We start from the raw sequence: 71685 nt of genomic DNA, 5'->3' as shown, positions 1-71685 counted from the left end.
CCCAGCACTTGGACCAGTGCTTTGCACATAGTGGGTGCTTAATAAATGCCATCGTTATTATTGTTAGAGGCTGGGAGACTGGTGAGGGGGGGTGGTCCTGGCTGGCACTGGGCTGGGAACCAGTCCGTCAGTTATATTTATTGAGCGCTTATTGTGTGCAGCACACTGTAATAATAATAGTAATAATTTTGGTACTTGTTAAGCGCTTACTGTGTGCCAAGCACTGTTCTAAGCGCTGGGGAAGATACAAGGTGATCAGGTTGTCCCACGTGGGGTTCACAGTCTTCATCCCCATTTGACAGATGAGGGAACTGAGGCCCAGAGAAGTGAAGTGACTCGCCCAAAGTCACACAGCTGATAAGTGGCGGAGCCGGGATTAGATCCCATGACCCCCGGACTCCCAAGCCCGCGCTCTTTCCACTGAGCCACGCTGCTTCTCTAGTAGTAAGCGCTTGGGAGAGTCCAATGGAGCAATGGACCTACTAGACTGTGAGCCCGCTATTGGGTAGGGACCGTCTCTATACGTTGCCAACTTGTACTTCCCAAGCGCTTAGCACAGTGCTCTGCACACAGTAAGTGCTCAATAAATACAATTGAATGAATAATAAGTGCTCAATAAATCCAATCAATTGAATGATCCAAATACAAAGTCAGTTCCATATCAGGCAGTTTGGCTATGACCAGAACTGGGCTGCACCAAGACTCCAGTGATCCAGTGGATCGGAGCAGACAGTTGTGCAGACAGGCAGTCAGTCAATCAATCGTATCTATTCTATTTATTTTATTTTGTTAATATGTTTGGTTTTGTTCTCTGTCTCCCCCTTCTAGACTGTGAGCCCACTGTTGGGTAGGGACCGTCTCTATATGTTGCCAACTTGTACTTCCCAAGCGCTTAGTACAGTGCTCTGCACACAGTAAGCTCTCAATAAATACGATTGATTGATTGATTTATCGAGTGCTTACTGTGTGCAGGGCACTCTATTAAGCACTTGGAGAAGCAGTGTGGCTTAGTGGAAAGAGCGCGGGCTTGGGAGTCAAGAGGACGTGGGTTCTAACCCTGCCTCCGCCACTTGTCTGCTCTGTGACCTTGGGCAAGCCACTTCACTTCTCTGTGCCTCAGTTACCTCATCTGGTAAATGGGGATTAAGATTGTGAGCCTCACATGGGACAACCTAATTACCTTGTATCTGCCCTAGCACTTAAAACAGTGCTTGGCACATAGTAAGTGCTTAAAAAATACTGTTATTATTATTGGAAGAGTACAACATAACAGTAAACAGACACATTTCCTGCCCCAAACGAGTTTACAGTGTAGAGGAGGAGAGTGACATTAATGATTACCTTGTCTCTACCCCAGCACTTAGAACAGTGCTTGGCACATAGTAAGTGCTTAACAAATACCAATTATTATTATTATATAAATGAATTACAGATATGGACAGAAGTCCTGTGGGGCTGGGAGTGGGGATAATAAAGGGAGCAAGTCAGGGTAACGCAAAAGGGAGTGGGAGAAGAGGAAAGGAAGGCTTTCCTCTTCTCTCTGTATTTCTTAGTCAGAAGCGCTTAGTACAGCGGGGAAGCAGTGTGGCTTAGTGGAAAGAGCCCGGGTTTGGGAGTCAGAGGTCGTGGGTTCTAATCCCGGCTCTACCACTTGTCAGCTGTGTGACATTGGGCAAGTCACTTAACTTCTCTGTGCCTCAGTGACCTTATCTGTAAAATGGGGATGAAGACTGTGAGCCCCATGTGGGACAACCTGATTACCTTGTATCTACCCTAGCGCTTAGAACAGTGCTTGGCACATAGTAAGCGCTTAACATATACAAAAAGAAAGAAGAAGAAAAAAGAAGTACGGTGCTTTGCATTCAGTAAGCGCTCAATAAATACGATCGAATGAACCCACACCTCCAGGGTTGGGTCATAACCCAACCAGCCCTCTTCCTCAGCACGGGGGTCCCTGGGACCCCCTGCCTGGCAAGGAAGAGGCAGAGCAGCTGTTACACGGAAGAGAATCAATCAATCAATCGAAGGGCCCTTCCAATTCGGGTTTTCCTAAAGCCTTCATCACAACTCCAGATCCTCGACCTCAATTTCCCCCCAAATTCCTAGGCCAAGGATGCTACCGAATGCCACTTCCTAGACAGTGAGGGAGAGCCAGCCTCCCTGGGGTGCTGGGAGTTGTAGTCTTCATTCATTCATTCAATCGTATTTATTCAATCAATCAATCAATCGTATTTATTAAGCACTTACTGTGTGCAGAGCACTGTACTAAGCGCTTGGAAAGTACAATTCAGCAACAGATAGAGACAATCCCTAACAAGGAGCTCACAATCTAGAAGGGGGGGGGGAGACAGACAACAAAACAAAGCAGAGTAAGTAAACAGGCATCAATAGCATCAATCTAAATAAATAGAATTATAGGTATACACACTTCAGTAATAAAGTAAATAGAATAATAAATATGCACATATATACACAAGTGCTGTGGGGCAGGGAGTGGGGTGGAGCAGAGGGAGGGAGTCAGGATGATGGGGAGGGGAGGAGAAGCAGAGGAAAGGGGGGGCTCAGTCTGGGAAGGCCTCCTGGAGGAGGTGAGCTTTCAGTAGGGCTTTGAAGGGGGGATGTTTGCTAGTTTGGCGGATGTGAGGAGGGCGGACGTTTCAGGCCAGAGGTAATCAATCAATCAATCGTATTTATTGAGCGCTTACTGTGTGCAGAGCACTGTACTAAGTGCTTGGGAAGTACAAGTTGGCAACATATAGAGACAGTCCCTACCCAACAGTGGGCTCACAGTCTAAACGGGGGAGGTAGGACGTGGGCCGGGGTTGATGGCAGGACATGTGAGAACGAGGCCCAGTGAGGAGGTTAGCGGCAGCAGAGGAGCGGAGGGTGTGGGCTGGGCTGGAGAAGGAGAGAAGGGAGGTGAGGGAGGAGGGGGCGAGGCGATGGAAAGTTTTGAAGCCAATAGTGAGGAGCTTTTGCTTCATGCGAAGGTTGACGGGCAACCACTGGAGATTTTTGAGGAAGGGAGTGATGGCCAAGAGCGTTTCTGTAGAAAGATAATCTAGGCAGCAGAGTGAAGTATAGACTCAAGCGGGGAGAGACAAGAGGATGGGAGATCAGAGAGGAGGCCGATGCAGTAATCCAATCGGGATAGGACGAGAGATTGAACCGGCAAGGTGGCGGATTGGATGGAGAGGAAAGGGCGGATCTTGGCAATGTTGTGGAGGTGAAACCAGCAGGTTTTTATGATGGATTGGAGGTGTGGGGTGAATAATAATAATAATAATGGTATTTGCTAAGCGCTTACTATGTGCAAAGCACTGTTCTAAGCACTGGGGGGATACAAGGTGATCAGGTTGTCCCACATGGGGCTCACAGTCTTAATCCCCATTTTACAGATGAGGTAACTGAGGCACAGAGAAGTGAAGCGACTTGCCCAAAGTCACACAGCTGACAAGCGGCGGAGGCGGGATTAGAACCCATAACCTCCGACTCCCAAGTCCGTGCTTTTTCCCCTGAGCCACGCTGGACTTACTCTGCCCATTCTATGCGGTTCCGCCCTAAAAACAAGCCGCAGTCAGCTTCTTGGTGATGTCACCGGAGTCTCTGGATCGCCAACTCCCTCGGAGGAGTAAGAACTAGCACCTGGTTGGGAAGAGAAAAGAGTGGAGTCAAGGATGACCACCAGATTGTGGGCTTGTGAGGCGGGAAGGATGGTAGTGCCTTCCACAGTGATGGGAAAGTCAGGGAGAGGACAGGGTTTGGGAGGGAAGACAAGGAGTTCAGTCTTGGACATGTTGAGTTTTAGGTGGCGGGCAGACATACAGATGGAGATGTCCTGAAGGCGGGAGGAGATGCCTTCCCTCTGTAGGCTAGCTGGGAGTTGTAGTTTTTCCTCCTACAGACTGTTGGGAGCTGTATTCTCCACTCTATGGTCAGTCAGTCCATTCATTCAATCATATTTATTGAGCGCTTACTGTGTGCAGAGCACTGTACTAAGCGCTTGGGAAGTACAAGTTGGCAACAAATAGAGACGGTCCCTACCCAACAGCAGGCTCACAGTCTAGAAGGTTGGTTGAGAGTTTACTGTGTGTAGAGCACTGTGCTAAGCGCTTGGGAGAATGCAATATAACAATATAATCAATCAATCAATCAATCGTATTTATTGAGCGCTTACTGTGTGCAGAGCACCGTACTATATAATAGATACATTCCCTGACCGCAACCAGCTTACAGTCTGGAGGGGGAGACAGACCTTAATATAAATAAATAAATTACAGATAGGAACAAAAGCGCTGTGAAGTTGGGAGGGGGGATGATAATAATGGTATTTGTTAAGTGCTTACTATGTGCAAAGCACTGTTCTAAGGGCTGGGGAGGTTACAAGGTGATCAGTTTGTCCCACGGGGGGCCTCATAGTTTTAATCCCCATTTTAACTTCTAGACTGTGAGCCCACTGTTGGGTGGAGACCGTCTCTATATGTTGCCAACTTGGACTTCCCAAGCGCCTAGTACAGTGCTCTGCACACAGTAAGCGCTGAATAAATATGATTGAATGAATGAATGAATTTTACAGATGAGGTAACTGAGGCACAGAGAAGTTAAGTGACTTGCCCAAAGTCACACAGCTGACAGTTGGCGGAGCTGGGATTTGAACCCATGACCCCTGATTCCAAAGCCTGGGCTCTATCCACTGAGCCACACAGGTGGCAGTTGGGGGAGCTGGGATTTGAACCCATGACCCCTGCCTCCAAAGCCCGGGCTCTTTCCACTGAGCCACGGTGCTTTGAATAACGGGAGCAAGTCAGGACGATGTAGAAGGGTGCTGAGAAAATGAGAATAGGGCCTAGTCAGGGAAGACGTCTTGGAGGAGATGTGCCTTCGATAAGGCTTTGAAAGGAGATGGGGGAAGAGTAAATGCCGAGAGGCTGCTGAGTTTGTAGTTTTCATTCTACTGGCTTCTGGGAGCTGTAGTCTCTACTCGCTTAACTCTCTAAGCGCTTAACAAACGCCAACACTATTATTATTATTACTCTATAGGCTGGTGGGAGTTGTAGTCTCCGCTCTGTAGACCGCTAGGAATTGTAGTCCTCGTTCCAAAGGCCGCTGGGCGCTGTACCCCTTGTCCTGAGTTCCAGTGGGGGCCTTTATCCCCTAACCTAAAGGCTGACGAGAATTGTAGTCTTCAGCAAAGTCCCGATGGGAGTTATAGTTCCAGTCGCTTCCCAGAGAGCCCCGTGGGCCTCTTGAGTGGAAAGAGAAAGGCTTCTGCCAATTTTTTTTCCAAACTGCCCCAGCAATGCGTTCCCCCGCTCCCCCAACAGTTTTCCCAGGTCTCTCCTTCCAGACAGAGGCAGGTTCCCTAGACGGCCGTGTGTTTTCTTTTCCTTTTTTGCTTTCTTCTTCTTTCTGTTGGTTTATTATTGATTTTAGCAAGAGGGAGCAGCCCCCCTCAGGGTCGGAGGAAGCCAAGCCCTGCGCCAATGGGGCACCGGGGAAGGGGCAAAGGTGGGGAAAGTTACAGGGGGGAGCAGGAGAAAGGCTGAGAGCAGTAGGACTATCTAGAGAGGTGGGGAAGTTGAGTTGGGTTCGGAGGACTCCCCCTTCCCTCCCGCACCCCATGGCCTTCCCTCCTCCCACTCAGTCCTTCTCTGGGCTCAGGATCCGCGGAGGGCATCCTCCACCATCCTCCCCTCTCCCTAACAATGATCCCAGAGCGTATCTTTGAGGCATCTCCCCTGGGCCCAGCCCCAAAAGGGGGTCTTCCCAGGCCTGGGGGACAGGGCCTTGAGATTCCCATCTCCTGGCCCCAAGATACACTGAGCTTTGGGGGGTCTTTACAGCTGCCTGGGCCCCTCTTTGAGTGAGTGTGTGTCTGTGTATGTTTGTGCATGCCTCTGTGTGTGTGCGAACGGAATATCAATTTTAACAAACCCCCACATTCAACCGAAACCTTCCCTCCCCAACCAACAAGGAGGGCAGAGGCACAAAATGGTGGGAATGTTTTCCTATTACGACGGCTCGGATATTGACCCTGATTATTTAGACATCAGCACTGTAAGTGGGGGAAAAGGGAGAGAGAGAGGGAGTTAGAGAGAGGGGAGCCTGAGAGGATTTAGACATCAATACCTAGAGAGGAAAGAATGAGAGACAGAGCAAGAGAGAGAGTGAGAGAGAGGGAGGGAAGAGAGATGCTAAAGCAGAAAGAAAGTTGTACGGAAAAGTTGTTTTTTTTTATTTTTTTCCGGGAGAACCCGCTTACACAGCTCTGTTTTGTAATTTTTTTCTTCATGCTAAAATCACACGGCCTATTTGTTGATGTAAGTTGCCTGAATTCCGTGGTATGCTATCTTCTTTTTTAAAAGCAAAAAAAAAAAAAAAAAAAACCTAGAGAAAAACCCAAAGTCATTGCTGTAGGTTTTGTTTAAATGCTGCTGTTGTATCCGTTTGAAAGTCCGAAACAGAGTAGTTCTCGTCCTCTCTTATTCCGTTCCTTTCCGATTTTCCTTTCTTTTCCTTTTGGTTCCTTAAAGCAATATCAGAAAGACGGAAAGTAAAAAAACGGTCAAAGATGAGAATGATAATTTTTTTTAAAAAAAAGCCAAGCGAACAACGCAGTCCCGTGACCTTGAGGACTCCGTGCCTCAGTTGCCTCCTCTGTAAAATGGGGATTGAGACCGGGAGCCCCCCCCGTGGGACAGCCCGGTCACCGTGTACCCTCCCCAGCGCTTAGCACAGCGCTTGGCACATAGTAAGCGCTTAACGAACGCCACCGTTATTCCGACTTAACGAACGCCACCGTTATTCTGGTGGTTCTTGTTTTATTAGGGGCCGGGTCGCGTTAGGCGTCCGCTGCCGCTTAAGGGTAGCCCCGGGGCAGCGGGCTCGTGGCCCTTTTCGGGGAAACGGAGCGAAAAAAAGCGACTAAATCCGAATAAGCCGATGGGGCCACGGCGACAATTGGGGCTTTTGGAGGCCGTTGCGGTTTGTGTGCGTGCGGGGCGCCCCCGCGGACCGCCCCTCCCGGGCCCGGGCCGCCCCTGACCCCCGCCTCTCTCTCTCTTTCTCTCCTTTTTCTCTTCCTTTCCTTCCGTTTCTCCGTCCCGATTGTGCGTCCGCCGCAGGAGGAGAGTTAATCCTGCCCCTAATAACGGAGGATTCCCTCGACCCCCCTCCCGTGGCCACGCGGTCCCCGTTCGCGGCCCCGCCCCCGACCCTGCACCCCTTCCTGCCGCCGGCGGGGGGCGCCACGCGCGACCCCCCGCCGCCGCCTCCGCCGCCGCCTCTGCCGCCGCGGGCGCCCCCTGCCGGCGGGCGCCGCCGGCCCCCCGCCGCGGGCGCCCCCTGCCGGCCGGACCCGGACGACAGCGACTGCGAGGAGCCCGCGGAGGCGTCGGGGCTGGCCTCCGGGGAGGTGTTCGACTCCAGCCTGCCCCCTACCGACGACGAGGACTTTTACACGGCCTTCCCCCTGGGGGCCACGGACCGGCCCGCCCTGCTGGCCCCCGGCCAGCATCCGCATCCCCCTCCCCAGCATCATCCCCCTGCCGCCGCGGCCCCTCGCCCCGACCTCAGGACAGACGGGGTCACCGGACCCCCGGGGGGCGGCCCGCACCGGCCGGCCGGGAAGATGCACCCCCGGGACCCCCTGCAGCCCCTGCTGGAGAACGCGGCCCATCCTCCTCCCGCTCCCCCTCCTCCTCCCCCTCCTCCCCTCCCTTCCTCCTCCTCCTCCCCCCCGGCCCTAACCGCCGACCCCCCCGGCTTCCCCCGTCTGCCCACAGCCAGCCCCACCGGGTCCGGGGAGCGGGGCCCGCCGGGGGCGGTGGAGGTCATCCGGGAGTCCAGCAGCACCACGGGCATGGTGGTGGGCATCGTGGCGGCCGCCGCCCTCTGCATCCTCATCCTCCTCTACGCCATGTACAAGTACCGCAACCGCGACGAGGGCTCCTACCAGGTGGACCAGAGCCGCAACTACATCAGCAACTCGGCCCAGACCAACGGGGCCGTCGTCAAGGAGAAGGCCCCCGCCGCCCCCAAGACCCCCAGCAAGGCCAAGAAGAACAAGGACAAGGAGTACTACGTCTGAGACGCCCGCCCGCCCGCCCGGGGAGGGAGGATGGGGGCTCCAACCCCCTGCCCCGGCCTGGGGACGGGTGGGGGGCTCCGGGAGACCAGAGGATGGACCCACCCATCCTCCCTTCACCCGCCCGGTGTGCACAAACACACACACACACACACACCCACACCCACACACACACACAAACACCCCACCCCGGCCTCCTCAGACTGCTCTCGCCAAGAGGAAACGCAAAAAAATAATAATAATGATACCAATACTCATCACAATTCCGAATGATAAGAGCCCCCTCCGTCCCTTCCCCTCCGCGGCGAACGGGCCCGTCTGCTAGGCCTCGGGGTTGCCCCCCCAACTACGACCCTGCCCACCGGGCCGAGAAGGGCGGGGAACGCGGGGTCAGCCCGCCGTGGGGGTCTTCTCGCATCCCCGGATCGATTTATTTATTTTTTTAAAAAGGGGTGGTCTGTGTTTCACCGGGGGCGGGGATGGGTTCGTGGAGAAAGTGTGTGCTGGTAAAGGGATCGCTTCTCCTCTCGTGGATTTTCTCAGTTTCCCTCCCTGCAGTCGCACACTCCTTTTTTCTCGCCCCTCTTCTTCCCCCTTTCCTTTCCCCTCTGACAATTCCCTCTCCTTTCTCTCGCCCCTGCTCTCCCTCGACTCTCTCTGTCTCTCCCATCTCTCTGTCTCTTCCCACTTGCCCCCTCCGCTCCCCCATCCCTCTCTTGGGTTTTCCCCCGTTGGTTCGTCGCTGTTGGATTTCTCTGTTCCTTTCCTCTGGTGTTTGGGTTCGGGGAATGGTGGGGGTGGGGGTGGGGGGGAACCGGTGAGCAGGCAGGGGATGGAAAGGGGGGAGGGACCGGAGCCCCCCCAAAATGTCACAGGACCAGGGCTGCTGCCTGGAGGAGGAGGACTCCGGGCTCAAGCCTTCACTCCCCGGTCCAGAGGCACCCTGGACAGGGGAGGGATTAGGGGTCTTGGGAGAAGTTTAGGGGCAAAATGCATTCGGCAGCCGGAAAAGATGAGCATCAGGGTGTGCGTGTGCGTGTGTGTGTGCGAGAGCGTGTGTGTGTGTTGGGGGGAGGGGGGAGGTGGGGAAGGAAAAATGCAAATATATATTAAAGACAAATATCTAGATATCAATAGCCTGTGGCATCCCGGGCGAGAGGGAGCAGGAGGGGAGCCGCTCCGCGGACTTGCTGGGAGGCCGGGGGAGATCTCTCTGCCCAAGGGGCTCCCCGTTTCCCACTGTTTTTTTTTTTCTCCTCTCTCTTTGTTAACAAATGTGTCTGAGTCTTGGAAAACACCCAAACCCCGGAAATGTGTGGGAAAAAGAAAACGAACTTTCCAAACCCCGAAGGCCCCGTGCAGTTTGTTCGACGGTCAGCCAAAGCCCCGCTCCTCCCTTCCCTCCCTTCCTCCCTGCTTCGCCCCCATTCCCACCAAAGTGGGTACCAGGAGGCGGGGAAAATGAGGTCGCGCTCCCTGGTAGGAGAACCCCCCCTCTAGTCTTTGGCTCCTCAATCCGGCTGCTTCCCGACCACGTGCTGGGATCTCCACGGTTATGTGGTCAGAGCCTGGGCCTAAGAGGAAGAGAGCCAAGCCTCCGGGTTGTTGCCAGTCCAGCAGACTGATGTGGCAGTACACGTACACACACACAACACACAGACACACACACGCACACACACAGACCGCGTCGCCTTGACATGCTCCCTTCATTCACCCCCCACAGCACTACCTGCCATTTATTTATATCGGTGCACGTCTCCCCCTTTAGAGCATAAGCGCGTCGTGGGCACGGAATATGCCTGTGATCTTGTTATACTGTACTCTCCCAAGCGCTTAGTACAGTGCTCTGCACACGGTAAGCACTCAATAAATGCATTGATCGACCGACTGACGCACACGGCCACTGGATCATCACCCCACTGTGGGCCGAGCACTGTATTAAGTAGACAAAATCCCTGCCCTTGATCAATCAGTGGGATTTATTGAGTGCTTACTTGGTGCAGAACCCTAAACTAAACGCTTGGGAGAGTACGATGCAGTGGAATGGGTAGACACGATCCCTGCCCACAAGGAACTCACAGACGGGAGGGGGAGACAGGCATTAAAATAAATTACAGATGTCCATAAGCTCTGTGGGACTGGGGTGAAAATAAAAGGGTTTAATGGTTACAAACCCAAGTGCCTAGGTGATGCGGAATAATAATAATAATAATGATGGCATCTGTTAAGCGCTTACTATGTGCAAAGCACTGTTCTAAGCGGTGGGGTGGTGACAAGGTGATCAGGTTGTCCCACGGGGGGGCTCACGGTCTTCATCCCCATTTTACAGATGAGGTAACTGTGGCACAGAGAAGTTAAATGACTTGCCCAAAGTCACACAGCTGACAATTGGCAGATCTGGGATTTGAACCCGTGACCCCTCCGAAGCACGTGCTCTTTCCACGGAGCCAGAAAGCGGGGCAAAGATGGGAAGTGAGGGGTTTCATGTTTTATACAAGTTTGGACGTCTACTCTAATAATGCAGGATCACCCTCGGCGGTTCCCAATGGCAGAAGCTGTCCGGGACTGACCATCATCATCATCATCATCAATCGTATTTATTGAGCGGTTACTATGTGCAGAGCACTGTACTAAGCGCTTGGGAAGTACAAATTTGCAACATATAGAGACAGTCCCTACCCAACAGTGGGCTCACAGTCTAAAAGGGGGAGACAGAGACCAAACATACTAACAAAATAAAATAAATAGAATAGATATGTACAAATAAATTAAATAAATAAATAAATAAATAGAGTCAAAAAATATGTACAAACATATATACATATATACAGGTGGACAGAGAGGTCAGGAGGCCTGTCCCTAGCCTTGCCGAAACCTCCACGCCAATCACGGTACCTCAGTTTGTCCACCTGGACTATGGGGATGATACCGTTGAAAGGGCTTGGCGATCTTAAGAGGTGGGTAAGAGAAACCAAGGTGACGATAGGGTTACCAGGATTTTTTCAGCAGCCTCTTCAATCAATCGATCAATCAATCAGTCAGTCAGTAGTGTTTATTGAGCACACACTCTGGGCCTCCTCGGTTCCTTCTGGCTGGCTGGCGGAGGCAGGGCCGCGAGGGAGCAGGGACCTGCAGACTGCTGGATATTCCATTTTTTATGGTCTTCGTTGAGCACTTACTATGGGCCAGGCACTGTACTAAGCGCCGGTTAATCAGGTCGGACACGGTCCCTGTCCCACGTTGGAGCTCACCATCTTAAACCCCCATTTTCCAGGTGAAATAAGGGAGGCGCAGAGAAGCGAAGTGACTTGACCAAGGTCACCCAGCAGACAAGGGGCAGAACGCGGGTCCTTCTGAGTCCCCCACCCGTGCTTTATCCACCGGGCCACACTGCTTCTCTGGACTGAACGCCGGTTCCCCAGTTTTCATTCATTCAATCGTATTTATTGAGCGCTTACTGTATGCAGAGCACTGGACTAAGCGCTTGGGAAGTCCAAATTGGCAACAGTTTTCCTCTCTGGCTGCTCCCTCCTCTCCACGCCTGCCCCTCCTGAGGGCCCTGTGTCCCATCTGGGTAAGGGAAAGAGGGGAAAGGGGCCTTGCGCTGGGCGATGGGTCTGAAAGTACTTTGCTTTGCACATATTTTTTTTAATGGCATTTATTAAGCGCTTACTATATGCAGAGCACTGTTCTAAGCGCTGGGGAATTTACAAGGTGATCAGGTTGTCCCACGTGGGGCTCACAGTCTTCATCCCCATTTTACAGATGAGGGAACTGGGGCCCAGAGAAGTTAAGTGCCTTGCCCAAAGTCACACAGTTGACAAGTGGTGGAGCCGGGATTTGAACCCATGACCTCTGACTTCAAAGCCCGTGCCTTTTCCACTGAGCTACGCTTGAATAAATGCCATTATAAAAGTAGTGAATTCAGATTAATGAATGGAAGCTTGAGTTCTGAGGTGGAGTTTCCTTCCACCTGGTTTCCGAGATGCCTCCCTCACAGTGGGAATCAGCCTGGCAGTCGGGAGGGAGGATGGGCAGATGGATGGATGGACGGATGGACCGACAGAGGAATGGTGGACAAAGGGTCAGACAGGCTTTACTCATCAATGCTCCTGGGCTGCCGCATCCGTGCTGGGGATTGAAGTGTGCCTTGTCTGTGGATCTCAGCTCCAATAATAATGATAATAATAATAATAATGATGGCATTTATTAAGCACTTACTATGTGCACTGTCCTAAGCGCTGGGGAGGTTACAAGGTGATCAGGTTGTCCCACGGGGGGCTCACAGTCTTCATGTTGCCAACTTGTACTTCCCAAGCGCTTAGTCCAGTGCTCTGCACACAGTAAGCGCTCAATAAATACGATTGAATTGAATGAATGAATCCCCATTTTACAGATGAGGGCGCAGAGAAGTGAAGTGACTTGCCCAAAGTCACACAGCTGAAAGTCGGCCGGGCCAGAATTTGAACCCACGACCTCTGACTCCGAAGCTCGTGCTCTTTCCACTGAGCCACGCTGCTGCTCTAATAGCCTTAAGTGGTCTCAGCTGAGCGCTTGCTGTGTGCAGAACACTGTACTAAGCCCTTGGGAGAGTACAGCACATCAGTATAGCAGACTAATTTCCTGCCCACAGCGAGCTTAAAGTCCAGAGGAATAGACTATAATAATAATGTTATCCAGAGGAATAGACTATAATAATCAATCAAACAATCAATCAATCAATCGTATTTATTGAGCGCTTACTATGTGCAGAGCACTGTACTAAGCGCTTAGGAAGTACAAATTGGCAACACATAGAGACAGTCCCTACCCAACAGTGGGCTCACAGTCTAAAAGGGGGAGACAGAGAACAGAACCAAACATACCAACAAAATAAAATAAATAGAAATGTACAAGTTAATAAATAAATAAATAAATAAATAGAGTAATAAATACGTACAACCATATATACATATATACAGGTGCTGTGGGGAAGGGAAGGAGGTAAGATGAGGTGGATGGAGAGGGGGACGAGGGGGAGAGGAGGGAAGGGAAGGGGCTCAGTGTGGGAAGGCCTCCTGGAGGAGGTGAGCTCTCAGCAGGGCCTTGAAGGGAGGAAGAGAGCGAGCTTGGCGGAATTGGAATAATAATGTTATTCCAATTATTATGATGGTATTAAGTGTTATAATGTATCGATCCCTATACTAAGCGCTTGGGTATGTACAAGTTAACTGGGTTGGACAGAGTCCCTGGCCTACATGGGCTCCCAGCCTAAGGAGGAGGACCCTACTCAATCTCCCTGAAGATTGAGTGGGTCCTCCTACCTCTGGGGTGGCCCCCGGCTTGGGGAGCAGGTGGGTGGTGGCCTGAGGCTCCCATTACCCCCCAAAGTGGGCCACCAGCCTCTTTTTCAGCTCCAAGCCTGCATTATTATTATAATTGTATTTGTTAAGCGCTTAACTACGTGCCAGACACTGTACTAAGCGCTGGATAATGATGGTATTTGTTAAGCACTTACTATAATAATAGTGACGGCATTTATTTAGTGCTTACTATGTGCAAAGCACTGTTCTAATCACTGGGGGGGATACAAGGTGATCAGGCTGTCTCACGTGGCGTTCGCAGTCTTCATCCCCATTTTCCAGATTCATTCAATCGTATTTATTGAGCGCTTACTGTGTGCAGAGCACCGTACTAAGCGCTTGGGAAGTACAAATCGGCAGCATACGCAGTCCCTACCCAACAGCGGGCTCACAGTCTAGAAGGGGGAGACTATTCCATTTATTTTGTTAATGAAGTGCATCTAGCTTTACTTCTATTTCATTCATTCATTCAATCTTATTTATTGAGTGCTTACTGTGTGCAGAGCACCGTACTAAGCGCTTGGGAAGTACAAGTCAGCAACATATAGAGACGGTCCCTACCCAACAGCGGGCTCACAGGCTAGAAGGGGGAGACAAACAACAAAACGTAGACAGCTCACAGTTTCAATCCCCATTTTACAGATTTAGGTACAGAGATGTGAAGTGACTTGCCCAAGGCCACACAGCAGACAAGCGGGAGGACCATTCGTTCGTATTTTCCAAGCGCTTACTGCGTGCAGAGCATTTTACGAAGGGCTTGGGAGAGTACGATATCACTCAATTCATTCATTCAATTGTATTTATTGAGTGCTTACTGTGTGCAGAGCACTGGACTAAGTGCTTGGGAAGTCCAAGTTGGCAACATATAGAGACGGTCCCTACCCAACATCATCGTCATCAATCGTATTTATTGAGCGCTTACTGTGTGCAGAGCACTGTTCTAAGCGCTTGGGAAGTCCAAGTTGGCAACATATAGAGACGGTCCCTGCCCAACATCATCATCATCAATCGTATTTATTGAGCACTTACTGTGTGCAGAGCACTGTTCTAAGCGCTTGGGAAGTCCAAGTTGGCAACATATAGAGACGGTCCCTACCCAACATCATCATCATCAATCGTATTTATTGAGCGCTTACTGTGTGCAGAGCACTGTAGTAAGCGCTTAGGAAGTCCAAGTTGGCAACATAGAGAGACGGTCCCTACCCAACAGCGGGCTCACAGTCTAGTAGGGGGAGACAGAGAACAAAACAAAACATATTGACAGAATAAAATAAATAGAATAAATATGCACAAGTAAAATAAATCAATAAATAGAGTGATAAATCCGTACAAACATATATACATATATACAGGTGCTGTGGGGAAGGGAAGGAGGTAAGGCAGGGGGGATGGAGAGGGGAGGAGGGGTCGCTCGGGGAGCGATGTTTAGGGTGCTTGGCACATAGTAAGCGCTTAACAAATACCATCATTATTATATTAGCAGTAATAGTAATAATAATAATAATGGCATTTGTCAAGCGCTTACTATGTGCAAAGCACTGTTCTAAGCGCTGGGGGGGTTATATGGTGATCAGGTTGTCCTATGGGGGGGCTCACAGTTTTAATCCCCATTTTACAGATGAGGGAACTGAGGCCCAGAGAAGTTAAGTGACTTGCCCAAAGTCACACAGCTGACAATTGGCGGGGCTGTGATTTGAACCCACGACCTCTGATTCCAAAGCCCGGGCTCTTTCCACTGAGCCGCACTGCTTCACTAAAATGAGGATTAAGACAGTGAGCCCCATGTGGGACATGGATCGTGTCCAAACTGAGTCTCTTGTATCTACCCCAGGTACAGTGCCTGGAATATAAAAAGCACTTAACAAATACCATAAAAAAAAGAAGTGTAAAGGAAAATAAGCGACTCCAGGCTCCTGTTGGCATTCTCGGCTCTTCCTGAACGCCATCAGGGCCGAGGCATCAAGGGGTGCCACTGAGAGAATTGGCAGAAAGTCGGTCAGTCAGTTGTATTTATTGAGCACTTACTGTGTGCAGAGCACTCTACTAAGTGCTTGGGAGAGCACAGTACAACAAAACAACTGATACATTCCCTGCCCACAGTGAGTTTAGAGCATGCCAACATCGCACTCTCCCTGCCGCACACCCTAGTTGTACCCGGAAGGCTTTTGGGTGTGGAGGAAGGAGTCAAAGGAGCTGCAAAACCCCAGCCTGTGTCTGCTGTTGATGGTGAGCTCTCCTGAGCTGGAGAGGCTGTAATAATAATAATAATAATGGCATTTATTAAGCGCTTACTATGTGCAAAGCACTGTTCTAAGCGCTGGGGAGGATAAAAAGTGATTAGGTTGTCCCACGTGGGGCTCACAGACTTCATCCCCATTTTACAGATGAGGGAACTAAGGCCCAGAGAAGTCAAGTAACTTGCCCAAAGTCACACAGCTGACAAGTGGTGGAGCAAATAGGCCTACATGCCCCAGACAGCTCAATAATTAATAATAATTCTGGTACTTGTTAAGCGCTCGCTGTGTGCCAAGCACTGTGCTAGCGCTGTGGTGGATACAAGCTAATCAGATTGGACCCAGTCCCTGTCCCACATAATAATAATAATGATGGTATGTATTAAGCCCTTACTATGTGCAAAGCACTCTTCTAAGCGCTGGGGAGGTTACAAGGTGATCAGGTTGTCCCACAGGGGGCTCACAGTCTTAACCCCCATTTTACAGATGAGGGAACTGAGGCCCAGAGAAGTGAAGTGACTTGCCCAAAATCACACAGCTGACAATTGGCAGAGCTGGAATTTGAACCCATGACCTCTGACTCCAAAGCCCGGGCTCTTTCCACTGAGCCACGCAGTCTTAACCCCATTTTCTCTTACTGCATCAGCCTTTTCTCTGATCTCCCATCCTCGTGTCTCTCTCCACTTCAATCCATACTTCATGCTGCTGCCCGGATTATCTTTGTCCAGAAACACTCTGGGCATATCACTCCCCTCCTCAAAAATCTCCAATGGCTACCAATCAATCTGCGCATCAGGCAGAAACTCCTCACCCTGGGCTTCAAGGCTGTCCATCACCTCACCCCCTCCTCCTTCACCTCCCTTCTGTCCTTCTCCAGCCCAGCCCGCACCCTCCGCTCCTCCACCGCTGATCTCCTCACCGTACCTCGCTCTCGCCTGTCCCGCCATCGACCCCCGGCCCACGTCATCCCCCGGGCCTGGAATGCCCTCCCTCTGCCCATCCGCCAAAATAGCTCTCTTCCTCCCTTCAAGGCCCTGCTGAGAGCTCACCTCCTCCAGGAGGCCTTCCCAGACTGAGCCCCTTCCTTCCTCTCCCCCTCGTCCCCTTCTCCATCCCCCCATCTTACCTCCTTCCCTTCCCCACAGCACCTGTATATATGTATATATGTTTGTACATATTTATTACTCTATTTATTTATTTATTTATTTTATTTGTACATATCTATTCTATTTATTTTATTTTGTTAGTATGTTTGGTTTTGTTCTCTGTCTCCCGCTTTTAGACTGTGAGCCCACTGTTGGGTAGCGACTGTCTCTATATGTTGCCAATTTGTACTTCCCAAGCGCTTAGTATAGTGCTCTGCACATAGTAAGCGCTCAATAAATACGATTGATGATGATGATGATGATTTTGCAGATGAGGTAACTGAGGCCCAGAGAAGTGAAGTGACTTGCCCAAGGCCACACCGCAGACACGTGGCAGAGCTGGGATTGGAACCCAGGCTGCCGTCTCCCAGGGCGCTGCTCTATCCACTAAGCCATTCCTGATTGATTCCCCCGTCCACACTCCCCATGAAGTGATTGACACACCGTCCCCACCCTGCTGAAGCCTGTGGACATGAGAAACCCAGTCCAAGCCCTTGGACTTGATCTCCAGGACATCCGGTGGGGGACAGGGCTGCAGCTCTCCCATTTCTAAATCCCAAATGCCACAGTGGGTTCAGAGAGCTCAGCTAGGGATCAATCAATCAATCAATCAATCAATCAATTGTATTTATTGAGCGCTTACTGTGGGGATGGCACCAGAGCAGGCTCTACCCCAGGGCAGGAGCCAGGCTGGAGGGTAGGCATCTCCCCCTTCTAGACTGTGAGCCTACTGTTGGGTAGGGACCGTCTCTATACGTTGCCAACTTGTACTTCCCAAGCGCTTAGTCCAGTGCTCTGCACACAGTAAGCGCTCTCAATAAATACGATTGAATGAATGAATGAAAATGGAGATGAAGACTGTGAGCCCCACGTGGGACAACCTGATCACCTTGTAACCTCTCCAGCGCTTAGAACAGTGCTTTGCACATAGTAAGCGCTTAATAAATGCCATCATTATTATTATGATAGAGAGACGGCCCCCACCCCCAACCCCCATTTCTCCACCCTCCCCAGATCCCTGCACAAGGCCCATTGAAAAACTCTGCCCAGGGCCCAGGGTTTGCAGAATGGGAGAGGAGCTCTTTACCTTGTAAACCTTGTAAACTCCCCAGCTCTTAGAACAGTGCTTTGCACATAGTAAGTGCTTAATAAATGCCATCACTACTACTACTACTACTACCTGGAGCCTTCGAGGACCAGGATGCCCATCTGCCCGGAGCCGAGGGCTGGCCTGGTATCTGGGGAGCATCCGGGGTCCTGTTGGCACAGAAGGTGGTCTGGGCCCGATGCAACACCTGGGGCCCCGGGTTCTGCACGCCCGAATGAGGACTGGCCCTGGGGAGGGGGCTGCCTGGGAGATCCAGATGTTCTCTTCTCTGGTTAAGAAGGAGGTCACCACGGAAACCAGGCTGAGCCAACTACAGACGGAGGAGCCACGGCCAGGCTCGGGGCCCAGGCCAAGAGGCTTGCTTCCTTCGGAAGGAGGATACCTGGGTTTCAGGCTCCTTTGAAGGCCAACTGCATATTCTGCCTATCCCTGAGCGCTGGGAGAGATGGGCATGGAGATGGACATGTTACCATGACAACAGATGGAGGGCTCGGGCCAGCTGTGGCTCTATCCTGGCAGAGACGAGTGTGGCTTCTGGGCGGCCAGTCAGCTCAGGACCCCGCTGCCCTTTTCCCCGCCACAGGCCCTGATGTTTCCAGCCTGGCTTGGAGCGAGGAGGCGAGGGGTCTCCGCTGAGTCCTTCTGGGTATCCAGGTGGGTACCAGGTGTTTCCCATTTCCTCCCTGCCTGCCCCTCTCATTCATTCATCCATCCATCCATCCATCCATCCATCCATCCATTCATTCATTCATCCATCCATCCATCCATCCATCCATCCATCCATCCATCCATTCATTCATTCATTCATCCATCCATCCATCCATCCATCCATTCATTCATTCATTCATTCATTCAATCGTATTTATTGAACACTTACTGTGTGCAGAGCACTGTACTAAGTCCTTGGAAAGTACAATACAGCAATAAAGAGAGACAATCCCTGCCCACAATGGGCTCACAGTCTAGAGGCGTGGAGACAGACATCAATACAAGTAAACAGGCATCTGGGTAAGCCACTGGGGAGCTGGGGTGGGATGCAGTGTGGCCTAGTGGAAAGAGCTCGGGCCTGAGAGTCAGAGGACCTGGGTTCTGATCCCAGCTCCACCATTTGTCTGCTTGTGACCTTGGGCAGGTCACTTTACTCCTATGTGCCTCAGTTACCTCATCTGTAAAATGAGGATTAAGACTATGAGCCTTATGTGGGACGTGGACTGCGTCTAACCTGGTTATCTTGTATCTACCCTTGTGCTTAGTACAGTGCCTGGGCGTAGTAAGCAATTAACAAATACTTTTAAGGGGAAAAAAGAAGAAAAAAGGAGCAGACTTGGAGCCGGCTACAGGGTCCAGGCTTGGCCACACTGGGGTCTAGTAAGTGAGGCGAGGGTCCTGCCCTTGGCCTGTGGCCCATTGGCTGCCTGGGAGGCTCATATGACGACCTGGCTGGCCTGGGTTCCAATGCTCCTGCTCAGTCAATGCCTCCGGCCTGCTCCCTCCCTCTGTGCCCAGTGGTCTGTGAATCACCCCCCTGCAATCCCGGCCTGCTCGCTCCTTCAGTGCCCAGCCGTCTGAGAATCGCCCCCCACCCCACAATCCTGGCCTGCTCTCTCCTTCTGGACACAGACGGCTAAGAACTGCCCTCCATCAGATCTTGGCCTGTTTCCTCCCTCCACTTGTGCCCAGTTGGCTGAGAACCACCCTCCCTACCCCACACTGGGCCTGCTCCCTCCATGCCCAGTTGGCTGAGAGCCACCCTCGCCCAGGCCAGCTGGTCCCGGCTTAGTTCATTGGGGTTCCAGTTCCTGGCCAGTGGGTGGGTGGGCGACCAGTCCAGCCCTGACTGGATGTGCTAAGGCAGCGGTGGCAATCTCCCTAACAGGACGGCCAGCTGGTGGGACAAACAGGACTTCCCCTCTGCCTGCTTGAAGCGATGTCACCCAGCCAGGTTTATGTCCCTGGGGCCTGGATGGATGGAAAGGGCAAAGCTGAGGTGGGAGGACAGGCTAGGGAAGGCCCTGTAGCCTGCTGGCAGACAACTGTACACCCATGGAGCTGCCCTTTTAAAATAGTATTAATAATAATTATTATGGTATTTGTTAAGTGCTTACTATTTGCCAAGCACTGTTCTAAGCACTGAGGTAGATCAATCAATCAATCAATCAATCGTATTTATTGAGCGCTTACTGTGTGCAGAGCACTGTACTAAGCACTTGGGAAGTACAAGTTGGTAACATATAGAGACAGTCCCTACCCAATAGTGGGCTCACAGTCTAAAAGGGGGAGACAGAGAACAAAACCAAACATACTGACAAAACAAATAGAATAGATATGTAGATAGATAGATAGATAGATAGATAGATAGATAGATAGATACAAGGTAATTGGTTTGGACACAGTCCCTGTCCCGTATGAGGCTCACATTCTTAATCCCCATTTTACAGATGAGGTAACTGAGGCACAGAGAAGTTAAGTGACTTGCCCAAGGTCACACAGCAGACAGGTGGCAGAGCCAGGATTAGAACCCGCTAGGCCATGATGCTTTTTTAGTGGTATTCATTGCATCAAACACTGTTGTAAGTGCTGGGGAAGGTAAAAGTCAATTGAGTCAGACATGGGTGGAACACAGTCCCTGTCCCTCATGGGGCTCACAGTCTAAGTAGGAGGGAGAACAGAGATCCTTGTTTTACAGTTGAGGAAAATGAGGAAAATGAGGTACAGAGAAATGAAGTGACTTGTCCAAGGTCACACAGCAAGCAGTTGGTAGAGCTGGAATTAGAACCCAGGTCCTTCTGACTTCCAGGACTGTGCTTTCTCAACTGAGCCATGCATTCCTCCTCATTCTCGTTCTTCTTCTCTTCCTCTTTCCCTTCTTCCTCCTTTTCCTCTTCCTCCTCCTCCTCATTCCACTGCCCTGTGCCCCTCTCACCTCCCCCAAGCCTGCTCCCCCTCCCATCTGTGTTCCTCTCCCCAGCCCTGGCAGTAGAGCCCCTGCCCCCTGACCTATGCCCCTCTCAGTCAGTCAGTCGTATTTATTGAGCACTTACTGTGTGCAGAGCACTGTACTAAGCGCTTGGGAGAGTACATCCCTCCAGTGGTGAGTGCCTGCCTGTGAGCCCGCTGTTGGGTAGGGACCGTCTCCATATGTTGCAAACTTGTACTTCCCAAGCGCTTAGTACAGTGCTCTGCACACAGTAAGTGCTCAATAAATACGATTGAATGAACGAATGAATGAATGAATGACGTGCTTCTGTTCCTAATAATAATAATATAATAATAATAATAATAATGGCATTTATTAAGCACTTACTATGTGCAAAGCACTATGTGCCAAGCTCTGGGGAAGTTACAAGGTGATCAGGTTGTCCCATGGGGTGGCTCCAGTCTTAATTCCCACTTAACAGATGAGGTAACTGAGGCCCAGAGAAGTTAAGTGACCTGCCCAAAGTCACACAGCTGACAATTGGCAGAGCCAAGATTTGAACCCATGACCTCTGACTCCAAAGCCCGGGCTCTTTCCACTGAGCCACACTGCTTCTCTTTTTTAATAATAATAATGGCATTTGTTAAGCACTTGCTCTGTGCCAGGCACTGTACTAAGCGCTGGGGTGGGTACCAGCACATCGGGTTGGATCCAGTCCCTGTCCTACATGGGGCTCACAGTCTCCATCCCCATTTTACAGGTGAGGTCACTGAGGCACAGAGAAGCTAAGTGACTTGCCCAAGGTCACACAGTAGAAAAGTGGCACAGCCAGGATTAGAACCCATGCCCTTCTAACTCCCAGGCCTGGGCTCTAGCCACTAGGCTATGCTGCTCCTGCCCCCAGCCATGGAGTATCTGGTCCTCCCCACTGACCTGCGGTCCTCTCCCCTCCTCTCCTTGAACACACACACACGTAATAATAATAATAATAATGATGATGATGGCATTTGTTAAGCGCTTACTATGTGCAAAGCACTGTTCTAAGCACTGGGGGGGATACAAGGTGATCAGGTTGTCCCACGGGGGGCTCACAGTCTTAATCCCCATTTTACAGATGAGGGAACTGAGGCTCAGAGAAGTGAGGTGACTTGCCCAAGGTCACACAGCAGACATGTGGCAGAGCCGGGATTAGAACCCATGACCTCTGACTCCCAAGCCCAGGCCCTTTCCATAATAATAATAATAATAATAATGGCATTTATTAAGCACTTACTATGTGCAAAGCACTGTTCTAAGCGTTGGGGAGGTTACTAGGTGATCAGGTTGTCCCACGGGGGGCTCACAGTCTTAATCCCCATTTTACAGATGAGGGAACTGAGGCTCAGAGAAGTGAAGTGACTTGCCCAAGGTCATACAGCAGACATGTGGTGGAGCCGGGATTAGAACCCATAACCTCTGACTCACAAGCCCAGGCTCTTTCCATAATAATACTAATACTAATACTAATACTAATACTAATACTAATAATAATGGCATTTATTAAGTGCTAACTATGTGCAAAGCACTGTTCTAAGCGCTGGGGAGGTTACAAGGTGATCAGGTTGTCCCACGGGGGGCTCACAGTCTTAATCCCCATTTTACAGATGAGGGAACTGAGGCTCAGAGAAGTGAGGTGACTTGCCCAAGGTCACACAACAGACATGTGGTGGAGCCGGCATTTGAACCCATGACCTCTGACTCCCAAGCCCGGGCTCTTTCCATAATAATAATAATAATAATAATAATAATGGCATTCATTAAGCGTTTACTATGCGCAAAGCACTGTTTTAAGCATTGGGGGGGATACAAGGTGATCAGGTTGTCCCACGGGGGGCTCACAGTCTTAATCCCCGTTTTATAGATGAGGTAACTGAGGCCCGGAGAAGTGAAGTGACTTGGCCAAAGTCACACAGCTGACAAGTGGCGGAGCCAGGATTTGAACCCATGACCTCTGACTCCAAAGCCCGGGCTCTTTCCACTGAGCCATGCTACACACATGCCCATACACATACTCACATCCTCTGAGGCAATATGCACCCCAAATGCCCCAATTTCCCCCTGCTCTTCCACACCTGCAAACTCACATATACACACCCATGAGGGTAGGGGAGCGTGTGAGCAGCACCCAAATGTGGCTGAGTCGCAGCACTTTTATAGGCCCTTGGGGCCGTGGGGATTAGGCCCTACTGAGAGCTCACCTCCTCCTGGAGGCCTTCCCAAACTCAGCCCCCTCCTTCCTCTTCCCCTCGCCCCCCTCCCCATCCCCCCATCTTACCTCCTTCCCCTCCCCACAGCACCTGTACATATGTATATATGGTTGTACATATTTATTACTCTATTTATTTATTTTACTTGTACATATCTATTCTATTTATTTTATTGTGTTAACATGTTTGGTTTTGTTCTCTGTCTCCCCCTTCTAGACTGTGAGCCCACTGTTGGGTAGGGACCATCTCTATATGTTGCCAACTTGGACTTCCTAAGCGCTTAGTACAGTGTTCTGCACACAGTAAGCGCTCAATAAATACGATTGATTGATTGACTGATTGATTGATTAGCCAGGGTGTGCTCGGGGCTTATCCTGGGGGTGACTGCAAGGTTGGGGCTCCCCCCGGGCAGCTGGGGAGTCCCCAGGGGGAACCTTGACTCCTCAGCTATGGGACCCAGGGAAGGCCAACGAATCCCATCCCTGGGAAGACCAGAGCAAACTTTGCCCCACGGGTAGAATGAATTCTCTTCCTCTTTCCCTTCTTCCTCCTTTTCCTCTTCCTCCTCCTCCTTCCTTCCACTGTCCTTTGTCCCTCTCACCTCCCCCAAGCCTGCTTCCCCTCCTGTGTTCCTTTCCCCAGCCCCGTCAGTGGAGCCTCTGTCCCCTCTCCGTCAGCCAATGGTATTTATTGAGCACTTACCGTGTGCAGAGCACTGTACTAAGCTCTTAGGAGAGTACTCGGCTGGTCCGAGGGCCGTGGAATTTATAATTAATTGATCACAGTCAGTTACAGATTTCTTGAGAAGCAGCGTGGCTCAGTGGGAAGAGCACGGGCTTTGGCGTGAGAGGTCAGGGGTTCAATTCACTGCTCTGCCAATTGCCAGCTGTGTGACTTTGGGCAAGTCACTTAAGCGCTTAGTACAGTGCTCTGCACACAGTAAGCACTCAATAAATGCAATTGATTGACAACTTCTCTGTGCCTCAGTTACCTCATTTGTAAAATGGGGATTAAGACTGTGAGCCCCACATGGGACAACCTGATCATCTCGTAACCTCCCCAGTGCTTAGAACAGTGTTTTGCACATAATAAGTGCTTAATAAATGCCATTATTATTATTACTCCCCTTCAATGATGCTGGCTGGCAGGAGTACCAGGAACTCAAGACAGACTTGGAGAAATTCATTCATTCATTCAACTCATTTAATCGTGTTTACTGAGCGCTTACTATGTGCAGAGCACTGGACTAAGCGCCTGGGAGAGTTCAGTAAAACAGTAAACACATTCCCTGCCCACTGCAGCTGATATCACCTCTGCCATGAGTGAGCTGGGTACTTGGGCACCTACTCAAGAAGCAGCACGGCCTAGTGGAAAAATAATAATAATAATAATAATCATAATAGCATTTATTAAGTGCTTACTATGTGCAATGCACTGTTCTAAGCGCTGGGGAAGTTACAAGGTGATCAGGTTGTCCCATGTGGGGCTCACAGTCTTCATCCCCATTTTACAGATGAGGGAACTGAGGCACAGAGAAGTGAAGTGACTGGCCCAAAGTCACACAGCTGACAAGTGGTGGAGCTGGGATTTGAACCCATGACCTCTGCCTCCAAAGCCCGGGCTCTTTCCACTGAGCCACGCTGCTTCTCGAAAGCACGTGGGACCTGGGAATCAGAGGACCCGGGTTCTAATCTGCTGGTGACCTTGGGCAAATCACTTCGCTTCTCTGTGCCTCAGTTTCCTCATCTGTAAAATGGGGATGAAGACCATGAGCTCCGTGTAGGACAGGGACTGTGTTCAACCCAATTATCTTTATCTACCCCAGCGCTCAGTACAGGCTCTGGCACATAGCATATACTTAACCAATACCATTATTATTATGTACTTTATGTTCTGGCTTTAGGGGCACAGAGGGGAGGGACTTAGTGGGGGGGCAAGCAGGTGGGGTTTGGGACTTTCTGGCAGGCTGAAAAGAGCTATTGGGTTCGAAAGGTTTGGGTTCTTTTCAGTTCAGTTCCAAAACTGCTGGGTCTGGCATGAACTAGAGCAAGGGCTGGCCCAAACAGATGTTGGCATCACCTGCCCCTCTCGAGCCCCAGAGCCCCAGGAGTCGGCAGCCAGGGGGACGGGGGGGGGGTCCCAGCTTCCCTCCCCTCACCCTTCGCCAAGTGCCTCAGCGTCACACTGAGCTCCACTTCCAGTCTAAGCGGTAGAGGCTCTGGCCTGGAGACCTAAATCCACAACCTGAGCTCCTGGGGGAATTCCACTTCTGTCTTCCCTTCTTCTCTCTCTTCCATGCTCTCATTTTCTCTCACTTTCTCATTCTCTCTCTCTCTCTCTCTTGCTCCCTTTCACTCCCTCTCTCTCCTCTCTGTCTCTCTTTCTCTCCTTCCTCTCATTCTCTCTTTGTGTCTCTTTCTCCTTTCTTCCCTTCCTCTCTCTCATTCTCTCTCTCTCCCTTCCTCTCATTCTCTGTCTCTCCTTTCTTCCCTTCCTCTCTCTCATTCTCTCTCTCCCTCCCTTTCTCTCATTCTCTCTCTCCTTTCTTCCCTTCCTCTCTCTCATTCTCTCTCTCCCTCTCTTTCTCTCATTCTCTGTCTCTCCTTTCTTCCCTTCCTCTCTCTCATTCTCTCTCTCCCTCCCTTCCTCTCATTCTCTCTCTCCTTTCTTCCCTTCCTCTCTCATTCTCTGTCTCTCTCTTTCTTCCCTTCCTCTCTCTCATTCTCTCTCTGTCTCTCTCCTTTCTTCCCTTCCTCGCATTCTCTCTGTCTCTCTCTCTTTCCCTTCCTCTCTCATTCTCTGTCTCTCTCTCCTTTCTTCCTTTTCTCTCTCCCTCATATTCTCTAACTCTCTCATTCTCTGTGGCTCTGTCTCTCTCTCTCTCTCTTCTTCTCTCCATCTCTGCATCTCTGTCTCTGTCTCTTTCTGGGTTTCTTTCTCTGTGTCTCTGTCTCTCTCCCCCTCCACCCACCAGCTGGGAGGACACAATCCCCACAGAGATGCTCCCCAGGACCTAATCTTAGCCCAAACAGCAAGGGCGTCGGGGGTTTGACCCGACTAGCCAATCGAGATTGGTCTGTTTAGTTTCCCTACCTGAGCAAGGCCTGGGGGTTGCCCTGGACTCCCAAATTGGTGTCTGCCAGTTGCCCTGGCAACTGAGAGGAGGGCAGAATCCCCAACCCACAGATCCAAGTCTGGGGCAGGCCTGACTCAGTTACCTGGCCAAAGGGGCAAGGAAGGGAAGTCTGTGCTTTCTGAGCAGGGAACGTGTCCACTAGTTCTGTTGCATTGTACTCTCCCGAGTGCTTAGTTCAGTGCTCTGCACATAGTAAGTGCTCAATAAATACCATTCATTGATTGAGTACTTCTGTTGTTCTCTCCTAAGGGCTTAGTACAGTGCTCTGCACGTAGTAAGCACTCAATAAGTACTATTAATTCCTTGATTGAAGGGGTAGAGAGAGAGATAGACCAAGTGGGAGAAGGTTTTTTCAGGGCTTGAATGTGTCCCAGAGAGCTCTGTGGGTGGTTGAGGGGGGCAGCCCCGAAGACCAGAGCTGTTCTCTGCATGCAGTGAGCGCTCAATAAATACCATTGATCGATAGACTGTGGGGCCCTAAATGTTGATGTCTGATCTCCTCCAGGCCGGACCTTGAGATGCTGGGAAGCTGGGGGCCCGGAGGCCCAACCCAAGTGGCACCTGGCTGCTCTGAGCTCAGGGCACTGCCCCAGAGTCGCTGCTTCAAGCCAGCAGGAGGGTTGTGGCCCTCCTGCTTCCTACTTGCCCACCCCCTGAGCCCTTCCTCACTGTAGTCAATCAGTCAATCGTATTTATTGAGCACTTACTGCACACAGAGCACTGTTTTAAGCACTTAGGACTTTGTGCCGGCATTTCCAGGCATTGGTGGGTTCTGGGCTGGGCAAGATGGAAGATTATTTGGGCCTGAAGAAAGTCAATGAGTGCAGGCTGTGGTCAGTAAGCTGACCCAGAACATAGAGAAGCAGTTTTGCCTAGTGGATAGAACCCGAGTCTGGGAGTCAGAGCATCTTAGTCCTAATCCCTGCTCTGCCAATTATCCTCCTCTATGGCCTTGGGCCAGTCGTTTCTCTTCCCTCATCTGTAAAATGGGGACTAAGGGTGTGAGTCATTCATTCATTCATTCATTCAGTCGTATTAATTGAGCGGTTACTTGTGCAGACCACGTACTAAGCGCTTGGGAAGTACAAGTTGGCAACATACCGAGACGGTCCCTACCCAACAACGGAGTCCCATGTGGGATAGGGACTGTATCCAACCCGATTATCTTGTATCTACCCCAGCATTAGAATGGTGCTTGGCGCATAATAAGCACTGAACAAGTACCATTATTATGATTATGATTATGATATGTTGCCATCTTGTACTTCCCAAGCACTTAGTACAGTGCTCTGCACACAGTAAGTGCTCAATAAATACGATTGACTGATTGATTGATTGATTATGATTATTAAAATGGGACTGCGAGCCCCATGTGGGAGAAGGACTGTGTCCAACCTGATTAACTCGTATCGACCCCAGCGCATAGAACAGTGCCTGGCACGCAGTAAGCGCTTAACAAACACTGTTAAAAAACAAAACAAAACATCAACGCCCCCGCTCTCAGCCAAGGAGGGGCACTGAGGGTCAGAGTCCCCTCTCCCGTGGCCGGAAGACAGGCCGATCTGGAGCCGTCAGCAATCAGTCCTGGGTCCAGGAAGGCAAGAAGTAGCAGGGTGCGGGGTGGGAGAGGCGGTGGGGGTAAAAGAGGGCAGTTAATTAACGAGGGAAACCCACACCCGGAAACATTTCTGCCTCCCACTGCCCATGAACAGCAGGTCATTCAGTCAGGGAGGGGCTCCAAGCCCCTCGGTAGAGTAGGTCGTCGGGGGTGGAGGTGGTAAAGGGGGAAGAAAGGGCAGCTTCATTTGTAGACTGTGCAGATCCATAGGCTTTGGGGGTACCTGGGAAGCAGTGGGGCTTAGTGGGAAGGCCACGGGCTTGGGAGTCAGGGGACATGGGTTCTAATCTTGGGTCCGCCACTTGTCTGCTGTGTGACCTTGGGCAAGCCGCTTAACTTTTCTGGGCCTCAGAGACCTCATCTGTAAAATAGGGATTAAAACTGTGAGCCCCTCCCGTGGGACAATCTGATTACCTTTTATCTACCCCAGCACTTAGAACAGCGCTTGGCACACAGTAAGCGCTTAACAAATGTCATCATCATTATTATAATCATTATTATTATTCGCAGAGGGCCCCCCCACGGCCTGTCGGTTCCCCCCAAGTTAAGGGAAACCCTTTCCAAGACCTGTCAGTGGGCTTCTCTCCCCGTCTAGACTGTAAGCTCATTGTGGGCAGGGAATACGTTCTATTGTTTTATTGTACTCTCCCAAACGCTTAGTCCAGTGCTCTGCACACAGTAAGCGCTCAATTAATACAACCTACTGCCTACCTGACTGAGCGTTGTCCTCTCCCAAAGCCACAGTCCAGTGCTCTGCACGCAGTAAGCACTCAATAAATACCACTGATTGATTGACCAAATGCCACTGATTGATTGACTGGAAGACAAGTGGAGTCTGAGGGAGGAGGTTACCCAAACTTGGGCCAGAGGGAGCTGGCACGTTCAGGAAGCTGGACGGAGATGGGTGTGTGGGAAAATCAGTCTCTGTCTCATTCAGTGGGGTGCTGAGGCAGCAGAAGGCCGGAGGGCCATGGCCGGAAAGCAAAGGTGAGCAGGGATGGACTGAAGGTTGAGGGAACTGGTTTGGACCTTTTCCATCCTGGTTTTCTTGTGTCTTCACCTCCGCTTCACCCAGTACCTCTAGTTCCTTCCTGGGGTGGCAGCAGGAGCAAGAACGGCAGCGGGGGCATCGTCCTTGGGCGTAGCGGACAGGGTCTCCAGGCTTGATTCCCTCAGGCTCCGAGGACCCCCCTAGAACCGGGTGGTCTTCCCAGTGGTCTTCTCTAGCTCATCGACGCCTCTTGCTCCCTCCTCCCTTTGTCCCCTGGGGAGAATCAGAGACAAACGCTCCAGTCGGGAGCCTGCGTTCATGGGTGCTGTTGCGGGTGGTGGAGGGGTGGGTGGGCACCCAGCTTAGTACAGTGCCTGGCACAGATTAACAAATACCTCAAGAAACAAACAGACAAAAAACCTGAGGCATAGAGAAATTAAGTGATATGGCCAAGGTCACACAATTGGCCGATGTGGGATTAGAACTCAGGTCTTCTGACTCTCAGGCCCAGACTCTCTCCATTAGACTGCACTGCTTCTCCTTCCCTGTGGCCCCCACCTACCTCGTGGTCCAGCCCAGCCCCATCCCTGGCCCCACCCCCGGCCTCTCCGCGGGGGCTCACCCGCTCTCTACATCCTGGATGGTGTCAGGCAGAGGGAGGTTCTTGGTTTCGGGGAGAAAGAGGACCCCCAGGCCAGCGATGATGGGGACGGCACCGTAGGTGATCAGCGGCAGGGCAGGAAAGAACTGGCCGGTCATCCTCACCAGTGGGCCCAGCATGGAGCCCAGGCGGGCAGATATCTGGCCCAGGCTGATGGCAGTCATTCTGTTTGGGTGGAAATAACAAGAACTGTGGTACTTCAATCAATCAATCAATCAATCGTATTTATTGAGCGCTTACTATGTGCAGAGCACTGTACTAAGCACTTGGGAAGTACAAATCGGCAACACATAGAGACAGTCCCTACCCAACAGTGGGCTCACAGTCTAAAAGGGGGAGACAGAGAACAGAACCAAACATACCAACAAAATAAAATAAATAGGAAAGAAATGTACAAGTAAAATAAATAAATAAAAATAAATAGAGTAATAAATATGTACAACCATATATACATATATACAGGTGCTGTGGGGAAGGGAAGGAGGTAAGATGGGGGGATGGAGAGGGGGACGAAGGGGAGAGGAAGGAAGGGGCTCAGTCTGGGAAGGCCTCCTGGAGGAGGTGAGCTCTCAGCAGGGCCTTGAGAGCCTTGAGAGCCTTGTTAAGCACTCACTGTAATATTCATAATTGTGGTATTTGTTAAGTGTTAACTCTGTACCAGCCACTGTACTAAGCGCTGGGGTCGATAGAAAGTGATCAGGTCAGACACAGTCCCTGTCCCACACGGGGATCACAGTCTTAATCCCCACACAGTAAGTGCTCAATAAATATGATTAAATGGATGAACTCATTTTATAGAGGAGAGAACCGAGGCCCAGAGAAGTGAAGTGACTTGCCCAAGGTCACATAGCAGACATGTGGCAGATCTGGGATGAGAACCCAGGTTATTCTGACTTCAGGGTCCGTACTCTTTTCACTAGGCCACGCAGCTTCCCTGCGTGCCGAACACTGTGCTAAATCGGACACAGTCACTGTCTGACATGGGGCTTACAGTCTTGTGGGGAGTGAGGAGAGATATTGACTTAATTTCCAGTTTACAGATGAGGAAACTGAAGTCCAGATAATCAATCGGTAGAATTTATTGAGCGCTCGCTGGATACAGAGCACTGTACTAACTGCCTGGGAGTGTGCAATATAACAGAGATAGGGTTACAAGACACATTCCCTGCCCACGACAAGCTTACAGTTTAGTGGGTGAGATAGACATTAATGTACATAAATAAATTACGGATAAGTTTAGTGGGAGAGATAGACATTAATGTACATAAATAAATTACGGATATGAACATAAGTTTCTACAGTTTATCCATAAGTTTATGGATAAGAAGCAGTGTGGCTCAGTGGGAAAGAGCACGAGCTTTGGAGTCAGAGGTCATGGGTCCACATCCCGGCTCTGCCACTTGTCAGCTGTGTGACTTTGGGCAAGTCACTTAACTTCTCTGTGCCCCAGTTCCCTCATCTGTAAAATGGGGATGAAGACTGTGAGCCCCACGTGGGACAACCTCATCACCTTGTATCCCCCCAGCGCATAGAACAGTGCTTTGCACATAGTAAGTGCTTAATAAATGCCATCATTATTATTATTATTATTACAGAAACACTCTGGGCATGTCACTTCCCTCCTCAAAAATCTCCAGTGGTTGCCTATCAATCTTCACATGAAGCAAAAACTCCTTACTGTTGGCTTCTAAGCTCTCCATCCCCTTGCCCCCTCCTACCTCACCTCCCTTCTCTCCTTCTGCAGCCCAGCCCGCACCCTCCACTCCTCTGCTGCTACCCTCCTCACTGTACCTCGCTCTCGCCGGTCCCGCCGTCCACCCCTGGCCCATGTCCTACCTCTGGCCTGGAATGAGCCCACTGTTGGGTAGGGACCGTCTCTATATGTTGCCAACTTGTACTTCCCAAGTGCTTAGTACAGTGCTCTGCACACAGTAAGCGCTCAATAAATACGATTGATTGATTGATTGATTGAATGCCCTCCCTCCAAACACCCACCAAACTAGCTCTCTTCCTCCCTTCCAAGCCCCACTGAGAGCTCACCTCCTCCAGTAGCCCTTCCCAGACTAAGCCCCCTCCTTATCCTCTCCTCCTCTTCCTCCCCATCACCCTCACTCCCTCCCTCTGCCCTACGCCCTTCCCCTCCCCACAGCACTTGTGTACATTTGTACAGATTTATTACCCTATTTTATTAATGATGCATATATATCTTTTAGACTGTGAGCCCACTGTTGGGTGCTCTGCACACAGTAAGTGCTCAATAAATACGATTGATTGATTGACTGATTAATCCCCATTTTACGGATGAGGGAACTGAGGTCCAGAGAAGTGAGTGACTTACCCAGGGTCACACAGCAGCCACGTGGCGGAGCCGGGATTAGAACCCAGGTCCTTCCGACTCCCAGCCCCGGGCTGTATCTGCGGAAAACTATTCCCTGCTTTGATACGGGCCACTGAGCATAAAACCCAACAACCTTAACAACTTTGCTTAGCTGTGTTCTTTAATAATGGTATTTATTAGGTACTTTCCAAGCCCCGGGGTAGATAGAGAGTAACCAGATTTACCACTGACCCTGTCCCAGTCAAGGCTGAGAATCTATTCTATTTATTTTATTTTGTTAGTATGTTTGGTTTTGTTCTCTGTCTCCCCCTTTTAGACTGTGAGCCCACTGTTGGGTAGGGACTGTCTCTATATGTTGCCAATTTGTACTTCCCAAATGCTTAGTACAGTGCTCTGCACATAGTAAGTGCTCAATAAATACGATTGATGATGATGATGATGTTGGGTAGGGACTGTCTCTATATGTTGCCAATTTGTACTTCCCAAGCGCTTAGTACAGTGCTCTGCACATAGTAAGTGCTCAATAAATATGATAGATGATGATTATGATATATATCTATAATCCTATTCATTATGATGTTATTGACACTTGTCTACTTGTTCTGTTTTGCTGTCCGTCTCCCCCTTCTAGACTGTGAGCCTGTTGTTGGGTAGGGACTGCCTCTGTTGCTGAATTGTACTTTCCAAGCGCTTAGTCCAGTGCTCTGCACACAGTAAGTGCTCCATAAATACGATTGAATGAATGAATGAATGCATAAGTGCTCTGGGCCTGAGAGAATGGTGAATAAAAGGTGCAAATCCGAGTGCAAGAGTGAAGAGGAAATGAGCTTTTAATAAGGCTCCAAAGGCGGGTAGGGTGATTGTTTGTTGGCTATGAAGAGGAAGGGTTTGCAGGTCAGAGGCAGACATGTTGCCAACTTGTACTTCCCAAGCGCTTAGTACAGTGCTCTGCACACAGTAAGTGCTCAATAAATACGATTGATTGATTGATTGATTGATTGACATGGGTGAGGGGCTAGCGATGAGATGGGCATGATGGAGGTTCCGTGAAAAGATTAGCATTAGAGGAGCAAAGTGTGCAGACTGGGTTGTAGTAGGGGAGCAGTGAGGTTAGTACAGTGCTCTGCACATAGTAAGCGCTCAATAAATACGATTGATGATGATGATTGAGGTGAGGAAGGAGGAATCAAAGGGAGTGAGTGCTTTAAAACCTAAAGTGAAGAGTATCTGTTTCACATGATGGTGGATAACAATAATAATAATAATAATGATGGCATTTATTAAGCACTTACTATGTGCAAAGCACTTTTCTAAGCGCTGGGGAGGTTACAAGGTTACAAGGTGATCAGGTTGTCCCACGGGGGGCTTGCAGTCTTCATCCCCATTTTACAGATGAGGTAACTGAGGCCCAGAGAATTGAAGTGACTTGCCCAAAGTCACACACCTGACAATTGGCGGAGCCGGGATCAGAACCCGGGCTCTTTCCACTGAGCCACGTTGTTGCCGACTTGTACTTCCCAAGCTCTTAATACAGTGCTCTGCACACAGTAAGCGCTCAATAAATACGATTGAATGAATGAATGGGCAACCACTGGAGGTTCTTTAGGAAGCTAAGATAAATGAAGTGACTTTCCCAAGGTCACCCAGCGGGCAAGTGGGTCAAGCTGAGATTAGAACCCAGGCCTTCTGACTCCCAGTTGTGCGCTCTTTCCGCTATTCATCCATTTATTCATTCAATTGTATTTATTGAGCGCTTACTGTGCACTAAGCACTTGGGAGAGTACAATTCAACAATGGGGAAGCAGCGTGGCTCAATGGAAAGAGCACGGGCTTTGGAGGCAGAGGTCGTGGGTTCGAATCCCGGCTCCGCCAATTGTCAGCTGTATGACTTTGGGTAAGTCACTTCACTTCTCTGGGCCTCAGTTCCCTCATCTTTAAAATGGGGATGAAGACTGTGAGCCCCTCATGGGACAACCAGATTACCTTGTATCTACCCTAGCGCTTAGAACAGTGCTTTGCACACAGTAAGCGCTTAACAAATACCAACATTATTATTATTATTATTATTATTCCCTGCCCATAGACCATACTGCTCAATTCAGAGCCCTGAGGGTACAGTTAGGACTTCTACTCAACCCAGAAAAAAGGGGAGGGCGCGCACATTTCCCTTCTAGTAGTCACCTCTTCCCTCCATGCCCTCTCTCCAGTAGAATTGCGGAGTTCAGCCCCCCGCCCCAACTTCCTCCCTATGGGTCCCCCCAAACAGTCTCCCCACTTTTCTGTCCATCCCCCCAACACCCCACTCTCTGTGCCCCACTAAGTGACAGGTTGGGGCTTAATACGTCCTACAGCACGTGGATTGAGAGCCCCCCTTGATGAGCTGGAAGTTGAGTCTGGAAAGGGACCCGATCAGTCAGTGGTATTTCTCGAGCACCGACTCTGTACAATCAATCAATGGGATTTACTGAGTGCTTACCGTGTGCAGAGCACTGCACTAAGCCGTTGGGAGAGCACAATATAATAGAGTTGGTCTACTTTCTTGGGAGAGTTGGTAGGCGTGATCACGGCCCTCAGGGAGCTTACGGTCTAGGGACTACCACTGGGGAGTGTGGAATGTGCTCGCTTCGGCAGCACATATACTAAAATTGGAACGATGTAGGGAAGATTAGCATGACCCCTACGCAAGGATGCCAGCAAATTCGTGAAGTGTTCCATATTTTTGAGAGCTCACCTCCTCCAGGAGGCCTTCCCAGACTGAGCCCCTTCCTTCCTCTCCCCCTCCTCCTCCTCCCCATCCCCCCTGCCTTACCTCCTTCAACTCCCCACAGCACCTGTATATATAATAATAATAATAATAATAATAATAATAATAATAATAATTTTGGTATTTGTTAAGCGCTTACTATGTGCAAAGCACTGTTCTAAGTGCTGGGGAGGATACAAGGTGATCAGGTTGTCCCATGTGGGGCTCACAATCTCAATCCCCATTTTACAGATGAGGTAACTGAGGCACAAAGAAGTGAAGTGATTTGCCCAAAGTCACACAGCTGACAAGTGGTGGAGCCAGGATTTGAACCCGTGACCTCTGACTCCAAAGCCTGGGCTCTTTCCACTGAGCCACACTGAGCCATATATATATATATATATATATATATATATGTATGTATGTTTGTACATATTTATTACTCTATTTATTTTACTTATACATATTTATTCTATTTATTTTATTTTGTTAATATGTTTTGTTTTGTTGTCTGTCTCCCCCTTCTAGACTGTGAGCCTGCTGTTAGGTAGGGACCGTCTCTATATGTTGCCAACTTGTACTTCCCAAGCGCTTAGGACAGTGCTCTGCACACAGTAAGCGCTCAATAAATACGATTGAATGAATGAATGTTTGGGAGCGGAGTAAGAAGCCACTTGGCAATGAAAGCAATAGAGTAGAAATCTTCAGGTCATTTACTGAGTCCTTACTATGTGCAGAGCATTTCACTGAGCACTTGGAAAAACACAATATGAAAGAGTAGAAATACACTTCTTCCAGGGGGAGACAGACATTAATTTATATTGATATAAATCACCTGTCTACATGTTTTGTTTTCTTGTCTGCCTCCCCCTTCTAGACTGGGAGCCCACTGTTGGGTAGGGACCGTCTCTATATGTTGCCGACTTGTACTTCAATCAATCAATCAATCAATCGTATTTATTGAGCGCTTACTGTGTGCAGAGCACTGTACTAAGCGCTTGGGAAGTACAACTTGGCAACATATAGAGACGGTCCCTACCCAACAGTGGGCTTACAGTCTAGAATGGGGAGACAGAGAACAAAACAAAACATACAAAACAAAACATATTAACAAAATAAAATAAATAGAATAGATATGTGCAACTAAAATAAATAAATAAATAGAGTAATAAATACGTACAAACATATATACATATATACAGGTGCTATGGGGAAGGGAAGGAGATAAGGCAGGGGGTGGAGAGGGGGAGGAGGGGGAGAGGAAGGAGGGGGCTCAGGCTGGGAAGGCCTCCTGGAGGAGGTGAGCTCTCTGTACTTCCCAAGCTCTTAGTACAGTGCTCTGCACACAGTAAGTGCTCAATAAATACGATTGAATAAATGAATTAATATCTGTCTCCCTGCCCTCTAGACTGCCAGCTCGTTGTGGGCAGGGAATGTGTCTGTTTATTGTTGTACTGTACTCTCCCAAGTGCTTAGTACAGTGCTCTGCGCACAGTAAGCACTTAATAAATACGATTGAATGAATGAATGAATGAATGAATACCAATACACCTGCCAATTAGCCACGTTCCTTGTGGTCAGGGATCATGAAATTCCCTAATTATTATTGTAGCTCTTATTGTACTCTGCCAAGAACGTATTACAGGGCTCTGCCTGCAGTAGGGATTTGATAAATAACACGGATTGAACGATGGTCTCATCAAAAGGAACGAGTTCTGACCTTCTGTCTGCTCTAAGAGGAGACCCTCTTCCAGCCCAATCAATCAATCAATCAATCAATCAGTAAGCGCTCAATAAGTGTGCAGAGCACTGTACTAAGTGCTTGGGAAGTACAAGTTGGCAACATATAGAGACAGTCCCTACCCAACAGTGGACTCACAGTCTAAAAGGGGGAGACAGAGAACAAAACCAAACATACTAACAAAATAAAATAAATAGAATAGATATGCACAAGTAAAATAAATAAATAAATAGAGTAATAAATATGTACAAGCATATATACACATATACAGGTGCTGTGGGGAAGGGAAGGAGGTAAGATGGGGGGGATGGAGAGGGGGATGAGGGGGAGAGGAGCCCAGGAGCCCAGCCCCATTCCTGCCCCCCGAATTTCTCCCCTGCTTCAAAGCCTTATTGAAGGCACCAGACTGTGAGCCCACTGTTGGGTAGGGACTGTCTCTATATGTTGCCAACTTGTACTTCCCAAGCACTTAGTACAGTGCTCTGCACACAGTAAGCGCTCAATAAATACAATTGATTGATTGATTGATCTCCTCCAAGAAGCCTTCCCTGATTAACCTCTCCTTTCCTTTTCTCCCACTCCTTTCTGCGTCACCCTGACTTGCTCCCTTTATTCGTCTCCCCTCCCAGCTCCACAACATTTCCATACATATCTGTAATTTATTGATTTCTTTTAATGTCATCTCCCTTCCAGACAGTGAGCCCACTGTTGGGTAGGGACCGTCTCTAGGTGTTGCCAACTTGGACTTCCCAAGCGCTTAGTACAGTGCTCTGCACACAGTAAGCTCTCAATAAATACGATTGATTGATTGATTGATCCCGGCTCCGTCAACTGTCAGCTGTGTATATATGTATGTATGCATGTATTTATTACTCTATTTATTTATTTTATTTGTACATATTTATTCTATTTATTTTATTTTGTTGCTATGTTTTGTTTTGTTCTTTGTCTCCCCCTTCTAGGCTGTGAGCCCACTGTTGGGTAGGGACCGTCTCTATATGTTGCCAACTTGTACTTCCCAAGCGCTTAGTACAGTGCTCTGCACACAGTAAGCGCTCAATAAATACGATTGATTGATTGATCTCCCGCTCCAGACTGTAAGTTTGTTGTGGGCAGGGAATGTGTCTGTTTATTGCTGTATTGTACTCTCCCAAGGGCTTAGTCCAGTGCTCTGCATGCTGCAAGCACTCAGTAAATACTGTTGAATGCATGAGTCTGTGGTCCATTTAATATTCGTTCATTCATTCAATCATATTTATTGAGCACTTACTGTGTGCAGAGCACTGTACTAAGCGCTTGGGAAGTACAAGTTGGCAACATATAGAGATGGTCCCTACCCAACAGCGGGCTCACAGTCTAGAACGGGGAGACAGGCAACAAAAACAAAACATGTGGACAGGTGTCAATTCGTCAGAACAAATAGAATGAAAGCTAAATGCACATCATTAACAAAATAAATAGAATAGTAAATATGTACAGTAAAATAGAGTCATAAATCTGTACAAACATATATACAGGGGAGGGGAAGGAGGTAGGATTGGGGGGATGGGGAGGAGGAGAGGAAAAAGGGATGTTGGAATAATAATGATTTATAATTTTGGTATTTGTTAAGTACTTACTATGTGCAAAGCACTGTTCTAAGCGCTGGGGAGGATACAAGGTGATCAGGTTGTCCCACGTGGGGTTCACAATCTTAATCCCCATTGGACAGATGAGGTAACTGAGGCCCAGAGAAGTGAAGTGATTTGCCCAAAGTCACCCAGCTGACACGCAGTGGAGCTGGGATTTGAACCCATGACCTCTGACTCCAAAGCCCGGGCTCATCCGCTCATTCGCTAAAGTCGGTCATTGCTCATTTCAATTTGTACTTCCCAAGCGCTTAGTACAGTGCTCTGCACATAGTAAGCACTCAATAAATACGATTGATGATGATGATGATGATTTCATTCATTCAATCGTATTTACTGAGCGCTTACCGTGTGCAGAGCACTGGACTAAGCGCTTGGGAAGTCCAAGTTGGCAACGTATAGAGACGGTCCCTACCCAACAGCGGGCTCACAGTCCAGTCACGGAAGGATTTTGCAGCTTGCTCTCCAGCCGGCCTCGGCGGCCGTAGCAGAGCACCGTACGGGAGCACCGGAGCAGGAGCCCTGCCGCGGAGCACTGTACCTGAGCACGGTTGGGTAGAGCTCACTGCTGTAGACAGCATGGCAGGAGAAGGCAGCTCCCATGCTCCCTATTCCCAGGACCGCCAAAGACAGGCGCAGGGGCTGCATTTCTGGGGAGAGGAGAAGCAGTGATCAGAGGAGGACATTTCAATCAATCAATCAATCAATCGTATTTATTGAGCGCTTACTATGTGCAGAGCACTGTACTAAGCGCTTGGGAAGTACAAATTGGCGACACATAGAGACAGTCCCTACCCAACAGTGGGCTCACAGTCTAAAAGACTCCAGAGAGGAGAGGAGTCTGGAGACTCCAGAGAGGTCAGAGCTGCCATGAGGACACCGTGGTTCTGATATATCGAACACCTACTTAAAAATAATAATGGCATTTATTAATAATGGTTTTTATTAAGCGCTTACTATGTGCAGATCAATCAATCAATCATATTTATTGAGCACTTACTGTGTGCAGAGCACTAAGCGCTTGGGAAGTACAAGTTGGCAACATATAGAGACGGTCCTTACCCAACACTGTTCTAAGCGCTGGGGAGGATACAAGGTGATCAGGTTGTCCCTCGGGGGGCTCACAGTCTTCATCCCCATTTTACAGATGAGGGAACTGAGGCACAGAGAATAATAATAATAATGTTGGTATTTGTTAAGCGCTTACTATGTGCCAAGCACTGTTCTAAGCGCTGGGGGGATGCAAGGTAATCAAGGTTGTCCCAGGTGGGGCTCACAATCTTAATCCCCATTATACAGATGAGGGAACTGAGGCCCAGAGAAGTGAAGCGACTTGCCCAAAGTCACCCAGCTGACAGTTGGCAGAGCGGGGGTTTGAACCCATGACCTCTGACTCCAAAGCCCGGGCTCTTTCCATTGAGCCGCACTGCTTCCCTTTATTGAGCGCTCACTATGTGCCAGGCACTGTTCTGGGCGCTGGGGAGGTTACAGGGTGATCAGGTTGTCCCACAGGGGGCTCCCAGTCTTCATCCCCATTTTACAGATGAGGTCACTTGCCCAAAGTCACACAGCTAGCATTTGGCAGAACCAAGATTTGAACCCAGGTCCTCTGAGTTCTAAGCCCGTGCTCTTTCCACCAGGTTGTGCTGCTTCTCAAATAAACACAAAAACCACCCATGGCTCACAAAGACAAGCCCCCATCTTGGGACCCGAATCAATTACATTATTTTCTTTGGGGATCTATGTTCCTGTATCATTTCAGCAGCTCTGATCAAAACAGAAATATATATCGTACACCTACTTAATAATAATAATGGCATTTATTAAGCGCTTGCTATGTGCCAAGCACTCTTCTAGGCGCTGGGGAGGTTACAAGGTGATCAGGTTTTCCCACGGGGGGCTCACAGTCTTCATCCCCGTTTTATAGATGAGGTCATTGAGGCCCAGAGAGGTTAGGTGACTTGCCCAAGGTCACACAGCTGACAGGAGAAGCAGCGTGGCTCAGTGGAAAGAGCACGGGTTTTGGAGTCAGAGGTCATGGGCTCAAATCCTGGCTCTGCCACTTGTCAGCTGTGTGACTTTGGGCAAGTCACTTAACTTCTCTGTGCCTCAGTTACCTCATCTGTAAAATGGGGATTAAGACTGCGAGCCCCCCGTGGGACAACCTGATCACCTTGTAACCTCCCCAGCGCTTAGAACAGTGCTTTGCACATAGTAAACACTTAATAAATGCCATTATTATTATTAAGTGTGTGACTTCTACTGTGACAGAAGACTGTGACAGTCTTCTAGACTGTGAGCCCGCTGTTGGGTAGGGACCATCTCTATATGTTGCCAACTTGTACTTCCCAAGCACTTAGTACAGTGCTCTGCACACAGTAAGCGCTCAATAAATACGATGGAATGAATGAATGGATATTTATTTTACTTGTACATATTTACTATTCAATTTATTCTGTTAATGATGGGCATTTAGCTTTAATTCCATTTGTTCTGGCGACCTGACACCTGTCCACATGTTTTGTTTTGTTGTCTCTCCCCCTTCTAGACTGTGAGCCCATGTTGGGTAGGGATTGTCTGGTGATTAGAAGCAAATCGGGTTGGACACAGTCCCCGTCCCACGTGGGGCTCACAGTCTCACGAGTATCGACTACCAAAGCACAGTCCTTTGGAGCCTTCGCTCCAGGCCTGGCACAACCGTCCCCTCGTCTTCGGCCAACCCTCACCCGCCTCCTCCCAGAGGCCTCTAGGGAAGGGCTGCCAAACAGGCTGATCAGTCCATCAATCGTATTTATTGAGCGCTTACTGTGTGCAGAGCACTGGACTCAGCGCTTGGGAAGTAGAGATGCAGCATGGCTCAGTGGAAAGAGCCCGGGCTTTGGACTCAGAGATCATGGGTTCAGATCCCGAGTCCGCCAACTGTCAGCTGTGTGACTTTGGGCAAGTCACTTCACTTCTCTGTGCCTCAGTTACCTCATCTGTAAATCGGGAATTAAGACTGTGTGACCCCTGTGGGACAACCTGATCACCTTGTTACCTCCCCAGCGCTTAGAACAGTGCTTTGCACATAGTAAGCGCTTAACAAATGCCATCATTATTATTATTATTACAAGGTGGCAACATATAGAGACAGTCCCTACCCAACAGTGGGCTCACTGTCTAAAAGGGGGAGACAGAGAACTAAACCAAACATACTAACAAAAGAAAATAAGTAGAATAGATATGTACAAGTAAAATAAATAAATAAATAATGATCAATCAATCAATCAATTGTATTTATTGAGCGCTTACTGTGTGCAGAGCACTGTACTAAGCGCTTGGGAAGTACAAGGTGGCAACATATAGAGACAGTCCCTACCCAACAGTGGGCTCACCGGCTAAAGGGGGGAGACAGAGAACAAGACCAAACATACTAACAAAATAAAATAAATAGAATAGATATGTACAAGTAAAATAAATAAATAAATAATGATCCATCAATCAATCAATCGTATTTATTGAGCGCTCACTGTGTGCAGAGCACTGGACTAAGCGCTTGGGAAGTACAAGGTGGCAACATATAGAGACAGTCCCTACCCAACAGTGGGCTCACCGTCTAAAAGGGGGAGACAGAGAACAAGACCAAACATACTCACAAAAGAAAATAAATAGAATAGATATGTACAAGTAAAATAGATAAATAAATAATGATCAATCAATCAATCAATCATATTTATTGAGCGCTTACTGTGCACAGAGCACTGGACTAAGCGCTTGGGAAGTACAAGGTGGCAACATATAGAGACAGTCCCTACCCAACAGTGGGCTCACCGTCTAAAAGGGGGAGACAGAGAACAAGACCAAACATACTAACAAAAGAAAATAAATAGAATAGATATGTACAAGTAAAATAGATAAACAAATAATGATCAATCAATCAATCAATCGTATTTATTGAGCGCTTACTGTGCGCAGAGCACTGTACTAAGCGCTTGGGAAGTACAAGGTGGCAACATATAGAGACAGTCCCTACCCAACAGTGGGCTCACCGTCTAAAAGGGGGAGACAGAGAACAAGACCAAACATACTCACAAAAGAAAATAAATAGAATAGATATGTACAAGTAAAATAGATAAATAAATAATGATCAATCAATCAATCAATTGTATTTATTGAGCGCTTACTGTGTGCAGAGCACTGTACTAAGGGCTTACCAAGGCCTGGATGAGCAGAAAAATTTGCCAAGTCCCCAGCAGTGCTGGAGGGACTACAACTCGCATCAGCCCTGCAGGTCCGTCTCCTTCTCTGCCCACGAATCCGGAGGATGGGGGACGTTGAAATCCACTATTGCCCGTCTTCTCCCCATCAGCACGACCAATTCCCGTAACTGTTTCCTTGCTCGCATCCCTTACAACCACCCCTCTGATAGGCCTCAAACTTCTGGGGTCCAAGAACTGTGTCCATCCTCTACTGTATTTCAGGACAGCACGAGCCCCTCAGGATTCAGTGGTTGAACTGGCTGATGGACAGCTGTGGCCCTGTGGAAGTGAGGAGTTTGGTCGGGGGAGAGTGGGGTATGATTCTGCGGGAGCATTCGTTTAATCGGATTTATTGAGCGCTTACTGTGTGCGGAGCGCTATACTAAGCACGTGGGAAGTACAAGCTGGCAACATCTAGAGACGGCCCCTACCCAACGACGGGCTTGCAGTCTAGAAGTCCTGTATATATGTTTGTACATATTTATTATTCTATTTATTTATTTTACTTGTACATCTCTCTTCTATTTATTTTATCTTGTTAGTGTGTTTGGTTTTGTTCTCTGTCTCCCCCTTTTAGACTGGGAGCCCACTGTTGGGTAGGGACTGTCTCTATACGTTGCCAACTTGTACTTCCCAAGTGCTTAGTACAGTGCTCTGCACACAGTAAGCGCTCAATAAATATGATTCATTGATTGATTGATTGCTAGAAGGGGGAGACAGACAACAAAACAAAATATATTAACAAAATAAAACAAATAGAATAGTAAATATGTACAAGTAAGTAAATACGTACGAGTGGCACGTGAAGGTGTGTGTGAACAGGTCATAATTATGGTATTTGTTAAGCACTTACTACGTGCCAAGCACTGAACAAGATATATTAACAAAATAAAGCAAATAGAATAGTAAATATGTACAAGTAAGTAAATATGTACGAGTAACATGTGAAGGTGTGTGTGAACAGGTCATAATTATGGTATTTGTTAAGCACTTACTATGTGCCAAGCACTGAACAAAATATATTAACAAAATAAAACAAAAAGAATACTAAATATGTACAAGTAAGTAAATACGTACAAGTAACATGTGAAGGTGTGTGTGAACAGGTCATAATTACGGTATTTGTTAAGCACTTACTATGTGCCAAGCACTGAACAAAATATATTAACAAAATAAAACAAATAGAATAGTAAATATGTACAAGTAAGTAAATACGTACAAGTAACATGTGAAGGTGTGTGTGAACAGGTCATAATTATCGTATTTGTTAAGCACTTACTGTGTGCCAAGCACTGAACAAAATATATTAACAAAATAAAACAAATGGAATAGTAAATATGTACAAGTAAGTAAATATGTACGAGTAACATGTGAAGGTGTGTGTGAACAGGTAATAATTATGGTATTTGTTAAGCACTTACTATGTGCCAAGCACTGAACAAAATATATTAACAAAATAAAACAAATAGAATAGTAAATATGTACAAGTAAGTAAATACGTACGAGTAACATGTGAAGGTGTGTGTGAACAGGTCATAATTATGATATTTGTTAAGCACTTACTATGTGCCAAGCACTGAGCAAAATATATTAACAAAATAAAACAAATAGAATAGTAAATATGTACAAGTAAGTAAATACGTACAAGTAACATGTGAAGGTGTGCATGAACAGGTAATAATTATGGTATTTGTTAAGCACTTACTATGTGCCAAGCACTGAACAAAATATATTAACAAAATAAAACAAATAGAATAGTAAATACGTACAAGTAAGTAAATATGTACGAGTAACACGTGAAGGTGTGTGTGAACAGGTAATAATTACGGTATTTGTTAAGCACTTACTATGTGCCAAGCACTGAACAAAATATATTAACAAAATAAAACAAATAGAATAGTAAATATGTACAAGTAAGTAAATACGTACGAGTAACATGTGAAGGTGTGTGTGAACAGGTCATAATTATGGTATTTGTTAAGCACTTACTATGTGCCAAGCACTGAACAAAATATATTAACAAAATAAAACAAATAGAATAGTAAATATGTACAAGTAAGTAAATACGTACGAGTAACATGTGAAGGTGTGCGTGAACAGGTAATAATTATGGTATTTGTTAAGCACTTACTGTGTGCCAAGCACTGAACAAAATATATTAACAAAATAAAACAAATAGAATAGTAAATATGTACAAGCAAGCAAATACGTACGAGTTGCATGTGAAGGTGTGTGTGAACAGGTCATAATTATGGTATTTGTTATGCACTTACTATGTGCCAAGCACTAAACAAAATATATTAACAAAATAAAACAAATAGAATAGTAAATATGTACAAGTAAGTAAATACGTACGAGTAACATGTGAAGGTGTGTGTGAACAGGTCATAATTATGGTATTTGTTAAGCACTTACTATGTGCCAAGCACTAAACAAAATATATTAACAAAATAAAACAGAATAGTAAATATGTACAAGTAAGCAAATACGTACGAGTAACATGTGAAGGTGTGTGTGAACAGGTCGTAATTATGGTATTTGTTAAGCACTTACTATGTGCCAAGCACTGAACAAAATATATTAACAAAATAAAACAGATAGAATAGTAAATATGTACAAGTAAGTAAATACGTACGAGTAACATGTGAAGGTGTGTGTGAACAGGTAATAATTATGGTATTTGTAAAGCACTTACTATGTGCTAAGCGCTGAACAAAATATATTAACAAAATAAAACAGAATAGTAAATATGTACAAGTAAGTAAATACTACAAGTAACACGTGAAGGTGTGTGTGAACAGGTAATAATTATGGTATTTGTTAAGCACTTACTATGTGCCAAGCACTGAACAAAATATATTAACAAAATAAAACAGAATAGTAAATATGTACAAGTAAGTAAATACGTACAAGTAAGGTGTGAAGGTGTGTGTGAACAGGTCATAATTATGGTATTTGTAAAGCACTTACTATGTGCCAAGCACTGAACAAAATATATTAACAAAATAAAACAAATAGAATAGTAAATATGTACAAGTAAGTAAATACATACGAGTAACATGTGAAGGTGTGTGTGAACAGGTCATAATTGTGGTATTTGTTAAGCACTTACTATGTGCCAAGCACTGAACAAAATATATTAACAAAATAAAACAAACAGAATAGTAAATATGTACAAGTAAGTAAATACGCACGAGTAACATGTGAAGGTGTGTGTGAACAGGTCATAATTATGGTATTTGTTAAGCACTTACTGTGTGCCAAGCACTGAACAAAATATATTAACAAAATAAAACAAATAGAATAGTAAATATTTACAAGTAAGTAAATACATACGAGTAACACTTGAAGGTGTGTGTGAACAGGTCATAATTATGGTATTTGTTAAGCACCTACTATGTGCCAAGCACTGAGCAAAATATATTAACAAAATAAAACAAATAGAATAGTAAATATGTACAAGTAAGTAAATACATACGAGTAACATGTGAAGGTGTGTGTGAACGGGTCATAATTATGGTATTTGTTAAGCAGTTACTATGTGCCAAGCACTGAACAAAATATATTAACAAAATAAAACAAATAGAATAGTAAATATGTACGAGTAAGTAAATACGTACGAGTAACACGTGAAGGTGTATGTGAACAGGTAATAATTATGGTATTTGTTAAGCACTTACTATGTGCCAAGCACTGAACAAAATATATTAACAAAATAAAACAAATAGAATAGTAAATATGTACAAGTAAGTAAATACGTACGAGTAACATGTGAAGGTGTGTGTGAACAGGTCATAATTGTGGTATTTGTTAGGCACTTACTATGTGCCAAGCACTGAACAAAATATATTAACAAAATAAAACAAATAGAATAGTAAATATGTACAAGTAAGTAAATACGTACGAGTAACATGTGAAGGTGTGTGTGAACAGGTCATAATTGTGGTATTTGTTAAGCACTTACTATGTGCCAAGCACTGAACAAAATATATTAACAAAATAAAACAAACAGAATAGTAAATATGTACAAGTAAGTAAATACGCACGAGTAACATGTGAAGGTGTGTGTGAACAGGTCATAATTATGGTATTTGTTAAGCACTTACTGTGTGCCAAGCACTGAACAAAATATATTAACAAAATAAAACAGAATAGTAAATATGTACAAGTAAGCAAATACGTACGAGTAACATGTGAAGGTGTGTGTGAACAGGTCGTAATTATGGTATTTGTTAAGCACTTACTATGTGCCAAGCACTGAACAAAATATATTAACAAAATAAAACAGATAGAATAGTAAATATGTACAAGTAAGTAAATATGTACGAGTAACATGTGAAGGTGTGTGTGAACAGGTAATAATTATGGTATTTGTAAAGCACTTACTATGTGCTAAGCGCTGAACAAAATATATTAACAAAATAAAACAGAATAGTAAATATGTACAAGTAAGTAAATACTACAAGTAACACGTGAAGGTGTGTGTGAACAGGTAATAATTATGGTATTTGTTAAGCACTTACTATGTGCCAAGCACTGAACAAAATATATTAACAAAATAAAACAGAATAGTAAATATGTACAAGTAAGTAAATACGTACGAGGAACATGTGAATGTGTGTGTGAACAGGTAATAATTATGGTATTTTTTAAGCACTTACTATGTGCCAAGCACTGTTCTAAGCCTATATAAGCATTTGCAAGTATGTGTGAGAGCATGCGTGCTCATGTTGAGCATTTGTCCGGGAGAGCATGTGAGACCATGCGTGAACCTGTGGGAGTGTTTGGGAGCATGCGACTGTGTGATTTGGGGTGAGCATGTGTGAGACATGTGAGTGTGTGTGAGCATGTGAGAGTGTATGCGAGCATGCATGGGTGTCTTGAGAGTGGGGAGCATTACGGGACTGTGGATGGAAGAAGGGGTGGATCTGAATGGGTTTTCTGGACTGGGGCCAGGTGGGTGGTGAGTTAGGATAATAACAATAATAATGATAATAATAATAATAATTGTGTCATTCGTCAAGCGCTTATTATGCGACAGGACTGTACTAAGCGCTGGGGTAGATAATTGGGTAACTGGATAGGACACAGTCCCTACCCCGCATGGGGCACGTAATCTTAATTCCCATTTTATTCATTCATCTTCATTCATTCAACCGTATTTATCATCATCATCATCAATCGTATTTATTGAGCGCTTACTGTGTGCTGAGCACTGCACTAAGCGCTAGGGAAGTACAAACCGGCAACATCATCATCAATCGTATTTATTGAGTGCTTACTGTGTGCAGAGCACTGTTCTAAGCGCTTGGGAAGTACAAATTGGCAACATATAGAGACAGTCCCTACCCAACAGTGGACTCACAGTCTAAACGATAAAACAAATAAACAACAACATGTAGAGACGGTCCCTACCCGACAACGGGCTCAGAGTTTAGAAGAGGGAGATGAGGTAATGATTTCACAGGTGAGGTAACTGAGGCAGAGAGAAGTGAAATGACTCGCCTAAGGTCACACAGCAGAGACGTCACAGAGCGGAAATTAGAATCCAGATCCTTCTGACTGGAGCAGGAGGGGAGGAGCTGTGTTTTCCTGCTCGTCCCTCCCCCACAATCCTATTTATTCTGACGATTTGACACCTTTCCACATATTTTGTCTTGTTGTCTGTCTCCCCCTTCTAGACTGTGAGCCTGTTGTTGGGTAGGGCCCGTCTCTACGGGTCACCAACTTGTACTTCCCAAGCGCTTAGTACAGTGCTCTGCACACAGTAAGAGCTCAATAAATACGATTGATTGATGAAGCATTGTGCTCAGAGCAGATACAGTTCCTGTCCCACCTGGGGCTCCCTGGGGAAAGATATTTGTTGAACTCACAACATCCCTCGGTAGTGGGCCGGGGGTTCGGGGGAGCGGGATACAGGAGGGTTTCCCAGATTGAGCCCCCTTCTTCCTCTCCCCCTCTTCCCCCTCTCCATCCCCACCGCCTTACCTCCTTCCCCTCCCCACAGCACTTGTATATATGTATATATGTTTGTACACATTTATTACTCTATTTATTTATTTATTTTATTTGTACATATTTAGTCTTTTATTTTGTGTTTTGCTTTGTTCAGTTGGGTAGGGACCGTCTCTATATGTCACCAGCTTGTACTTCCCAAGCGCTTAGTATAGTGCTCTGCACACAGTAAGCGCTCGATAAATATAATAATAATAATAATGTTGGCATTTATTATGTGCCAAGCACTGTTCTAAGCACTGAGGTAGATACAAGGTAATCAGGTTGTCCCACGGGGCGCTCACAGTCTTCATCCCCATTTTACAGAGGAGGGAACGGAGGCCCAGAGAAGTGAAGCGGCTTGCCCAAAGTCGCACAGCTGACAAGTGGCGGAGTCGGGATTTGAACCCATGACCTCTGACTCCTTAGCCCGGGCTCTTACCACTAAGCCACGCTGAATGAATGAATCATTATTATTATTACCGACTGCACGAATGAATGAGTGAATGAAGAGCTGATGATGGTCATCATCAATCGTATTTATTGAGCGCTTACTGTGTGCAGAGCACTGTACTAAGCACTTGGGAAGTACAAGTTGGCGACATATAGAGACAGTCCCTACCCAACAGTGGGCTCACAGTCTGGTCCTCACTGTCATCATCATCATCATCAATCATATTTATTGAGCGCTTACTGTGTGCAGAGCACTGTACTAAGCGCTTGGGAAGTACAAGTTGGCGACATATAGAGATAGTCCCTACCCAACAGTGGGCTCACAGTCTGGTCCTCACTGTCATCATCATCATCATCAATTGTATTTATTGAGCGCTTACTGTGTGCAGAGCACTGTACTAAGCACTTGGGAAGTACAAGTTGGCAACATATAGAGACAGTCGCTACCCAATAGTGGGCTCACAGTCTGGTCCTCACTGTCATCATCATCATCATCAATTGTATTTATTGAGCGCTTACTGTGTGCAGAGCACTGTACTAAGCGCTTGGGAAGTACAAGTTGGCAACATATAGAGACAGTCGCTACCCAACAGTGGGCTCACAGTCTGGTCCTCACTGTCATCACCATCATCATCAATTGTATTTATTGAGCGCTTACTGTGTGCAGAGCACTGTACTAAGCGCTTGGGAAGTACAAGTTGGCAACATATAGAGACGGTCGCTACCCAACAGTGGGCTCACAGTCTGGTCCTCACTGTCCAGCTCTCTTGGCCCCTCCGCCTCCCAAGGTCAGCTCAGGGGGCCCCAGAAGTCCAGGCCGGCATCAGGGGACCTCCCCAGGGCTCTTGAAGAGGGTCTCCCAGCCCTCCCAGCCCTCCCAGAACGCATGGGGGCCCGGAAGACCAAAGGGGCCTCATCCTCGTCACTCCTCACCTTGTGACACGAACACATTGGCCAAGACGGAGAGTCCGGCCAGGAAGAGGGAAGCTATCTGTGTCCAGCGCCGGCCCACGCGGTTCATGGCCCACAGGGCTAGGAACTTGGCTGGGAAGTCCACTGTGCCGAAGAGGACCTGGAGCAGAAAGAGGCTGCTTCCCAGGGCCTGCAGGTCCAGTGCGAGCCCATAGTACGTAAAACCAAAGGCGAACCTGTGGGGCACAGGGGAAGAGGCAGAATGCCCCTTCCGGGGCAAGGAAGAGCAGGGCAGGGGAGGGCAGGGGGCCTCCCGCCTTTCCTGGGCCTCATATTCCAACTGGGCCCACACACCCCTCATTCCATTCATTCATTCAATCGTATTAAGCACTTACTGTGTGCAGAACACTACACTAAACACTTGGGAAGGACAAGTTGGCAACCCATAGCGATGGTCCCTACCCAACAACGGGCTCATGGTCTAGAAGAGATGAGGAAGACTACGTGAATTTTGGAGTGAAGGAATCAGAAAAGCTATCAAGCTTAGAAGCGGGATTCGACAACCCGGAAGCAGGACTTTTCCCAAACGGGGCCAGGCAGCGGCAAGCTTAATGATAATAATAATAATGTTGGTGTTTGTTAAGTGCTTACTATGTGCAAAGCCCTGTTCTAAGAGCTGGGGTAGGTACAAGGTAATCAGGTTGTCCCATGAGGGGCTCACAGTCTTCATCCCCATTTTACAGACGAGGGAACTGAGGCCCAGAGAAGTGAAGTGACTTGCCCAACGTCACACAGCTGACAAGTTGCGGAGCCGGGATTTGAACCCACGACCTCTGACTCCAAAGCCCGGGCTCTTTCCACTGAGCCACGCTGCTTCCCCTGGGATTCTGGGATACCTCTTCACCCTCCCCTTAATGATGCCCTGAAAGATGTCACCGGTTCCCAGAAAAATCCCCTCGGGAACTCTCTCTCTCTGGTGCTCCCTGGTACCTCGGAAGTTGGGAAGACTTTTGGATATTAAGGATGGGAGTTATCCCACTGTAGCTCCAAGCTTGCCAGATTGACCTTTGGTCGGACCCAGGGAAGGAGGCGTTTGTGGTTGATGGCTGAGCCCGATTGGCAGTAGCAGCGGTGGCAGCAAGGTTAGAGTCCAAGATTAAGGATCAGGTGTTCAGGTGTTAACTTGGGATGGCCACAGGTATCCCAGTCCCCGGGGGTCTCCAGGGAATGGCACGGCCGGAGAGGGGATGATAAGAGAGTGACCCCTTAGTGCTGAGCTTCTGGTCTGCCCTGCAGTTCCACCGTCCCAGAGGGAATAGGACGGCGGGCTGAGTGCTGAGGGCTGAGTACTACTCTATTTATTTATTTATTTATTTATTTTACTTGTACATATCTATTCTATTTATTTTATTGTGTTAGTATGTTTGGTTTTGTTCTCTATCTCCCCCTTTTAGACTGTGAGCCCACTGTTGGGTAGGGACTGTCTCTATATGTTGCCAACTTGGACTTCCCAGGCGCTTAGTACAGTGCTCTGCACACAGTAAGCGCTCAATAAATACGATTGAGGATGATGATGCTGAGGGCTATTACTCTATTTATTTATTTTACTTTTACATATCTATTCTATTTATTTTATTGTGTTAGTATGTTGGGTCTTGTTCTCTGTCTCCCCCTTTTAGACTGTGAGCCCACTGTTGGGTAGGGACGGTCTCTATGTGTTGCCAACTTGTACTTCCCAAGCGCTTAGTACAGTGCTCTGCACACAGTAAGCGCTCAATAAATACGATTGATGATGATGAAGAGAGTGACCCCCTTAGTGCTGAGCTTCTGGTCTGCTCTGCAGTTCCACCGTCCCAGAGGGAATAGGGCGGTGGGCTGAGTGCTGAGGGCTATTACTCTATTTATTTATTTATTTATTTATTTTACTTGTACATATCTATTCTATTTATTTTATTGTGTTAGTATGTTTGGTTTTGTTCTCTGTCTCCCCCTTTTAGACTGTGAGCCCACTGCTGGGTAGGGACTGTCTCTATCTGTTGCCAACTTGTACTTCCCAGGTGCTTAGTACAGTGCTCTGCACACAGTAAGCGCTCAATAAATATGATTGATGATGATGACGCTGAGGGCTGAGTATTACTCTATTTATTTATTTATTTATTTTACTTGTACATATCTATTCTATTTATTTTATTGTGTTAGTATGTTTGGTTTTGTTCTCTGTCTCCCCCTTTAAGATTGTGAGCCCACTGCTGGGTAGGGACTGTCTCTATATGTTGCTAACTTGTACTTCCCAAGTGCTTAGTACAGTGCTCTGCACACAGTAAGCGCTCAATAAATATGATTGATGATGATGATGCTGAGGGCTGAGTATTACTCTATTTATTTATTTATTTATTTTACTTGTACATATCTATTCTATTTATTTTATTGTGTTAGTATGTTTGGTTTTGTTCTCTGTCTCCCCCTTTAAGATTGTGAGCCCACTGTTGGGTAGGGACTGTCTCTATCTGTTGCCAACTTGTACTTCCCAAGCGCTTAGTACAGTGCTCTGCACACAGTAAGTGCTCAATAAATACGATTGATGATGATGAAGAGAGTGACCCCTTAGTGCTGAGCTTCTGGTCTGCCCTGCAGTTCCACCGTCCCAGAGGGAATAGGGCGGCAGGCTGAGTGCTGAGGGCTGAGTATTACTCTATTTATTTATTTATTAATTTCACTTGTACATATCTATTCTATTTATTTTATTGTGTTAGTACATTGGGTTTTGTTCTCTGTCTCCCCCTTTTAGACTGTGAGCCCACCGTTGGGTAGGGACTGTCTCTAGATGTTGCCAACTTGTACTTCCCAAGCGCTTAGTACAGTGCTCTGCACACAGTAAGTGCTCAATAAATACGATTGATGATGATGATGCTGAGGGCTGAGTATTACTCTATTTATTTATTTATTTATTTTGCTTGTACATATCTATTCTATTTATTTTATTGTGTTAGTATGTTTGGTTTTGTTCTCTGTCTCCCCCTTTTAGACTGTAAGCCCACTGTTGGGTAGGGACTGTCTCTATATGTTGCTAACTTGTACTTCCCAAGCGCTTAGTACAGTGCTCTGCACACAGTAAGTGCTCAATAAATACGATTGATGATGATGATGCTGAGGGCTGAGTATTACTCTATTTATTTATTTATTTATTTATTTTACTTGTACATATCTATTCTATTTATTTTATTGTGTTAGTATGTTTGGTTTTGTTCTCTGTCTCCCCACTTTAGACTGTGAGCCCACTGCTGGGTAGGGACTGTCTCTATATGTTGCCAACTTGTACTTCCCAAGCGCTTAGTACAGTGCTCTGCACACAGTAAGCGCTCAATAAATATGATTGATTGATTGATTGATTGAGTGTGGCGGGGTACCGATCCTTGCCCAGGCAAGGGGAAGTGGATCCCAGCTCCCCTGGGGGGCTCGCCCATTCTCCCTTCCAGCTGCAACTGGCTGAGGCAGTCAGTGAGGCTAGCTCTGTTCCTCCCTTCAAGGCCCTACTGAGAGCTCACCTCCTCCAGGAGGCCTTCCCACACTGAGCCCCCTTCTTCCTCTCCCCCTCCTCATCCCCCCTCCTTCCCTCCTACCCCTCCCCACAGCACCTGTATATACGTATATATGTTTGTACGTGTTTATTACTCTATTTATTTTATTTGTACATATTTATTCTATTTATTTTATTTTGTTAATGTGTTTTGTTCTCTGTCTCCCCCTTCTAGACTGTGAGCCCACTGTTGGGTAGGGACCGTCTCTATATGTCGCTGACTTGTACTTCCCAAGCGCTTTGTCCAGTGCTCTGCACAAAGCAAGCGCTCAATAAATACGATTGAATGAATGAATGAATGAATGAATGAATGAATGAATGGGGCCTAGGAAGTGGGGTTCTACCTCCCACATGAGGGCAGGAGGGATGCTGGAGGTGCCACAGGAGCAGTGGATGGGTGGAGGATCTCCCAGGAGGAGGGCTTGGGGGGGCCAGACACTGTGCCACCCCCAGGCCCGGAGTGGGTGGGCAAGGGCCACAGGGGCACTACGACTGGGTGGGCTCCACCAGCTTCTCTGGGAAGGGCCATCCACCTTCACGTCACAGCCAGGGACCTTTCCCTCACTGGGTGGCCCAGGCATGACACCTGGCTGCAGAGGATTCTGGACCGCCTCTCTTGCCCAGCCCTGGATGGGGACCAGAACGGGCACGCGGTGCACTCGGACGTAATAATAATAATAATAATCATGGCATTTATTAAGCGCTTACTATGTGCAGTCTAAGCACTGGGGAGGTTACAAGGTGATCAGGTTGTCCCACGGGGGGCTCACAGTCTTCATCCCCATTTTACAGATGAGGGAACTGAGGCACGGAGAAATTAAGTGGCTTGCCCAAAGTCACACAGCTGACAAGTGGCGGAGCCGCGATTTGAACCCATGACCTCTGACTCCAAAGCTCGTGCTCTTTCCACTGAGCCACGCTGCTTCTCTTGAACATCCCTTTCGGCTGCTTCGTCGAAAATCACCCGGGTGACGGGGTGCCGGGGGAAGTGGGGACCACCCAGGGCAATACCACCCCATTCCAGGGGTATCCCAGCAGACGCCTGCCCCACCAAGGGCACAGAGCAGACTCCTGCCCAGGAAGTGCTCTGCACACAGTAAGCACTCAATAAATACGACTGAATGAATGACAGTACCCACCAGACGAGGGTCATGCAGAAGACTCTCTTGCGTAGAGTTGGGGTGCGGAACAAATCCATAATGGTGTAACGGCACTTTGCCATGGCCAACTCTTCCTGCATAGCAGAGCTCAAAGCCTTGGGGGAGAAGGAGAGCACCACCGGAGTCAGACTGGGAAGGGGACTCGGTGACTGTCACAGGAGTGGGGACCCCCCCCAACCCTGCCCTCCCAAGCTTGGACTCCATGGATTTAGCCTAGAACCAGACTCCCCCACTGTTTGGACTGCAGCCAGCTCTGGGGGAGAATAATAATAATAATAATAATAATAATAATAATAATAATAATAATAATAATAATAATAATAGCATTTATTAAGCGTTTACTATGTGCAAAGCACTGTTCTAAGTGCTGGGGAGGTTACAAGGTAATCAGGTTGACCCACGGGGGGCTCATAGTCTTAACCCCCATTTTGCAGATGAGGGAACTGAGGCCCAGAGAAGTGAAGTGACTTGGCCAAAGTCACACAGCTGACAAGTGGCGGAGCCAGGATTTGAACCCATGAGCTCTGACTCCAAAGCCCGGGCTCTTTCCAGGGAGCCACGGTGCTTCTCCAAAGGGAAGGGGGCTGAGGGTACAGGGAGATTCCAAGGAATCTTTGTCAGCCTCCTCAAGCAGTCAATCATCTTGCCCCCTTCTACCTCATCAGCATGGCTCAGTGGAAAGAGACCGGGCTTTGGAGTCAGAGGTCATGGGTTCGAATCCCAGCTCCACCACTCGTCAGCTGTGTGACTTTGGGCAAGTCACTTCACTTCTCTGGGCCTCAGTTCCCTCATCTGTAAAATGGGGATTAAGACTGTAAGCGTCACGTGGGACAACCTGATCACCTTGTAAACTCCCCAGCACTTAGAACAGTGAGGAGATCAGTGAGGAGGTTACTTCAGTAGTCAAGGTGAGATAAGGTGAGAAGCAGCGTGGCTCAGTGGAGAAGAGCACGGGCTTTGGAGTCAGAGGTCATGGGTTCAAACCTCAGCTCCGCCAATTGTCAGCTGTGTGACTTTGGGCAAGTCACTTCACTTCTCTGGGCCTCAGTTACCTCATCTGTAAAATGGGGATTGAGACTGTGAGCCCCACATGGGACAACCTTATCACCTTGTAACATCCCCAGTGCTTTGCACATAGTAAGCGCTTAATAAATGCCATTATTATTATTATTATTATAAGGTAAGTTGTTGGATCAGCATAGTAGCAGTTTGATTGGAGAGGAAAGGGCAGATTTTAGTGATGCTGTGAAGGTAGAACTGACAGAATTTGGTGATAGACTGAATGTGTGGATTGAACGAGAGAGATGAGTCAAGGATAATGCCAAGGTTATGGGCTTGTGAGAGAGGGAGGATTTAGGTGGGGAAGATAGAGATTGGGTGGGAAATTGAGGAGTTCTGTTTTGGACATGATTAATTAGGGGTGTCATCATCATCATCATCAATCATATTTATTGAGCGCTTACTGTGTGCAGAGCACTGTACTAAGCGCTTGGTAAGTACAAGTTGACAACATATAGAGACAGTCCCTACCCAACAGTGGGCTCACAGTCTAAAAGGGGGAGACAGAGAACAAAACCAAGCATACCAACAAAATAAAATAGATATGCACAAGTAAAATAAATAAATAAATAGAGTAACAAATATGTACAAACATATATACATATATACAGGTGCTGTGGGGAAGGGAAGGAGGTAAGATGGGGGGAATGGAGGGGGGACGAGGGGGAGAGGAAGGAAGGGGCTGAGTGTGGGAAGGCCTCCTGGAGGAGGTGAGCTCTCAGTAGGGCCTTGAAGGGAGGAAGAGAGCTAGCTTGGCGGATGGGCAGAGGGATTGGGGGCATTCCAGGCCCGGGGGATGACGTGGGCCGGGGGTTGATGGCGGGACAGGCGAGAACGAGGTACGGTGAGGAGATTAGCGGCGGAGGAGCGGAGGGTGCGGGCTGGGCTGGAGAAGGACAGAAGGGAGGTGAGGTAGGAGGGGGCGAGGTGATGGACAGCCTTATAGCCGAGGGTGAGGAGTTTCTGCCTGATGCGCAGATTGATTGGTAGCCACTGGAGATTTTTGAGGTGTTGGTGGGACATCCAGGTAGAGATGTCCCAAAGGCAGGAGGAAATGCAAGGCTTCAGAAGAGAGAAGACATGGCTGGTGAAGGCGAGTAGGGAATCATCCACGGAGAGACAGATGGTAGTTGAAGCCGGGGGAGCAAATGAGTTCTCCAAGGGAGTGGGGTGTATACGGACAATAGAAGGGGACCCAGAAGTGAGCTTTGAGGGATTCCCACTGCCAGAGGGTGGGAGGCAGAGGCTGAAAAGGAACAGTCAGGGAATTAGGAGGAGAACGAGGAAAGGACAATGTTGGTGAAGCCAAGGTTGGATAATGTTTCCAGTAGGTGGGGGTGCTCCACGGAAACTTGAAAGGTCGAGGAGGATTAGGATGGAGTAGAAGCCGTTGGATTTGGCGGGTGGTGACCTTTGAGATGACGGTTTGTGTGGCGTGAAGGGGGTGGAAACCAGACTGAAGGGGGCCAAGGACGGACCTGGAGGAGAGGAATTTGAGACGGTGGGTGCGGGCAGCTCACTCAAGGAGTTTGGATTTGAATATAATAATAATAATAATAATAATAATAATAATAATAATAATAATAATAATGGCATGAATGTTAGGAGGGAGATGGGGTGACAACTGAGAGAAGCCGTGGGGTCAAGGGAGGGTTTTTACAACTAACTGTAGCTAGCTCTCTTCCTCCCTTCAAGGCCCTACTGAGAGCTCACCTCCTTCCGGAGGCCTTCCCAGACTGAGCCCCTTCCTTCCTCTCCCCCTCGTCCCCCTCTCCATCCCCCCATCTTACCTCCTTCCCTTCCCCACAGCACCTGTATATATGTATATATGTTTGCACATATTTATTACTCTATTTATTTTACTTGTACATATCTATTCTATTTATTTTATTTTGTTAGTATGTTTGGTTTTGTCCTCTGTCTCCCCCTTTTAGACTGTGAGCCCACTGTTGGGTAGGGACTGTCTCTATATGTTGCCAACTTGTACTTCCCAAGCTCTTAGTACAGTGCTCTGCACACAGTAAGTGCTCAATAAATACAATTGATGATGATGATGATGATGATGGCTTACTGTATACATGTTTGTACATATTTATTACTCTATTTTACTTGTATATATCTATTCTATTTATTTTATCTTTTGTTAGTATGTTTGGTTTTGTTCTGTCTCCCCCTTTTAGACTGTGAGCCCACTGTTGGGTAGCGACTGTCTCTATATGTTGCCAACTTGTACTTCCCAAGCGCTTAGTCCAGTGCTCTGCACACAGTAAGTGCTCAATAAATACGATTGATTGATTACCGTCTCCTCCCCATCCCCCAACCCATCTCCCACCCCCAACCCTCCTGGTGTCCCCACTAAAGGTCTGGAGACCATGAGCTCTTCGGAAGGCTGTGGCTTTGCTCCAAACCCAACTCTGGAATTATCTCTATTTGTTGCCAAATTGTACTTTCAAAGCGCTTAGTCCAGTGCTCTGCACACAGTAACCGCTCAATAAATTCGATTGAATGAATGAATGAATGAATGAACTCTGCCCAGGGTCAAGGGGCAGAATAGGCTGTGCTGTACTGGGCATTGGCGCTTAATTAATAATCAGTCCTATTTTCCTTCCCTTCACACTGTGCGCCCTGCGGGTCAAGGACTCTGTGTCTGTCCTGTTTAGCTGGGATTGTACCCCAGCGCTTAGCACAGTGCATGACCTGTCTACATGTTTTGTTTTTTTGTCTGTCTCCCCCTTCTAGACTGTGAGCCCGTTGTTGGGTCGGGACCGTCTCTATGTGTTGCCGACTTGTACTTCCGAAGTGCTTAGTACAGTGCTCTGCACACAGTAGGCACTCAATAAATACGATTGAATGAACGAATGAATGAATGACACATAGTAAGCACTTAGAAGCAGCGTGGCTTAGTGGAAAGCCCACTGTTGGGTAGGGACTGTCTCTATATGTTGCCAACTTGTACTTCCCAAGCGCTTAGTACAGTGCTCTGCACACAGTAAGCACTCAATAAATATGATTGATGATGATGATGATGAAAGAGCACAGGCTTGGGAGTCAGAGGTCGTGGGCTCTCATCCCGACTCGGCCACTTCTCAGCTGTATGACTTTGGACAAGTCACTTCACTTCTCTGTGCCTCAGTTCCCTCATCTGGAAAATGGGGATCAAGACTGTGAGCCCCACGTGGGACAACCTGATCAACTTGTATCCCCCCAGCGCTTAGAACAGTGCTTCACACATAGTAAGCGCTTAACAAATGCCATCATTATTATTATCCTCTGTGCCTCAGTTCTCTCATCTGGAAAATGGGGATCAAGACTGTGAGCCCCACGTGGGACAACCTGATCAACTTGTACCCCCCCCCAGCGCTTAGAACAGTGCTTTGCACATAGTAAGTGCTTAACAAATGTCATCATTATTATTGTCTCTGTGCCTCAGTTCCCTCATCTGGAAAATGAGGAAATCTGGAAAACCAATCAACCTACGCATCAGGCAAAAACTCCTCACTCTTGGCTTCAAGGCTGTCCATCACCTCGCCCCCTCCTCTCTCACCTCCCTTCTTTCCTTCTCCAGCCCATCCGCACCCTCCGCTCCTCTGCCACTGCTAAACTTCCTCGCTGGGCCTCACTCTCTCCTGTCCTGCAGTCAACAACTTGTACTTCCCAAGCACTTAGTACTGTGCTCTGCACACAGTAAGCGCTCAATAAATACGATTGATTGACCCCCGGCCCACGTCCTTCCCCTGGCCCGGAATGCCCTCCCTCCACACAGCCACCAAACTAGCTCTCTTCCTCCCTTCAAGGCCCTACCGAGAGCTCACCTCCTCCAGGAGGCCTTCCCACACTGAGCCCCCTCTTTCCTCTCCCCCTCCCCATCCCCCCCGCCCTACCTCCTTCCCCTCCCCACAGCACCTGTATATCTGTTTGTACAGATTTATCACTCTATTTATTTTACTTGTACATATTTACTATTCTATTTAGTTTGTTAATGGTGTGCATCTAGCTTTACTTCTATTTATTCTGATGACTTGACACCTGTCCACATGTTTTGTTTCGTTGTCCGTCTCCCCCTTCAAGCCTGTGAGCCCGTTGTTGGGTAGGGACCGTCCCTATATGTTCCCAACTTGTACTTCCCAAGCGCTTAGTCCAGTGCTCTGCACACAGTAAGCGCTCAATAAATACGATTGAATGAATGAATGAATGAAAATGGGGATCAAGACTGTGAGCCCCAAGTGGGACAACCTGACTGCCTTGTATCTACCCCAGCGCTTAGAACAGTGCTTGGCACATAGTAAGCGCTTAACAAATACCATTATTATTATTACTATTACAAATTTTATTACCATCCCTGGTTCAGCAGAGGGGCTGAGAAGGGGCTTGGGGAAAGGGGGCGTGGCTTTGAGGATGGGCGTGGCTTTGAGGATGGGTGTGGCTTTAAGGGTGGGTGTGGCCTTGAGGGTGGGCGTGGCCTTGAGGGTGGGCGTGGCTTTGAGAAGGGACGTGCTCGCGAGGTGGGTGTGGCTATGCGAGGGGCGTGGCTTCGAGAAGGGGCGTGGCTTTTGAGAATGGGCGTGGCTTTGTAAGGGGGCGTGGCTTGAAAGGGGGCGTGACTCGAGAGGTGGGCGTAGCTTTGTAAGGGGCGTGGCTTGAGAAGCAGCCTGGCTCAGTGGAAAGAGCCCGGGCTTTGGAGTCAGGGGTCATGGGTTTGAATCCCTACTCTGCCAATTGTCTGCTGGGTGACCTCGGGTAAGTCACTTCACTTCTCTGGGCCTCAGTTCCCTCATCTGGAAAATGGGGATGAAGACCGTGAGCCCCCCCTGTGGGACAACCTGATCGCCTTGTATTTTTACAAAAATATGTATTTTTACATATTTATTACTCTATTTATTTATTTATTTATTTATTTTACTTGTACATTTCTATCCTACTTATTTTATTTTGTTGGTATGTTTGGTTCTGTTCTCTGTCTCCCCCTTTTAGACTGTGAGCCCACTGTTGGGTAGGGACTGTCTCTATGTGATGCCAATTTGTACTTCCCAAGCGCTTAGTACAGTGCTCTGCACATAGTAAGCGCTCAATAAATACGATTGATTGATTGATTGATTGTAACCGCCCCAGCGCTTAGAACAGTGCTTTGCACATAGTAAGTGCTTAATAAATGTCTGTCTCCCCCCTCCTAGACTGTGAGCCCCCTCCTTCCTCTTCCCCCTCCTCCCCCCCCATTTTCCCCGCTTTACCTCCTTCCCCTCCCCACAGCACCTGTGTATACGTATATATGTTTGCATGTATTTATTACTTTATTAATTTATTTTATTTGTACATATTCATTCTATTTATTTTATTTTTTTAATATGTTTTGTTTTGTTGTCTGTCTCCCCCTTCTAGACTGTGAGCCCACTGTTGGGTTGGGACCGTCTCTATATGTTGCCGACTTGCACTTCCCAAGCGCTTAGTCCAGTGCTCTGCACACAGTAAGCGCTCAATAAATACGATTGAACGAATGAATGAATGTTTTGTTCTCCGTCTCCCCCTTCTAGACTGTGAGCCCACTGTTGGGTAGGGACTGTCTCTAGATGTTGCCGACTTATACTTCCCAAGCGCTTAGTCCAGTGCTCTGCACACAGTAAGCGCTCAATAAATGCGATTGTATGAATGAATGAGCCCGTTGTGGGCAGGGATTGTCTCTCCGTTGCTGAACTGTACTTTCCAAGCGCTTAGTACAGTGCTCTTCACATAGTAGGCTCTCAATAAATACGATTGAATGAATGAATGAATGAATGCCATTATTATTATCATTGCCATCATTATTGTTATTACTATAATCATTATTATTATTGTTGAGAGGGGCGTGGCTTGGTGTCGTGGGGGCGTGGCTCGATAGGGGCGTGGCCTAAAAGAGGTGTGTCCTGATCGGAGCGACCTGAAAGGGGCGTGGCCTAAAGGGGCATGGCCCCCAAAGGGGCGTGACCTAAAGGGGGCGTGACCTAAAGGAGGCGTGACCTGACAGGGCGTGGACCGAAAGGGGGCGTGGCCTAACAGGGCGTGGTCTGAAAAGGGGGTGTGGCCTAAAAGGTAAGGGGGCGTGGCCTGAAGGGGGCGTGGCCTGAAGCCGTTGCCCCTAGCTGAGATCAGCGTGGCTCAGTGGAAAGAGGCCGGGCTTTGGAGTCGGTGGTCGTGGGTTCAAATCCCGACTCTGCCAATTGTCAGCTGTGCGACCCTGGGCAAGTCACTTCACTTCTCTGGGCCTCAGTTACCTCATCTGTAAAATGGGGGTTGACTGTGAGCGCCCCCCGTGGGACAACCTGATCATCTTGTATCCCCCCCAGCGCTTACAGCAGTGCTTTGCACATAGTAAGTGCTTAATAAATGCCATAATTATTATTATTATTATTGTTAACAGGCCCCTCCCTCCCCGTCGTTCATTGGCCAAGGCTTTTAGACTGTGAGCCCACTGTTGGGTAGCGACTGTCTCTATATGTTGCCAACTTGTACTTCCCAAGCGCTTAGTACAGTGCTCTGCACACAGGGGAAGCAGCGTGGCTCAGTGGAAAGAGCCCGGGCTTTGGAGTCCGAGGTCATGGGTTCAAATCCCGGCTCCGCCAGCTGTCAGCCGTGTGACTTTGGGCAAGTCACTTCACTTCTCTGGGCCTCAGTTCCCTCATCTGTCAAATGGGGATGAAGACTGTGAGCCCCCCGTGGGACAACCTGATCACCTTGTATCCCCCCCAGCGCTTGGAACGGTGCTTTGCACATAGTAAGCGCTTAATAAATGCCATCATCATTATTATTATTATTATTTCAGTGCCTGGCACATAGTAAGCACTTAACAAATACCAAGATGGTGGAGAAAGCCTTCAAGCCAACGGGGAGGAGATTTTGTTTGCTGTGGAGAGGCATGGGGAACCAACGAAGGGCTTTGAGGAGAGGAGAGATGCATGTTGAGTTGTGGTTCAGGAAAGTCTTCTAGACTGTGAGCCCACTGTTGGGTAGGGACTGTCTCTATATGTCGCCAACTTGTACTTCCCAAGCGCTTAGTCCAGTGCTCTGCATACAGTAAGCGCTCAATAAATACGATTGATTGATTGATTGATTGGCCCAGGCTTCCACACCCGCCTGCCGTCCCGGTGCCGTCAGCGCGGCGCTTGGGGCACGCTTCTCCCGCCCCCCCGGGCACGTGGCTCCGCTCCCCCCCCCCACGCCGTGTCCCCCCCCCCCCCCCCCAAGCCCCGTGTCCCTCCGGCTGACCTGGGCGCTGAGGCGTGTCCCGGGGTCGGCGCTGCCGTTGATGCGCGCCACCCTCTGCAGGGCCTGCAGCCCCCGCTCCGCTCGGCCCGTGATCAGCAGCCAGCGGGCCGACTCCGACAGGCACCTAAGCGAAGGCGGCGGGAGGATAACGTTTCCATAGCAGGACGGGGAGCCGACTCCAGGCCCCCTCCCTCACCCCTCTGACCCCTCTGACCCCTCTGACCCCTCTTCTCATAGCTCCCCCCCTCACCCTTCCCTCCCTCCTCCTCACCCTTCCCCCTTCCCGCCCTCACCCCTCACCCCTCTGACCCACCTCTTCACACTTCACCCCCCCACCCTTCTCGCCCTTCTCCTCTCCCCTACCTTTCCCGCCCTCCTCCTCACCCCTCTCCCCTCTGACCCTCCTCCTCACCCCTCACCCCTCTGACCCTCCTTCTCACAGCTCACCCCTCCTTCTCACCCCTCACCCCCCTGACCCACCTCCTCACACTTCACCCCTCCCTCACCCCTCACCCTTCTCGCCCTCCTCCTCACCCCTACCTTTCCTGCCCTCCTCCTCACAGCTCATCCCTCTGACCCTCCTCCTCACCCCTCACCCTCTGACTCTCCTCCTCACCCCTCTCCCTCTGACCTTCCTCACCCCTCTGATCCTCCTCCTCACCCCTCACCCTCTGACCCTCCTCCTCACCCCTCACCCTCTGACCCCCCTCCTCACCCCTCACCCTCTGACCCCCCTCCACACCCCTCATCCTCTGACTCTCTTCTTCACCTCTCTGATCCTCCTCCTCACCCCTCACCCCGACCCTCCTCCTCACCCCTCACCCTCTGACCCTCCTCCTCACCCCTCTGACCCTCCTCCTCACCCCTCACCCTCTGACCCTCCTCCTCACCCCTCTGACTCTCCTCCTCACCCCTCTCCCTCTGACCTTCCTCGCCTCTCTGACCCTCCTCCTCACCCCTCACCCCTCTGACCCTCCTCCTCACCCCTCACCCTCTGACCCTCCTCCTTACAGCTCACCCCTCTGACCCTCCTCCTCACCCCTCACCCTCTGACTCTCCTCTTCAGCCCTCTGACCCTCCTCCTCACCCCTCACCCTCTGACCCCCCCTCCTCACAGCTCACCCCCAATCCTTCCCACCCTCCTCTTCACCCCTCACCCCCCACACCTCATCCTTCCCACCCTCTTCCTCACCCCTCACCCTTCCCACCTCCTCCCCACTCCCTTATAATAATAATAATAATAATAATAATAAATAATTAGAGCCTTTATTAAGCACTTACTGTGTGCAAAGCACTGTTCTAAGCTTCCTCACCCCTCCCGCCCTCCTTCTCACACTTTACCTTCCCCCCTCCCCACCCCTTTCCTCACCCTTCCCACCTTCCCTCTCATACTTCACACCTCACCCTTCCCGCCTTCCTCCTCCCTGCCCCTCCTCCCACCTCCCTCCCCCTTCCTCTGCCCATCTCCCCCTTCTCTCCCACCCCTCACCCCTCCTTCACCCCTCACCCTTCCCTAGCTCTTCCCCATCCCAAGCCCAGGGACCTCCCAGGCCTTCATCATCATCATCAACGGTATTTATTGAGTGTGCGAAGCACTGTACTAAGCTCTTGGGAGACTGATGCCTGTCTACTTGTTTTGTTGTCTGTCTCCCCCTTCTAGATTGTGAGCCCGTTGTTGGGTAGGGCCCATCTCTATCTTTTGCCAAATTGTACTTTTCAAGCGCTTAGTCCAGTGCTCTGCACACAGTAAGGGCTCAATAAATACGATTGATTACAGCACAGCAGGGTTAGCAGACATATTCCCTGCCCACAACAAGCTTACAGACCCAAACATTCCCGGAATGAGTCCAAGGTAGATTCTCTAACATCCCTTCCTCTCTCTCTCTCTCCGGCCATTTCACACCTATGGCCTTCGACTGGCTCTTCTGTTGGGGACAACTGCCCATTGCCCAAATTGACCAAATGATGATGATGATGATGATGATAAAAAATAATAATAATAGTAACACCAATAACAATAATAATAACCATTGTGTTTTTTGTTAAGCGTTAAGTATGTGCCGAGCATTGGGGTAGATACAAGGTAATCATTTCAGGCACAGTCCCTGCTCCTCACAGGGTTCACATTTTAAACAGGAGAGAGGACAGGTACCAAATCCCCTTTTTACAAGTGAGGAAATTGAAGCACAGATTACTTGATTGACTTGGCTCAAGGAATCAGTGAAGCAGCAGAGAAGTAGTATAGTATAGCGGATAAAGCAAGGCTGGGAGTCGGAGGGCCTGGGTCCTAATCCCAGCTCCCAGGGTCTGCTGTATGAGTTTGGGCAAGCCACTTCACTTTTTTGTACCTCCTTTACCTCATCTGCCAAGTGGAGATTAATACCATGAGCCCCATACAGGACAAGGACGGTATCCAATCTGATTACTTTGTATGTCCCCCAGCACTTACACAGTAAACAATTAACAAATGCTATTATCATCATCATCTACCCAGTGCTTAGAGGAGTTCCTGGCACATAGTAAGCGCTTGACACATGCCATAAAACCCAAAACATAAATAATTTAGAGCCGAACTCTCCAGGCGGCGGAGTTTAGGAGCTGGGAGCCTCCTCCCACATGCCTGGGGATGGGTCCCAATTGGGCTGAGAAGCAGAGCGCACATACCATGAGTAAATGAAGGAGATGAAGAAGGGCATGGACAGGGTCAGCTGGAGTAGCCGCCAGGCTCGGATGGCGTACGCTGTCCCCGCCAGGAGGACCAGGCCGAAACTGAAGCTCAGCGCGTTCGCGGTCATGACCTTGGCCCGGGCCTTTGTGGTGGCCCACTCCATCACTGCGAGGACACACAACAAGCCCGTACACACAGCCGTGATCAGCAGCGGGGACTCGCCCTCAGGGCTCAGGAGTCCCCTCAGACAGCATCCGAAGCATCCTCCTGCCTTCAGGACATCTCCATCTGGATGTCTGCCCGCCACCTAAAGCTCAACATGTCGAAGGCTGAACTCCTTGTCTTCCCTCCCAAACCTTGCCCTCTCCCTGACTTTCCCATCTCTGTTGACGTCACTACCATCCTCCCGGTCTCACAAGCCCGCAACCTTGGTGTCATCCTCGACTCTGCTCTCTCATTCACCCCTCACATCCAAGCCGTCACCAAAACCTGCCGGTCTCAGCTCCGCAACATTGCCAAGATCTGCCCTTTCCTCTCCATCCATACCGCTACCCTGCTCGTTCAACCTCTCATCCTATCCCATCTGGACTACTGCATCAGCCTTCTCTCTGATCTCCCATCCTTGTGTCTCTCTCCACTTCAATCCATACTTCGTGCTGCTGCCCGGATTATCTTTGTCCAGAAACACTCTGGGCATATCACTCCCCTCCTCAAAAACCTCCAGTGGCTACCAATCAATCTGCGCATCAGGCAGAAACTCCTCACCCTGGGCTTCAAGGCTGTCCATCGCCTCGCCCCCTCCTACCTCACCTCCCTTCTGTCCTTCTCCAGCCCAGCCCGCACCCTCCGCTCCTCCGCCGCCAATCTCCTCACCGTACCTCGTTCTCGCCCGTCCCGCCATCGACCCCCGGCCCACGTCCTCCCCCCGGCCTGGAATGCCCTCCCTCTGCCCATCCGCCAAGCTAGCTCTCTTCCTCCCTTCAAGGCCCTACTGAGAGCTCACCTCCTCCAGGAGGCCTTCCCAGACTGAGCCCCTTCCTTCCTCTCCCCCTCACCCCCCTCTCCATCCCCCCTTCTTACCTCCTTCCCTTCCCCACAGCACCTGTATATATGTATATATGTTTGTACATATTTATTACTCTATTTATTTTACTTGTACATATCTATTCTATTTATTTTATTTTGTTAGTATCTTTGGTTTTGTTCTCCGTCTCCCCCTTTTAGACTGTGAGCCCACTGTTGGGTAGGGACTGTATATGTTGCCAATCTGTACTTCCCAAGCGCTTAGTACAGTGCTCTGCACATAGCGCTCAATAGATACGATTGATGATGACAATTGATGATCCGACGGACCCTCCGGGCCTCACGGGACTTACAAAGCGAGCTGGTGTTCATCATGATGCTGGCCACCGCGAAGGCCGACAGGAAGCGCAGGGCGCAGTAGAGGGAGAAGTTGGGGGCAAAGGCGGCGCAGGTGCTGGAGAGCGCCATCAGCAGGTAACACCAGCTCAGCACCAGTTTCCGGCCGAACCTGTGTCACAGCGTCACAGTTGCCCACCGAGTCGGAGAACCCCGGGGCAGGGGGAGGGCTGGTCGGCTCTGATGCACTTTAGGGGCTCCCTAATCCAGACTGTGAGCCCACTGTTGGGTAGGGACTGTCTCTATATGTTGCCAACTTGCACTTCCCAAGCGCTTAGTCCAGTGCTCTGCACACAGTAAGCGCTCAATAAATACGATTGATTGATTGATTGACCCGGGTGGGAGAAAAAATCAAATCTGCTGTCTTGTGTGCTGCTGTAGTTTTAGTTTGCTCTGGTGTACTTGTACTTCCCAAGCGCTTAGTACAGTGCTCTGCGCATAGTAAGCGCTCAATGAATATGATTGATGATGATGATGATGGTGCCCTCCCTCCACGCCAGGTGTTGGGGTAATAATAATAGTGATAACATTTATTAAGTGCTTACTATGTGCAAAGCACTGTTCTAAGCACTGGGGAGGTTACAAGGGGATCAGGTTGTCCCACGGGGGGATCACAGTCTTAATCCCCATTTTACAGATGAGGTCACTGAGGCCCAGAGAAATGAAGTGACTTGCCCAAAGTCACACAGCTGACAGGTGGCGGAGCTGGGATTGGAACCCATGACCTCTGACTCCAAAGCCCGTTCTCTTTCCACTGAGCCGCGCTGCTTCTGCGTGGGTGAATGGGTGAATGGGCACCTCTGCCTTTGCCTTTATAATGATAATAATGATGGCATTTATTAAGCGCTTACTATGTGCAAGCACTGTTCTAAGCGCTGGGGGAGTTACAAGGTGATCAGTTTGTCCCACTGGGGGCTCACAGTCTTAATCCCCATTTTGCAGGTGAGGTCACTGAGGCACAGAGAAGTGAAGTGACTTGCCCAAAGTCACACACCTGACAAGTGGCGGAGTCGGGGTTTGAGCCCATGACCTCTGACTCCAAAGCCCGGGCTCTTTCCACGGAGCCAAGCTGCTTCTCTAAGATACTAGAGCCCACTGTTGGGTAGGGACCATCTCTATATGTTGCCAACTTGTACTTCCCAATAATAATAATAATAATAATGGCATTTATTAAGCGCTTACTACATGCAAAGCACTGTTCTAAGCGCTAGGGAGGTTACAAATTGATCAGATTGCCCCGCAGGGGGCTCACAGTCTTAATCCCCATTTTACAGATGAGGTAACTGAGGCACAGAGAAGCCAAGTGACTTGCCCAAAGTCACACAGCTGACGTGAACAAGTGCTTAGTACAGTGCTCTGCACACAGTAAGCGCTCAATAAATACGATTGATTGATTGATACTAAGAGGGAGGGAGAACAGGGACTTTAGCCCCCTTTTCTAGATGGGGAAACTGAGACCCAGAGAGGCTAACAATGGGTCAGTGGCTGAACTGGGATTAAAATCTGGGACTCTTTACTTCCAGCCCGGGACTCGTTCCACTAGGCCAAACTGGCTGCAGAGAGAGGGTGCCTGGGGCTGATTTCCAATTTGTTGCCAATTTGTACTTCCAATTTGTTGCCAATTTGTACTTCCCAAGTGCTTAGTACAGTGCTCTGCACATAGTAAGCGCTCAATAAATACGATTGATTGATTGATTGATTGATTGATTTCCCAGATTTTGCGGTACTACGGAGAATCGGGGGCAGGGACGTGGTGTGGGTTCACCAGGTGAGCCTCACCTGTCGGAGACTTGGCCGCAAACAGCTGCACCCAGCAGAATCCCCCCCATGTACAGGGATTGAGACATCGGCTTCAGTGCCCGGGAGTCACACACTAGATCCCACTGGAGGAGGCAGGAAGGGGAAAGCAGAGCTTAAGAATAATAATAATAATAATAATGGTGGTATTTGTTAAGCGCTTACTATGTGCGAAACACTGTTCTAAGCGCTGGGGAGGATACAAAGTGATCAGGTTGTCCCACGTGGGGCTCACAGTCTTCATCCCCATTTTACAGATGAGGTCACTGAGAAGCTTAGTGGCTTGCCCAAGATCACACAGCTAAGTGGCAGAGCCAGGATTTGATCCTGTGACTCCTGATTCCCAAGCCTGCGCTCTTTCCACTGAGCCCTGCTGCTTCCCATTATTAATTATTAATTTATGCATTAGTTATTAATTAATTAATTATAATAACGGGGGCCATTTTTTAAGAAATATATTTGCTAAGCACTTATTGTGTCCCAGGCACTGTTCTAAACACTGTGGTAGATACAAACTAATCAGTTCAAAGTCCATGTCTGACCTGGGGGCTCACAGTCTTAATCCCCATTTTATGGATGAGAGTTATTTATTTATATTAACATCTCTTTTCCCCTCTAGATTGTAAGCTTGTTAAGTGCAGGGGACTTGTCCGCTCGTTCTGTTGTATTTCCACTCTCCCGAGCCCTTATTACAGTTCTCTAAACATAACAAGTGCTCAATAAGTACTATTGATTGATCTATTGATGAGGGAAATAAGGCCCAGAGAAGTGAAGTGACTTTCCCAAGGTCACACAGCAGACAAGTGGTGGGAACCCAGGTCCTCTGACTCCCAACCCAGGGTTTTTCTGCCAGGCCATGCTGCTTCTGTTAAGCACTGGTTGTGTACTTGGCATTGTACTAAGTGCTGGGGTTGTATATATGTATATATGTTTGTACATATTTATTACTCTATTTATTTATTTTACTTGTACATATCTATTCTATTTATTTTATTTTGTTAATATGTTTGGTTTTGTTCTCTGTCTCCCCCTTCTAGACTGTGAGCCCACTGTTGGGTAGGGACTGTCTCTAGATGTTGCCAACTTGTACTTCCCAAGCGCTTAATACAGTGCTCTGCACACAGTAAGCGCTCAATAAATATGATTAATTGATTGATTGATTGACACAGGATAACTTGGTCCGATACAGTCCCTGTTCCAGATGGGGCTCATAGTCTAGGAGGGAGAGCAGGTATTGAATCCCCATTTTACAAGTGATGAAATCAATCAATCAGTGGTACTTATTGAGCACTTACCATTTGCAGAGTACTGTGCTAAGAGTTTGGGAGAATACAATAACGCTAGACCTGATCCTTGCACTAAAGGAGCGTGGCTCAGTGGAAAGAGCCCGGGCTTTGAAGTCAGAGGTCATGGGTTCAAATTCCGACTCCGCCAATTGCCAGCTGTGTGACTTTGGGCAAGTCACTTCACTTCTCTGGGCCTCAGTGACCTCTTCTGTAAAATGGGGATTAAGACTGTGATCCCCCCGTGGGACAACCTGATCCCCTTGTAACCTCCCCAGCGCTTAGAACTGTGCTTTGCACATAGTAAGCGCTTAATAAATGCCATTATTATTATTATTATTATTAAAGGAGTTTACAATCTAGTGAGGGACACATATTCAAATAAATTACAGTAAGGGGAAGCAGCAGAATATAAGGAGATGTACAAAGTGCTGTGGAGCTGGGGTAAGTATCAAAGTGTTTAAGGGAAGCACAGCCAACTGCAGAGGTGATTCAGAAAGAAGGGCAAAGAAGGTGGGGAGAGAGGGGTGATTTTAGTCAGGGAAGTCCCCTTGGAGGAGGTGTGATTTTAAAAAGGCTTCAAAGGTGGGGGAGAATGGTGGTCTGTCGGACATGAAGAGGGGGTATTCCAGGCCAGAGGGAGGATGTGAGTGAGGGGTCCAGTGTGAGAGAGAAGATCGAGGTACAGTGAGTAGGTTGGTGTCAGAGGAAACTGAGGCACAGAAAAGTGAAGCGACTTGCCCAAGTTCACACAGCGCACAAGTGGTGGAAGCCTGGATTAGAACACACGTCCCAGGCCAGTGCTCTTTCCACTAGGCCACGCTGCTTCCCTTGAGTAAAGCGTAGAGCTGTGGGGATCCCTGAGGTCCCAGCCCCTGATCCGTTGCTTCCCCCCATCTGCGTTTCCCGGTCTCCAGTGGGGTAATGGGGGAGCCGGGGACCCCGTACCTCGGCCACGATGGTGGAGGAGAAGACGCTCAGGTCATACGTCCAGCCATCCAGGCAGGGCTCTGTGTCCAGCCGGCTGGCGTTGGCGGCCGAGGCGTTGGGGGACAAGAGCTGCCACTGGGGTTGCAGAAACCGCCGGCACTTCTCCGGCTCCTGGTCCGGACCCAGAGGGATGGAGACCGTCAGGAGGGCTTCAGGGGTGAGGTTCCCAGGGAATCCGGCCGGGTCGGAGTGGGCCCCGAGCCCGGGCACCCGGCAGTGGTGATCTGGGATGGCCCCCGAGAAGTTCTCCACAAGATTGAGAGCGGTGACCAGGAAAATGGGAATAAGGAGGGCGATCATCTGCAGGATCTGATAAAGCCCCAGTCCTCCCGCCTCTTCTAGGAGTTCCGCGAATGCCATGGCACTAGAGTGCTCGGATGGGCTGACGGGAGACCCCTCTGGCTTCCTGGAGGGGATGGAAGTTTGGAAAACCGCCAGCTCAGGAGAGCATACGAGGAGTTTAGGATCTGGGATCAGCCGGATTTGCCAATCCCTCCACACTGGGACCCCGGGGATCAGCAGATAGAAAGAAACCCGCCCGGTTTTCCTGGAGGAGGGGAACGAATCCTCATCTGTCGGCCTCGTCTGGCCCGGCAACACCTGCTTCTTCGGCTCATCTGCCCCGGGAGGCGAGGCTGGCCGAGCTCAGTCCATTCTGCAGCAAGTTCTTGGCCCAGGAAAGACTGAATCTAAGAACCAGTGGAGGGTGAAGGTAGATTCTTGCCAACTCTTCCCTACAAACCAGAATCAACACCTCCCGGGTTAATGTTACTGGAAAAAGGTGAAGCGAGTCAACTCCTCAGTTAAAGCTTAACTCTGAGATGGAGTCACAAGAGTAGAAATGAAGTCCAGATTTCTCTACGTGGGGTATCATGATACCCAGGGGCTAGGGGAACACTATCAAGGCATGTATGGCTGCCTGACGTGTAAGGAACAGCTTCACCGTAGACCTCTTATCTCTGGGA

The 71685-nt window shown here is 48.5% G+C and overlaps 2 protein-coding genes and 1 non-coding gene across 11 annotated transcripts in view; 2 read left to right on the top strand and 1 right to left on the bottom strand.

The window, feature by feature from the left end:
* The window catches only part of NRXN2 (neurexin 2), a 221523-nt gene extending 213184 nt beyond the window's left edge, over positions 1-8339 (top strand). For 6 of the 9 annotated variants that reach the window (XM_038764062.1, XM_038764060.1, XM_038764061.1 and 3 more), the window contains one exon: positions 7785-8339. In XM_038764062.1, the coding sequence (XP_038619990.1) occupies positions 7785-8089 (305 nt within the window). In that variant the 3' untranslated portion in view covers positions 8090-8339. Of the gene's footprint in view, positions 1-7124 lie in introns of all 9 variants that reach the window. The other 3 variants (XM_038764058.1, XM_038764057.1, XM_038764063.1) reach the window with 1 other exon arrangement.
* Positions 8340-28588: 20249 nt separating this feature from the next.
* Positions 28589-71372, bottom strand: SLC22A12 (solute carrier family 22 member 12). The gene is made up of 10 exons (XM_038764008.1): positions 70679-71372; positions 68430-68533; positions 66608-66762; positions 65228-65396; positions 62564-62687; positions 54248-54363; positions 49553-49767; positions 38476-38584; positions 29446-29649; positions 28589-29096 (listed from the first exon to the last, which is right to left on the bottom strand). Exons 1-10 carry the CDS (start codon positions 71078-71080, stop codon positions 29024-29026), a joined length of 1671 nt encoding a protein of 556 aa, XP_038619936.1. The 5' UTR covers positions 71081-71372; the 3' UTR covers positions 28589-29023.
* Positions 34438-34543, top strand: LOC119944422. Its single transcript, XR_005455901.1, has one exon. It is a non-coding gene; the product is annotated as a U6 spliceosomal RNA (small nuclear RNA).
* Positions 71373-71685: the final 313 nt, after the last annotated feature.

Source organism: Tachyglossus aculeatus, chromosome 22 (genome assembly GCF_015852505.1).
Source record: "Tachyglossus aculeatus isolate mTacAcu1 chromosome 22, mTacAcu1.pri, whole genome shotgun sequence".
NCBI lineage: Eukaryota > Metazoa > Chordata > Mammalia > Monotremata > Tachyglossidae > Tachyglossus > Tachyglossus aculeatus.
The sequence above is the reverse complement of the archived record's forward strand: the minus strand, read 5'-3'. Positions and strand labels throughout refer to the sequence as shown.

Bases quoted from the DNA above. Each gene is read 5' to 3' on its own strand.
- SLC22A12 (XM_038764008.1), bottom strand. From the start codon at position 71,080: ATGGCATTCGCGGAACTCCTAGAAGAGGCGGGAGGACTGGGGCTTTAT. The intron at 68,534-70,678 runs GTACGGGGTCCC...TGCCTCCTCCAG, and splicing joins CCTCCACCATCGTGGCCGAG to TGGGATCTAGTGTGTGACTC. The intron at 29,650-38,475 runs GTACAGTGCTCC...CCACCCAAACAG, and splicing joins CTCTACCCAACCGTGCTCAG to AATGACTGCCATCAGCCTGG.